The sequence below is a fragment of the Lissotriton helveticus genome, chromosome 11 (genome assembly GCF_964261635.1).
Source record: "Lissotriton helveticus chromosome 11, aLisHel1.1, whole genome shotgun sequence".
Classification (NCBI taxonomy): Eukaryota; Metazoa; Chordata; class Amphibia; order Caudata; family Salamandridae; genus Lissotriton; species Lissotriton helveticus.
In genome coordinates, this window is record NC_136072.1 from 771,366,235 (window position 1) to 771,438,323 (window position 72,089).

The 72,089-nt window shown below is 43.5% G+C and overlaps 2 protein-coding genes across 2 annotated transcripts; both read left to right on the forward strand.

The window, feature by feature from the left end:
* Nucleotides 1–10,613: 10,613 nt before the first annotated feature.
* Nucleotides 10,614–38,191, forward strand: LOC144791878 (gastrokine-1-like). Its single transcript, XM_078666663.1, has 6 exons — nt 10,614–10,714; nt 11,281–11,334; nt 29,089–29,226; nt 29,546–29,668; nt 34,084–34,219; nt 37,909–38,191. Exons 1-6 carry the CDS (start codon nt 10,658–10,660, stop codon nt 37,986–37,988), a joined length of 588 nt encoding a protein of 195 aa, XP_078522789.1. The 5' UTR covers nt 10,614–10,657; the 3' UTR covers nt 37,989–38,191.
* Nucleotides 38,192–41,867: 3,676 nt separating this feature from the next.
* Nucleotides 41,868–50,904, forward strand: LOC144791881 (gastrokine-1-like). The gene is made up of 6 exons (XM_078666664.1): nt 41,868–41,967; nt 44,319–44,372; nt 47,400–47,537; nt 48,206–48,316; nt 49,868–50,012; nt 50,694–50,904. The coding sequence occupies exons 1-6, from the start codon at nt 41,956–41,958 to the stop codon at nt 50,783–50,785; spliced, it is 552 nt and encodes a 183-aa protein (XP_078522790.1). The 5' UTR covers nt 41,868–41,955; the 3' UTR covers nt 50,786–50,904.
* The last annotated feature ends 21,185 nt before the right edge of the window (nt 50,905–72,089 follow it).

Below are 72,089 nucleotides of genomic sequence, written 5' to 3' on the forward strand. Positions count from 1 at the left end.
TGATTTTAGGGTTTGAAGCTGATAATCTAGAAGTGCAGATATCAAGGGTTTCAAATTCTGGCCAGTCCCGCCGGTTATCACAGGCCACCAGAAAGCAAATGTGCTAATCCCTGTCAGTATATGCAGATGTATTTCACCACCCTCTTTGGAGAGCAGTAGGAGTGGGCATTTATGGGCAAACCAATGTTCTCAAATTTGATTCCTTATACAGCTTGGAAGAACTGAGCTTTGAGAACTGAATACATCTGAAATAAAATGGGAAGAAAGAGCTATGAGATAATAACATTAATGTAGAGATGGAAGCTCATATGTTAATTCTAGGTAGAAAGCCACCCCAGAAAAACACACATTTGTATTGGGTATGGGTGTGTTGTATGCATGACTAACAAATAGAAGTAAATGCTGAGAATTATGCAAACTGTTTTGACTCACTTTGTTTGTCTGGCCACTCCCTTGCTTGGATATCAAACAAAAAAAATCGAAAAACAAAATGCACAAGCAGTGGCTAATTAAGCAACAGCCAGTAAGCTTATTAGTGATAAAATTAAAGAATAAGCCAAGACACAATAAAGCTGTGACCTCATTTTTAAAAAGAAAGACATCTTAACATGAGATTCTGAGGGTAAAAATGCTGCACAAGGGAAGAGGAGAAGCTAAAGTCGTTGCCTTGCAGTTTTCAGTTTTCTCTAAAAATTGTTCAGTGTCTGTCAGCTAAGCAACATATAGATCTACTCTGAATATATCCGCGGAAACAAATACTTGGAAAAACACATGAAATAACAATCGTATATTGAATCGATCAGCAGAAAATTAGCTTTACAATACTGAGTGACAACACCAAAAGTGACAATACGGTGGTTGATTGTACAATACCACTCTGGTGTGGAAGGAGGAGGAACAAAAACAGGTATTAAAATTTCATGAACTCTGGTGGTTGAAGGTCATAGAACTACCCCATCATGCTGACCCTGAGAAAGGGTGATCTGCACCGTAAACCCCAAGGCTCTCCAATGAGCTGGAATGAGTAAAAACAATCCTCATGACAGAACACTGTAATTCTATAGAACCTAAGAGTTCAAAATGAGACCCCAGAAGGGTACAAGGGACCAAAGAAAGAATCTGTGGGGGAATAAAAGGGCACAACACCAGACACGAGAAGGAAGAGGCAGGAAGCTAGCAGCTTATCTTCCCCAAGGATTGCTACCTATTTAGTTCTATGGGTGGAAACAGATCAATTCCTCTCAAAACATTTCTAAAGAAGCCAAAGAACAGAAGAAAATTAATATTTAAATGCATAAATACAATGCAAAGAAGACAAATGAAAAAAGTCCTACAGTGCAGAGAATTGATGTCTTGAACTTTAAATAGCCTCAGTTAGGAGCCTTGAGATTCCATTGCTCTGCAACCCAAAGTTCTCAACCACCATAATTATTTTTTGGTGTTGAAATTTTGTATTGAATTTTACAATGAGAATACATCATGGGAATAAAGACAAAAAAGCAAGAAAAGTGATAATATATAAATGTAAAAATCTAAAAAATAAAGAGGCAACAATAGTTATGTGACATTTGTTATATAAATAATGCATAAATAACATATATGAATGAGTATATTATGAATAAATATTTAAATAATTGAATAGACAAATAGATAGAGAGTAAGCAAGTAAATAGAAGAAGGAAAGGACATAGGGGAGGGAAGAAAGTTGTATTAAGAGTAAGAATTAACAAATATGTAGATAACGTAGATAGATGCTATCACAGGGTAGTACTGACCTTGCAAAAATGAAACAAATGGCTAGATGTAGGTAAATCATATTTACCGACTCTTAAATACCGAATGTTACCGATTCGGTATTTAAGAGTCTGTAAATATGAAGGGGGGAGATGTAGGAAAATCCAGATGTTCAATTACCGAATCGGTAATATTCGGTATTTACCGATTCGGTAAATACCGATTCGGTATTTCCTTTTGATTCCTATTGGGCTTCACAGCCCATAGGAATCAATGGTAAATACCGATTCGGTAATTACCGAATCGGTAAATACCGAATTCTGCAAGGGTGCAGGGGGTGTCACTTTGACACCCTCTGGCACCCCGAAAATTGACATGTGCGCCATGTGGCACACAGACATGCCCTAAGGGCATGTCTGTCTATCACATGGCATAGGTGTGCATGCACACATGTGCATGCACACCTGAATTCGGTATTTTAACACCCGATTGGATTGGGTGGTAAAATACCGAATTTGTAGGGCCTTTGGGACTCAGAAGTGTCCCACCTACATCTCAGATTTACCGAATCGGTAAATTTACCGATTCTGTAAAAATATGCCCCTACATACCGAAAAGCCATTTACCGGTCGGTAACGGCCGAAATCGGCCGTTACCGACCGGTAAAAGCCTACCTACATCTGGCCCAAAGTATAACGGGGATAAAAAGAATATCATGATGTAAAACATAAGAAGAGAAAAAGGGCCAGATGTAGGTGGCCAATTACCAGTCGGTAACGGCCGAATTCGGCCGTTACCGACCGGTAATTGGATTTTGAGATGTAGGGCCCTTAATTTTACAAAATTGGTAAATTTACAGATTCGGTAAATTTACCGATTCTGTAAAATACCGAATCAGTATTTTCACCGATTCGGTAAATCTCAGATGTAGGTGGGACTCTTCTGAGTCCCAAAGGCCCTACAAATTCGGTATTTTACCACACAATCCTATTGTGTGGTAAAATACCGAATTCAGGTGTGCATGCACATGTGTGCATGCACACCTAGCCATGTGACAGACAGATATGCCCTTAGGGCATGTCTGTGTGCCACATGGCGCACATGCCTATTTGTGGGGTGCCAGAGGGTGTCAAAGTGACACCCCCTGCACCCATGCAGAATTCTGTATTTACCGATTCGGTAATTACCAAATTGGTATTTCCTATTGATTCCTATGGGCTTCACAGCCCAACGGAATCAATAGGGAATACCGATTCGGTATTTACCGAATCGGTAAATACCGAATTTTACCGAATCGGTAATTCCACATCTGGAATTACCTACATCGCCCCCCCCCTCTATTTTACCACTTCTTAAATACCGAATCGGTAAAATTCGGTATTTAAGAAGTGGTAAAATATAATTACCTACATCTAGCCCAAAGAGTATAAAACAGGAGGAATAATGAAAGAAAATGTAGGAGAATAAAATGTAGAGGAATGAGCCAGGTTACGAAGAAGAGAGGAAGAGAAGCACTCAACCGACATTATGAGATTGAGAGAGGAGAGAGAGAGAGCAAGAATGTGAGAGTGAGAGAAAGAGAGAGAGAGAGAGAGAGAGAGAGAGCAGCCCGAATAGACAACATCCTTAGGATAGGAGAGAGAAAAGGAGGAATTTTCAAAACTGAAGAAGAGCCATGGGCAACCAGACGAGAAAACAGGATATGTGTAGCCAATATGGAACTACTAGATTCACGTCTTCTGTTTCATCTTAAATCTTCATAAATAGCTGAGAAAATAAAGGAAACAGAGGTAAGGTGAAGGAACAGTGATAGCATACACTAACCACTCCTGGGAGTGAGACATTGGGACAACAATCTGGGAACCTGTGAATTCTGGGGGAGGCAAAAATATCTAATGAGGGTCTCTCAGATCTGTAGCACATAGTCTAAAGGCCTGAAGGCAAAGAGACAGGTCCTAAGATGGTGGGGGAGGAGGGTAACATGCTCCTCAATCTGTGTGTCTGAAAATTGAAGGGGCCATTGATGTGAGAACTCCTAAGAGATAACACCTATTTCTGGTCAGGAGACCAACTATAGAGACAATAGACAGAGGGAGGATGAATAAGGCCAACCTTGATCACTGATATGTGCTACTGTCACAGTATTGTCTCTATGCACTAGCAAATAATTCTTCAGAGGAAATAGGCAAAGAGCGCGAAGGACCAAAAATAGTTGGCAAGTACTTTTCAACAATGTCCTCATGTCCTGAGTTGAGAGATTTCTCAGAGTAGCTCCCCATCCCAGAGAGTTGGCATTCGTAGTCAACACCATCAGAAAGCCCATGACCAGGCACTGGGTGTTTAACCATCACTGAAGATGAATACAGAGGGATGCAGATACTGGAATCATCCAGTCTAGTTTCCAAGGACCCAGTAATGAAGCAGATGAGATAAAAACTGGCATGGGTTGCAGATATTCTCAGGTAATTGTAAACACGCATGAGGTCATGTGATCCTGAACATTCAACCACAGTCTGAGAGAAGCTTGACTGGGAGACAGCAATAATGAAAGAGTTATCCCAAACCTTTAAGCTTTGCTTGGTGGGACAAACATCATATGCAAATCTATCTAAAAGTGAGCAGTTAAGAATATCTTGTTCTGGGATGCAAAAAGGTTGGCATTTGGGGAAGTTGAGTAGAAACCTCATGGAGTCAGGAATGGTTGCAGATTCTTCAGTTCCATCAATGCCTCTTCTGGATGACCAGCTGTCTAGATAAGCAAAACAATACACGTCAGTAAAATTTAATATGACTCAACGAGTTTGCAGAGTTTTTTTGCACTCCACACTCCATGGAGCTCACAGAGTCTGAAAAACGCGGAATGGAGTTTTTTCCTTGCTCACACTCACAAATGGTAAGCTGCCAAGCGCAAGCAAGGAAAATCCAACACAAGACAATTTCCAAGTGAGATTTCTCAATGCTTGCTGTCGCGGGTGGCCACTACCGCTCACGTTGAGAAACCTTCCGTTCGCATTGAGGAAGCTGCCTCTCGAGTAGAACTTTTAGACAAGCAGCAGAAAGAAGCAGCGCCCTCTTGCGCTGTGCATGATGCCGTTCACACTGATGTTACAGTGCAGGACAAACACTCAGCACTAATGAAGAAGATTCCCAAAAGCAGCCATTCTTGACATACCACAGGAATCCATCGTGTTGATCCCTCCAAGGATACTGACACCATTCCAAGCGTGAACAAGAGAACAATTTAAAAATCAATGACACTATTGCTCCTATCACACCTAAATAGCTTTGATCCCAGCTGATCCATCCATGGTTTATTGATTCACTTTATAAACTAAGGAGAAATCTATGTAATGCTGAGAAAAGGCTACAAAGAGGCAATATTTTCAGCAAAACGTAACTGCATACAAGAATAAATCTCTAAACTTCCAACCCAGTAGGTATCCTTTACAAATACATGTAAGAAAAACCCATACACATATTTCTGTGTCCTCATCACTATTATTAGTTGTCTATTGTAAATAAATTCTTTTTGTTTTTCTTGAGCAAAATCAAAGGTTTTGGTACCAAAATATGTCTAATATTCTCCCTAATTTACAATATACACCATAAAACATAGGCATCCAAGATAACTTCTGTGTCTATAAAAAGGGAAGAATTCACAAAAATTATGACAAAGGTTAGTTTCATTAAATATTTTTTAGATTTTATCCCGACCTATACCGTCAAAGCAAACGTCCATATATTTAGAAAATCCTGGCAGTCTGTTAATCAGTACAGCTCTCTCTCTCTCTCTCTCTCTCTCACTGCACTTTCCCAAACTCTCTCAAAACGGGTAATATCATCAAACTATGAAAAAGACAAATCTTGATCATAAACTGATACAAAAATCCCACACCACCTACTTTGCCAATAAAATGAAGTCCAGCAATAACCCCTCAAAAAAGATGTTCTCTTTGCTAAAGGATATGGTGAAATCCCCTTCTGACACCTGAAAACACCATAACATCCAATGCCCAATGTGAGGTATTGGCCACCTATTGTCTCAACAAGGTAGAGGACATCTATGACAGCTTCTGCTCCAAGAGGCACGCTCTGGATGCCCTGGAAGGCGATCTTACTGGCACTAAGATCCACTCCCTCACTGCCCTCTCTTTAATCACCATCAAAGGCATCCAGGCCTCGTTCACTAGGATAACATCTGGGTCTCCAGATCACCTCCTTAAACTGCAGCTCTTCCTTAAATTCCAAGACTGCCTCTTACCAAGCTGTCTGGAACTCATTAATCTCTCTCTATTATCAGCAGTCTCCCCAATCCTGGAAACATGCAAAATTCATTCCACTGCTGAAAATGCAGTCGTTAGAGGTTTCAAGACTGGAGAATTACCATCTGATCTCCTTCCTTCCTTTTGTTGCTAAATTAACAGAATCTCATGTGAACACCACTCTGACTCAGTATCTGGAATCTTGCTCCATACCAGATTCCTCTCAAAATGGCTTTTAGGCAATGCCATAGCACGTAGTCAGCACTAATGGCAGTTACTGAGCAACTCAGAGCATCCTTGGATGAGGGCAGAACGTCAGCACTGATTTTGCTTAATCTCAGTGCCGCTTTCGACATGGTCTCTCATGACATCCTGCTTTTCAGGTTGCGGGAGATTGGCATCACGGGCAAAGCCCTCGCCTGGTTTACATCATTTTTTACCAACAGTCACCGCATCCCCCTTCCCTTCCCAGACACTTAGTGCAGGATCCCTGCACTAAGGCATCCCCCAGGGATTGGCGCTTAGCCCGACCCTGTTCAATGTGTAAGTTCGGCCGCTTGCATTGCTTGCCAAAGCCCGCAACATCTCTCTGGTGTCATATGCAGATGACACGCAGCTAATACTTTCCTTCACCAAGGACCCTAGCCAGGATGTCGCTAAATTTCAGGAGGACTTTCTTTCAAGGACCAGAACAAGTCTGTGACAGGGACCTGTTTTGGTCTGCTGCATGGCCTTAAACCCATACTGGGTTTCTCTGACCCTCACACCCGCCAACTGATTTTTTAAAGCTACTGTTCTGGCCAGACTGGACTATTGCAACGGTCAGCTGCTTGGCTCTAATCAGTCTGTGTTTAAAAGGCTACAGCACACTATCAAAGCTGCAGCCCACATGCTGTTTGCCCTACCTGGGCACTGCTCGGTCTCTGACCTTCTGCGTCACCTTCGCTGGTTGCCGATAGAGTAAAGAATCCATTTTAAAGCACTTTGCTTTATGCACAAAATTCTTGCAGGCTCAGGCCCTGCAATTCTGAGCAATCTTTGCCATCCCTATATCCCGACGCATGCCCTATGTGCGGCCGATCTTCATCTGGCTCATGTTTCTACGTTCCACAGAACCAGAGCAGGAGGGAGTTCATTTAAGGTGCTTGCGCCGACCCTCTGGAATTCTCATCCTCTTTTCATAAGAAGCACACCCAACCTTTTATCCTTTGGAAGGGCGGTGAAGACCTGGCTTTTCCGCTGATCAGTAGCTCCCTCTCCCACTCTCCTCCCTGGCAAGCAGCGCTGGGACGTCCCTTTGCGCTATACAAATTCATTAAATAACATAAAATAGTTAATCTTCTTCAGAGAGTGCATGCTAAAATTCGAAGAATTAGCTAACTTGAACATGTGAAGGGTAAGTGATTATTTGTTTTCAGCAGTTAAGCCCAAGGATTACAGAGAGGAGAAAGTGAAAAGTGGAAGTCATTAAGTTTGAGTTCATTTAATAGTGTTGAGTCAAATTAGTCTTTGGTGCCTAGGTGTGCTGATGATGAGTTCTGTTTTTTTTGGGGAATTTAACAAGAGAAAGTTATCCGACCTGCTCTGGCGACTTTCCTGAGACATGCCCTGAGGAAGATGAATGACACCTTTAGATATCATTTGTGGTGATCATGCTGAATGTTTGTAAGTCCTCTCCCAGCACCGGTTCCATCCCTTCTATATGGAAACATGCTATTGTAACCCCACTATTAAAGAAACTAGATGCAGGTCCAATCCTTCTCACCCAGGCAGGAGGCAGAAGGTCAGCACAGCAGGGCAGCAGTCCTTCAGAGCAGCAATCCAGCAGAGCAGCAATCCTTTCAGCCGTGCACCAGTCCTTCCAGGTGGAGTATCCACAGGTCCAGAAGTGTACTGATGAAAAGGAAAAGGGCCACAGCACAAGCTGCCATGAAAAGGAGTGCCTCCTGCATGTCCATGGACCGTGTGGTGCATGGCACATGGTGCATAGAGGTGTGTGGGGTCAACATATGTGCCCCCCGGCCACTTTACAGTGGCCCACAATAGACGGGTGTTCTATTTGGGGCCCCCAAATTCCTTTTCCGACAGCCTTTTCATGGCTGGTGTTCCTGCAATGAAAATGCTGTCGGAAATGGATATTGTAATCCCGATGGCAGTGCCTTCCTCTGTACCGCCACTATTCAGGACTATGAATCCAACAGCCATCCCATCGTTAGTTGGATGCACTGTGTAGTTTGTTATAAACCAAAGATAAAAAAAAATGTATTTTAATTGTATTTAAATTGTGTAACAGAACAAGCCACAGCTATACACAACGAAAATAGCTTTTGGGGGCTAGTCACTGTAGGAGCATGCCAACCCTCATTTCCTACATGTTCCACATTTAAAAACTGGTCACACTCTGTGGGCTTGAAGGCTGGTATATGGATATATTACTTAGGGGCATATTTACAATAAGTGGCGCATCCCTGCATATCAGCAGGGATGCGCCACTTATTGTGCGCAATGCCTCTTCCACCTTGGATGCGTCGCATTTACAATGCGGCGCACCATGGGGCAAAAACGGCACATATGCGTGACGCATCTGTGCCGTAAAAGTGACGCATTGCTGGAGTTTCGTCGCAAGCGCGACGCAGCTCCAGCAATGCTCTGGGGGGCCCTATCTTGTTAATGCTGCGTCAATCCTTACGCCTGCTTCAAGCAGGCGCAGGGTTTTGACGCAGCATGGGCCCCAAAGTGACTGAGTGAAATCTTGTAGATTTCACTCAGCCACTTTTAGAAGGCGTTCCTGCACCGGAACGCCCCTCCCTGCGCAGGAACGCCTCCTTCTGGCGCAGGGCTTTACAACGTGACGCATCTCCCAGATGCGTCACGTTGTAAATACCCCGCACCATATCGCATCTTTTGCACTGCCGCTGCTCACAAAAGTGACGCAACGGCGGCGTAAAAGACGCGCAAGGGGCTTGTAAATCTGCCCCTGAATGTTTAAAACCATGGTTTCCTCTAGTCAAAAAGGGTTCTTTGACAGGTCTACCTGCAGGTTTAAAAGATATGTTAACTAGGCTGCGTATGTAGGCCTAATTGATTGCGCAACGTGTGCTTCAGTCAACTAGTGGTGTTAAGAGTCCATGACTATGGTGTTTGTACACCTTAACTAGGACCTTATAAGAAAGTTAAAATGTGGCAAATAGGGATTATCCAATGTTATCACATTTTACAGTTCAGAGGACAAGCACTGAGGAATGCACAGAAGTGCTATAGTGTGCAGAGTTTTAAAAAAACAGTAGTATCAGTCCGCAAATAATGCAGATGACCACTCCAAAAGAAGCGTTTCTATACACCACATATCATAGCATTTACACCATTTGGTTTAGCTCCGTTTTCACATTATTTTTGAAAATGTTGCCTCCAAAACTAAACAAATCTTCCAAAGACACAATATTACAGACAAAGAGTTTCTCACAAAATGTATCTGCAAACTCCTTTTTCCTGGTATGCATTTCACTGCACATCCCAGCACTGTTCCTTTCTCTTCCTGTGTGCTTCTCAGCTTATTTGCCAATCTGAAGACAGTAGAGAGTAAACAGGCTCAAAATCCGACTCTTCTCAGTGCTTAATTTGCAAAATAAAAAGTGCTGGTGTACAATGCACTACTCATATTTCCACAACCAGTGCAACTAAATGTTGGTGCTCCACCTCGTGCCTCTTTCATCCACCACCTGACACTCCCTGGCCTTTTATCCCATTCTTGCAGGTTGCTGCTTTCTCAAATTGGGATGGTTTTTCCGACTCTCTCGGCCTCCATTTTATCCACGTTGTGTCTCCAAACATGAGTCCCGTTGGCTCCCACTGACAACCAAAACCACAAATTAAGCTTCCTATCCTGCACTGCTCTTCCGGATTTAAGTGGCTTGTATTTGACGGCCCTGCATGTAACCTGTCGCCTGGTTTTTTTGGGATTCCCTGTGATGCATCAATATCTTAATGGTAAATCTTTACATCTTCTAAATATTGACCTCTCCCCTTAGCCTTTACCTCATCTGCAAAGCCTGTTAGGAATATTTATGCAGCTGAGAATGTGAGTGTGGTGTTTGCATCATGGGGTGCTGATAATTCAAGGAAAGTACCTTTAAAAATGACAACATATTCAACATCTCAAGGATGCATGTTTTTGGAAAATAATTTATTGTTGATTAATGCCAGGCCATCAACATGTGCATTCCGCAAGGGTAAGTCTAAGCAAACTACTGATGTAAAATGTATTGTAGCTTCAAACGCCCTACTTGACTGTGAACATGATTGAGTGAGAGTACATTACAAATATTCTGATATAAAGAGCAGCCATGTTGACTACACTCAAATGTGAAAGAATGCCAAGGAATCTCTGCCAATGTAAACCAGTCTTGAAATTTATTACAACATTTATCACATCCATTCAACATGGGGGTGCAGGGCATGGCGGCAAAACCAACAATGCTGGAAAGGATCCAATAGCAGGTGCTGCCAAGGTGTATACCAGCAATCTATCCTGGCATTCAGCAAGGTGATGAAGACTTTCCAAAAAGATACAACATGTGCCTAGGAGATATCAGTTTGTCCCCAACTTTGCAATTGTTCTAAAACAGATATAAACCCTTTGGTGTTGGGTGGTAACTCACTCCATGCTAGATTCTTCTCAGCCGCGTGCCGCCCCACTGGAGAGGAACATGAAGGCTGCTGTAAGTAGACCTCTTTACTCTGCGTTCTAGTAGCTGAAACTTCAGTGTAAAGGTGTGGTTTAGAAGAATGTGTTTCCTGTAAAAGGGGACTGCTCACTATTGAGTAGAAGGTAGTAAGCAGGATGCCAAAGAATGAGCAACATGTTTTAGATCAAATGTAGAAGAGCACCCGAGATCTATGTGGGACACACCAGGCGGATAGCAACTGGGTCAGAAATGTTCATTACATTTCATGAGTGTTATGTATACCACTATCTCCAGGAATTATCCCCTTCTGCTGCCTGAGTGAATTCAAGGTGTGTATTTAGTGTGCCTGACAAATACCTACTAAAAGCACTGTAAATCGAAGTTCAGCACAGCAAGATGAACGTATTCGCATCAACTTCATCATTTGCAATCAAAAATCTGTACCCAGCTGTAGTCCAGCACCTGGATAGCCTCATGGGTGAATAGCTGTGTTAAACAAATCCAGTATGATTGATTGATTGAGTCCATCAAATGTTTGCAAAAAAATTATTAATTGCACGATGCATAACAAAACCAATACATTTTTGTTTGCATTTCAGATTTTCTTTGCTGCTCTTTTGGGAGTCTTCCTGACAAAATCTCTGGCTAATGATGTAAGTGAATATCATACGTTGGGATAGCAATAGAATCAGTGTTGGCTCAGCAATGGAAAGCAATTAACTACTTCACTTAGCAATAGAGAAGCAATCCTAGGTTTATCATTCTTGATGTCACGGGCAGTATTAAATCTATATTTGTGCTAGTTGAGCATTTCTGATTGTGTTTGATCATCATTGAAATCAGTTTTATCGTGTAATCTTACTCTGTTATACACTGTTGACAAGAGCTCACTGTTATTTGTCTCAGTCTTTGACTGATGGTGTTGTTTCTCATAGATCCATAGTCATTAACATTGCTTAGAATTTTTATACAGTGCCCTTAAAGCAAAATGTGGGCAGGTTTTAGGATGATTGCACATGGTTTATCTGGGGTAACTAATATTCATTTGTGTCAAACCAAATTGCGGATTTCGCCTGTCCTTTGCCCATTTGTATCTGTCTGCCTAACGTTATGGGGATGATTATAGGAAAACACGTTGCTGGTTTAGCATGGTTGGCTATGAAAGTGATGTGTTCACCATCACATTTTGTACCATGGATCAGTATTGTTGGCCATCATATCAAAATAGTAAAACCATAGATTTTACTTGTTGGTCATGGATCCACTCGGTTGATAAGGGATCAGCATGTATGACAATACACTGGTGTTGTTGATCATTATTCAACATTTATCATCAGCAGTGATCTACAATGTTGACAATAGTTTCATATTATGGCCAATGATTACTATTGTTGACTACGGTAAAATTGTAGAGCATACATTCTATTTGCTGATAATGGATTGGCAGGCTTGGCCAAATGTCCGTGTTGTTGGCCTTAAGTTAAAGTTGAGGACCACTGATAATCATTATTGAAAGCTTATCTGCATTGTTGAACATTTATCATCATCGACCACAGATCAGCATTTTTGATCATTGATAAAGCTTTACCATTACAGGCAACTGGCTACATTTGGTGAGCATGAAGTAAAATTGCTGACCATAAATTAGATCTGTTATGCATGCATTGGCATTGTGGACCAGAAATCAGCATTGGTAACCCTGGATTGTCATCATTGGTCTTTTGTTGTTAATCCTTGATCGGAAAGCATTGTTCACATAAATCAGCTTTGGAGACCATGGATTAGCATTGACAGCTATATGACACGGATGTCCCCCTACTGATACTGTTAAACATGGATCCGCATTAGTGCTCCACAAGCCAGATTTTTGCCAATGGATTTACATTTTTAATGATGGATCAGTGTTGCTGAAAACATAGGTCAGCAGTGTTGACCCTGGACCCTTTAGTAGGGATTAATATTGTGATGTTTGGATTAGAGTTTTTGATCTGGGTCAGCATTCTTGACCATATCAAAGTTCAATCAGCCTATTTGTCTGTGGATTTTCATTGCTGAAACTGGTAAAATTTGTTTACAATTATGAGCATGACTAAGCAGAATTTGTATACCTTTGGATTGTTTATAGTGATGGGCACTATCAACCAGTTTAGGATGCGTCATTGAAGTTTTACAAAACTTCCCTGTGTTATATATACCAAATGTAGCATCAATATGTCTCTACTACTAAATATTGTTACAAAGGTAAACAGTTCTTGAATGGTTACCAGGCAATTACCATATTCCTTCCAACTTAAAAAAACCTAAATTGGGCATAGCTGTTTGAAAGACATTGCTTAATTGGAAAGGACATTTTTGACTGATTGCATCTTGATATCTTGAACAATTATTGTTGTTAGCTCATAGCAGCATGCTTGCTTCCTAGTATTAGTTTGTCTGTCATGTTAACATCAAGAAACCAAAATTGTGCATATAAGCCAACTCCGACTCCAAAGTGAGCAGTCTTGATGAAACCTCTAGGCCACATCCTCTTTGTACCAGGAAGAAAGCAACACAACCTAGTGACCTGCCTCAATGTCTGAGTGTCTTTAGTGCAGCCTGGCTTTAGCCTCTAGGCCTAGGAACCAGAGGCCCAAGGCCAGATAAAGCAATCAGCTGTGGCCCGTCAATATGTGTGAAGGGGCCACCCTCCCTCAACTTCGTCAGAGAAGAAGTGTGTCTGTTAGGCTGAGCAAAAGATCAGCATGACAGACACTCTTCTTGTTTAGGTTAGGAAGCCAAGAGCTAGACATGCACTAAATGCACAACCACCTGGCTGCCTTAGCTCAACTATGCCAGGCTGAGGATTTTATAGCCCTGTGGACCTGGCCTCCTCAGCCTGGCAACATTTCCTTGAGGCCCTCCCCCTCGTGGTGAGGGGAAGAGTCACCGATTGCCTCAGACCTGGGTGCTTCAGTTTTAAACCCTGAAGTGTGCAAGGCCGAGTGTCAATCAGCGACACCTTGTCACAGAGTGAGGGGTCAGCACTCATCACTCGCCCCATCCTAATCTGTGACCAGTGAGGGACTGCTACCTCACCTCACTGGCTGACCTAAGGTCAGCCAATGAGGGAAGGCAGCAGTGCAAACCCTCCTGGGACCTCCAAGGCATGCAGCTCAAAGGGGCCTGCAGGACAGGTAAGTTTTATATTTTTAAACGTTTCTGGTGTGGGCGTGTGGAAGGGCGAGATTTTGATCGATACCTCATCACTATTGATCCAAACCTCGATCTGGTCGACTGAACCTTTGTTGCCTGTCTTGGAGGAAGAAAGTGCCCCTCTCTGCAAGCTAGTTCACCCAATAAAGGACTCTGCTCCCAAAGATCACAAACAACTTCTAGCTTTCAAAAGTTTATTGTAAGGATATGATAAGCTGCAAATACAGGCATCTCAGAATGAGATTCACGAGATACACAGGTCCAATTACATACATGTGCTCTCGGAAAGCCCTCAGACGAGCAACGGAAATCACTAACACAAGTTCTAAGAATAATAAAGCTATCAGCATTGACGCATATCTCTCCTTCATTTAAGTTGGAGGAAAACGCACAGGTTAGGCTGTCCCTACCCTGCTCTAGATGGTATCCCTACTTAACCAAGTCCCAACCTAACAAAGGTGTCAGCAGTGAATGACCCCCAAGGGAAGTCACTCACTCTAAGTCTCTTGGTGAAAACCTATAGTTCTCCAGTCATGACCACTCTCTGCCTACCCATCCGCTCTCTAAAGGGTCCTCAGGTATCTGCTCTAACTCCACCCAGGGGTGCTGTCCCTAATACAAAACAGTCAACAACATTTGAGACGCCCCTTGCGAGACGCCCCTCACGTGGTGTAGCTTCTGGCTTTTTCCATGATGCTTTGTATTGGGCCTCATACGTTAGAGTTGACCTTGCTTCTCAGACTCTTCTCCGGCCCGCTGATACCCCTTAAACATTCCGGAACCCTCCTCCATGTCTGGGCCGTCTACTGAACAGACCTCTATTCATTCATTTATAATTGGATCCCCCCTTTTCCTTTGCAGACAGATATCTGCAGCCAAGAACCCAACTCTCATAGACTTCCAAAAAAGGCTTGCAACATTTCTCAGCCCAGACATGTACGTGCAAATCGATGTTAAAACATTTCAGGCCTACAATATTTCTCATCATGATTATAGCATTCAACTTCTTCATTAATTAAAGCATGTTAATATTCTTATTCTATTATTCAGTAAACATCTCTATAAATCATGGCCCATTTAATGCAATGACCAAAACATTAATACAATCTGTGTCGTGAAAAGAAACACCTTCCCTTTTAGCTCTGGCCCTGAGGCCTACCACATTCTGCGTTTAACCACATACCATCTTACATTTTAACAGCTACACGACATGGATTCAGAAATAATCACATCTACTAAAATCATATAATGTCACACATTTCTGTATTAGTTCCACTTCTACTTAAATCTCTACATTAGCTATACATTCAGAATATAATTACAGATACTATTAGCACTCATGGCATTTCTCCTCATGATTTGTGCTTACTACAGGTAAGTGTGATGTACTCATACATTTAAGTCAGTTTGCGCTCTCTCAGTTCCCCCCTTTGATGACCTCTCGGGGTCATCACTAACATTTAGACTGCAGTTATTGCTGGCATGATTTGTCTCTGCGCTTCCAGAGCCCTCAGGCTCCTGTACTGATTATCTTGTATGGCAGCCAATCTCTGCAGCTGTTCTCTTTGGGCCCTTTCTGACCTTCTTGCTCTGTACCATTTGAATACCCTCACCAATCCCCACAATATAATCCCACAGATCAATATTATGATGATAGGTTTTAGTATATACCACACAAAGCTTTTGCCTAAGGTGGAAATCCACCCTCCAACTTCACTCATTCCGTGGCCCACCTTTTCCCAGACATTTTCTCTACTCAAGTCTTCGATCTCCTTGTGAATATTAGTTATGTTCCTAATAACTTTCTCAAGGGGCTTCGAATTGTCTGGAATGTAAGTACAACATTCCTGGACCTTCAAAGCCTTACAGACTCCGCCCTCTTTTGCTAGTAGGACATCTAACGCAAGACGGTTCTGAAGAACCATAGCCCTTATCGATTGCATCTCTCCTTCTACCAGCATTAAGGACTGAGCAGTGCTGGCAGACAACCTGTCGACAACTGTTGCCAGTCGTCTAATTTTAACATCATTAAGGATTACTCCCAAAAGAGGGAACATAGCTCCAAAGACATCTCCAACCATTTCTGCATCTCCTATATCTCTCCTTCCCCTCGATGATGTCTTGCCCTCAATGATCACTAAGTCTTGTGCATGATATATTTTGGGGAAGACAATTGCTAAGTAACATGATCCATACCAGTTGTCAGGTAGTCTCACGTAGGCATTTCTTCCACATACAAAATACACATTTGGAATCACTTGCATTCCCTTCAGGAAATCTTTAGTATAGTACTCTATATTGAAAGCATGTTCACAGTCGACTTCTCCCACGTATACATTTTCATAATACGTTTTGGCTCGGTGAAGACATAGCTTTCCTCTCTGCGTCTTATCTAAAGCTATTGGACCACTACTACCCTTTCTCTTGTGTGCCTTCTCTTCCTCGGTCCAATCTGTTTTCCATTGTCCTGATTTTTTCAAAATCTTTTGTCTCCTGTAACGATCATCCACCTGCCCTATGAACTTCTTCTCGACTTCTGACACCTTGCATGTCAGGTTATTTCTACGGGCATGTGAAGTATCTAAGGTAATCCAAGGAATGAAGAACTTGGCCAATCTGTCTTCACTCTTCCAGTAGTCCCATTTGTTCATCTGCTTATAATTTGGGACTTCTGGCAACACTGAATCATAATTGGAGAAATAGTATTCGAAACTATCTCTCTCATAAAATATACTAAGCAATAAGCTACATGTAATGCCATATGTCAGCGGGAGGTGATGGTATCTAATGCCTTCATCTACAGACGCCGGCAACTGCATGCAGACGTAACAATCCTTAACCTCCATGGCATCCACGTATTCATATAAGAGTTTAGCATAAGCATTTGACCTAAAGTCTCCTTGGGACTCATCTACGTGTAACCTGCGGGCTTCTGCAGCTAATAACGCTTTCTCTTGAGTGTTTTCCCTTTTCTCACCAGCAACAGTAAGTGTAAGCGTTTCTACAGAATTCACATCAGTTACCTTTGCCTCTTCCTCATGTCCCTTTACATAAGAAATTGTTACCACTAAAGCTATTAATATTATCACTCCTACTATTAGTGTACCTATTATACATTTAGCTCTGCGGTTCTGGGTGCCGGCCTCCATTTCGTCAGACAATATGGCTCTCTCTTATCTTAGCAAAAAGTTCTTTTCCTCTCGTTCCTTTACAGTCTCTTTTAATCCTTTTGTCTTTAGAATCCACACAACTGGAAGCTGACAACCTTCTTCGCAAAAGTCCTTTAACAGTTCAATAAAGACAACCCTAGCCCTTCTCCATCAACTCAAGGGAAGTTCCCTAAAATTCTCTGCTTCCTGGGCGCTAGGTAATCTTCTTTTTCTGCTTGTTTTATTTACAAAGTCCTTTAACAGTCTACTATCAGGTTTGTGCCTGTAGCTTCAATAGCATAGTTCAGTATTTCCAAACGAAGATTGTGCTCTTCATGTGCTGTTATCGTTGTACCAAAGTCGGGGAATTGCAATTCTGAAAGGAACATGTGTTTTAACTTGCTGAGGCGGGGAGGTCTGGGGAGCATGAATGTTAGTGACCCTTCTTGTTCGACTCCGGGTACCAACAGTCGTATTTCCACGGTGACAATGGGCTCAGAACTGGACACCACCACCGCTCGGATCCTCCCCGTCTCCGGTTTCACAGACATTTGTCGCCAGATATGTCCACTCAGGTGTGGAGTATCTTCTGTTAGGCACACGCACTCTTCTTGACCTTCTTCGGTCGGGTGCTTCAGCGCCCTGAGCACCTTCTTCTGGGTCTGAGTCTTCTGATATCGGAGGAAGGGTTACCTCTGGAGTTGACCTCAGGCTAGAGCTCCTTCTTTGCGGCCAATTAGCTTCTCCACGTGCCCTTCTACTCCTTCTCCTTCTTGTCTGTTCTCGCTCTCTGTCAGACCTGTCAGTGTCTGACTCGTACTCCCAGCTACTTTCTCCTTCTGTAGCGTCTTCCGTTTCGCTGTTGTACTGACCGTCCTCAGCTTGGTCAGACTCGTTCCCTGCTTCCGCTGGCACCTCTACAGCTTGGCTAGCCCCCTCTATGGCTTCTCGGTCCTCTTCTGGACGTCTATCCGAGAGAGGAGCTGTTTCTTCCCGAGGTGCTGGAACCCTTCGCGTATGTGACGCGTGGATCCAATTGGGCAGGCCTCCCACCTTCACAGCTGTGTTCGTGATCAGGATGATCTGGAAGGGCCCACGCCAACGAATATCCAAGCAGCTTCTTCTCACATGTTTTTTCACCAGGACCCAGTCCCCAGGGTACAGGTCATGGCACGGGCCCTGGCACGATGGAACCTCGGCAGCCTGCACCTGAAGGGACACAGAACGAATGGCGTCAGACAGCCCCTTACAATAGTCCAGGATCATATCATCTGTGATATTTAACAGTGCAGTAGTTGGGACAGATGGCAGCCTCATTGCTCTCCCCATTAACACCTCATGTGGTGATAACCCCGTTCTTCTGTCTGGGGTACTACGAAGGCTCATGAGAACCAATGGCAGGGCGTCAGGCCAACTCAGGGTCGTTGAGGAACAAACTTTGGCTATTCTGGCCTTGATCGTGCCATTGATCTGCTCCACAATTCCTGAGGCTTCTGGTCGGTAACTGCAATGCAACTTCTGATCGATATTCAGAGCTGCACAAATCATTTTCACAAGCTCGCTGTTAAAATGTGTTCCCCTATCTGATTCCAAAAAGGCCGGCACCCCGAAGCGCGGAATGAGTTCCCTAAGCAGTAACTTGGCCACTGTGAGGGTGTCGCACCTACGTGTAGGGTATGCCTCAACCCATCTGGAGAACACACAAACAACCACCAGGACATAGCGGAGGCGGTTGCACCTTGGCATTTCAATGAAATCTATCTGCATTCTATTGAACGGACCTCCAGACCTTCCTATGTGGCTCAGTGCAACTGGTGTTCTTTTTCCTACGTTCAGCTGCTGGCAGGTTACACAACGCTGGCACACTGCTTCTGCTGCTATTCTAAACTTAGGATTGTACCAAGTCTGTCTAAACACTCTCAGCATAGCATCTCTCCCTAAGTGTACGGGACCATGTATGAGTCTAGCCATTGGACTCACCATTTCATTGGGCAACACTGCTCTGCCGTCTGCTGAGACCCAAAAATGGGACTCACCCATTACACATCCTGCCTTTTCCCATGTTTCTTTTTCAATATCAGGAGCATTTTCTTGCATGTTTGACAGTTCATCCCAAGTATCAACAGTTTCCAGTATCATGGCTAATTCAGACCTTACATTTATTCCACCCACTTCCACCTCTGTGAAAGAGTACCCTTGTTCCGCGCAATACCGCGCAACTTCATCAGCATATCTATTGCCTTTTGAAACGAAGTCCTCATTTCTGGTATGTGCGGTGCACTTTACAACTGCGATACCTGCTGGGCATTGCAACGCCTCTAACAACAGGCGCACAAACTCTCCATTGCGAATGGGAGAGCCTGAAGAGGTCATGAAGCCTCTTTGAGACCATAACTGCCCGTAATCATGAACTACCCCATAACCATATTGGCTGTCGGTGTATATGGTGACTCGAATTTGATTGCTGGCCAAGCACGCACGTGTCAAGGCAACAATCTCGGCTACCTGAGCGGAGTGTACTCCTTCCAGGCACCCAGCTTCCACAACTCCAGCAATTGTACAAACAGCATAAGCTGCTCTCAACTGCCCAACTTCGTCTCTTACACATGAGCCATCGACAAAGAAAATTTCGTCTGGGTCGGTCAGTGGCTCATCTACGATGTCGGGTCTGGGTTTGGTGCATAGTTCAGTCACATCGAGGCAGTCATGGTCTGTACATTCATCATCATCCTCGATATCATTTGGGAGTGGCATCAAGGTAGCAGGGTTCAAAACAGAGCATCTCTTGAGGGTCACATTCTCTGCAGCAAGAATAACTTGCTCATATCGCGTGAGCCTGCTGTTGGTCAGATGCTGTGTTTTGGTCCTGGTCATCAACAGTTCAACAGAATGGGGCACGCACACCTCTAACGGGTGCCCCATGACGATATTTTCACATCTCTCAATGCTGACACCCGTTGCAGCAACGGATTTGAGACATCCGGGCAACGCTGCGGCTACTGGGTCTAAAGTAGCCGAGAAATAAGCAACTGGTCTACGGGCATTCCCATGGATTTGGACTAACACAGACAACGCGCAACCTTCTCTCTCACAACAGTAAAGAAAAAATGGTTTATTGTAATCAGGCATTCCCAATGCCGGAGCACGACACAGGTCCTCTCGCAGCTGTAGGAATGCCATCAAACAGTCTTTGTCCCATGGTACCGGATCGCTCACCTCCTTGTGCGTCAGTTTTTGCAAGGGCTTTGCTTTCAGTGAAAAGTTCACGATCCACTGTCGGCAATAACCCACCATCCCTAGGAACATCCTGACCTCTCTCTGTGTCTTAGGCGCATTCATTTTCATGATCGCCTCTATCCTGTCTGGTGACACCTTTCGTTTGCCTTTCTCTATTCTGTGTCCCAAGTACTGCACTTCTGTCAGGCAGTACTGCAATTTTCCCGGGGACACCTTGTGCCCATTGGCAGCTAGGTGATTTAACAAAGCAATGGAGTCCTCCCTGCAAGCTTCTTCTGTTTCTGACGCCACGAGGAGGTCGTCTATGTACTGGACCAGAACTGACTTCTGGGGCAGCACTAGACTTTCAAGATTTTTCTTCAAAAGCTGGTTAAAGATCGATGGGCTCTCTGTATACCCCTGAGGGATACGACACCATGTTAGGACGCGATTTTCCAGCTTAAATGCGAAAAGAAAATGGCTTTCTTCGTCCAGAGGGATCGAAAAGAAAGCCTGACAAAGATCGATCACAGTGAACCACTCAGCTTGGAATGGAATCTGAAACAGTATCACTGATGGATTCGGTACCACTGGACAACACGAAACGACTATGTTATTAATCTTTCGAAGGTCCTGTACTATCCGAAATTTCCCATTTGGTTTCTGCAGACCCATAATCGGGGAGTTGCATGGACTACCCACGATTTCTTTCAGTATTCCCTGTTTAATCATGGACTCGATCACGGGTTTTATGCCTGCAATCGTTTCTGGAGTCAATTTATATTGGGGTGTTCTTGGGAACTCAGCATGCGGTTTCACTACAATTTTCACTGGGTCCACCCCTTTTACCAATCCTATCTCTTCCCCAGTGAAATCCCATACTTCTGGTGCCACTGTCTCTCTCAAGTCCCAGGGGAGCTCATCTACTGTTAAAGTAGGATACAGCTCCACGCATATTCTTGAGTTTGCAACTTTGAAGTCTGCATCATCATCATTGGTCAATACCTCCACTCCCTGAGGTGTACAATATATAGTACAATTCAATTTACACAACAGGTCTCTTCCTAGCAGACACACAGGACTTGAATCGCAAACCACAAACTGGTGCTCATCGCTGTACTTCCCTATTTTCACCTGTACCGGTTTTGTCAATTGGCTGGTTATTCTCCTGTTTGCGACCCCCACCACCTGTATGGTCTCTCCAGACATGGGCAGGTCTGGAACTGCAGCTGATCTGATCGTGGATCTAGTGGCTCCTGTGTCCACCAGAAATGTCGTAGGGCACCCTGCTACTTCTGCTTCTACATAGGGTCCCCTCTGGTCCACCTCCAAGGCTGCCCCGAGGGTGCAGTCTTCTCTTTCCACTCTCTGTCCGGTTAATGGGTCCACATAATAGCACTCTTCCCCTTCTACAAACAGGGGCATTTGTCTATAGGTCTTACCCATAGTCCCTACTCGAGGAGGTTGCGGGAACTGGGCTCGGGGAGGAGCCCCCCCCCCTTTGAGCACCTTTCCTTGGTATGGCGTCACCCCTCTTGTAGGCGCGCTCTGGACCTCTTCCTCCTCTATCTCTTGCTCTCCTATCTCTACATTGTAGGGGCACTCGCGTTTCCAATGCCCCACCTCGTTACACTGGTGGCACCTAGTCGTTTTCTTCAAGGCAGCTATATCTATTCTGGGTCTAAAGGTGGAACTCTCCTCATTGCCCTTGTTCTGACTGTACTGCTTCTTTCCTCCTGTACCTGTCCCTTGCTGCTGTTGCTGCTGTCCCCCCTTTCCTGCTGCCTGCATCTGTACCACCATCAACTTTTCTTTTAGTTTCTTAGCCTTGGAGTCTATCTCATCACAGCAGTACCTGGCATATCTCAGTATTTCGTCTAGGGGTTTACTTTGCCAACAAATCGAGTGTTGCTGAATCATTAAACTAATATCCGGTCTCAGTCCCAGGACGAACTTGGACACAAATTGCCCTATGTCTTTTGGATCCATTACATCCAAGCCGCTATACTGTTTAAACGCCTTCAGCAATCTCTCGTAATATTCGTGGACTGTCTCTTTGGGTTCCTGTCTTGTTCGGTCTATTCTGACCCAATCTATGTCTTGCATTGGCACTTTCTCTTTCAGCCAAGTCATCACTCTCTCGAATTTTGCCATCACAATCTCGGACGGCCCATTAGTCTTAGCATCTCTCTCTGGCTCCGTTGTGGGCCACTCAGCGCTAACCTTGCATGCTGTCCACAGATCTCCTGGTACTACAATGTCAAACAGCGTGTTCAGATCTATCCATAGGACCTTTGAGATTTTTACAAATCTCTCCACTTGCTTGTACCACTCCACTGGGTTTTCCCGTAATTTGGGGAAGGAGGTGGTAAAAGCAGCTAAATCTCCCCTACTCCAAGGGACATGTACATAGTTCCCATTTGCGACTTCACGCAAAGGGTAAGCTTCTATTCCCTGCTGTCCTCCTGGTGTCATACCAAGCGTGCTTCTCCTGCCGGTCCCTTTCTTGGACCACCTCTCTTCCCACTTATCTAGTGCCCTCCATGTCCTTATTCCAGCGATCAGTTCCCTTATGTGCGTTTTCAGCCCAATCGTTCTCCTCTCATCTAGGTCTCGATCTGTATAATGTAGCCTGTGGTTACCCTGTAATGCTTTGGTTCTTGACAAGTCCACCATATATTTGCCTGCTAGTTCGACTAACTTCTCATGGACTGCTCTCGCTTTTCGAGTAATGTCCTTTGCCATATACAGTATTTCATCCTGTTCATACATTTCCATTCTTTCTAAAGGCAGGGTACCATCTACCATATCATCCAGGTCTGACCTTAAACTGGCGACATCGAGTCTCTTGGCTTTTATCTCAGCTCGCAATATGTCTTTCGAAGGGGGCTCACTGGTCTCCCTACCATCCCAACTTCGAGCTCTACGTTTGGGCTCGGGAGAGTTAATGGGTGCCCTCCCTTGCTCCCATCTCTCCAGGTCCCATGCTCGGCCATCCGATCTTGGAAGGTGATGGAACACGGGCCTGTTACCCCTACTCTTGCTCTGCCCACTCTCTTCTTCTTCTCTCCTCTCACCGCACACCTCTATGTTATTTTCCCTCTGGTCTCTACTCTCTCTTTGCCTAGTATCACTCAGTATCTGATACGATCCTTCCTGGTTCCCCATATTCCCTGGGCTGCGCTCATTTCCGTCATCACAGGGACTATGGTGCGACCTCTCACAACTCCCATTCAGTTCTCTGGTGCCGGGCACACAGTGTGGACACTTAAAGCTGTTTCTGTACTCTTGCGCTCTCCTCTCCCCTTCACTGAGTATTGGGCGCGCCACCCCTCCACTCCCGGGGCCCCCGTTTTCCAGGTCTGTTCTATCTCCTCTCCGGGCCCAATGGGTGACTCCCCTACTATCTCTCTCTCTACAGTCCCACTCCGGGCTGCTCTCCCCAGCCCCGCAGTGAGTCCGAGCTCGGCTGTCCTGACTTTCCCTTTCAGCTTCCGCAGCTATGATGCTCTTTTGAGCCTTCACTGCCTCATCCCACTGCTTCATGTACTCATTTAGCTCTTGAAAGGATTTTCGTCCAGATCCCCTCAGATCCACTGGCCATCTAGGGCCCCCAGGATCTCCTCCTGGGTCCCCTGCTGTGTGCATCGGGGTGCTCCACTCTCTCGGTATCGGCATCTGACTTGGGGAATTGATCGTATCGTTCCTTCTTGCCTTCTCTGCTCTTTCTCTGTCCTTCCGTACCCGTTCTTCCCCTCTTGCTCTCTCTTGGTCATATATCGATATTATAGGACCTATGGTAACAGGTACCTGTAGTGCATCTGGTAATGCGTAGGATGTGGCGCTTTCCGTTTCCGGCGCTCTTTGTACCACAAACCTCCCGACTACCTGTTGCACCTGACTAGGCTGGGACAGCTCTTTCTTTGCCTCAGGATCCCACTCTGAACTGGGAAGCGGTCTATGCTCTCCTGCATTGCCCCCCTTTTCTCCTTCTGTATGCTCGACCTCTCCCCCTGCTCTATTATACGGGGGTGGCCTGTCTGTCAGTAATCTGTTTATCAGGCTGTCCTCTGTTTCGCTCTCATCTTCTTCTAGGGGGCTTTTATTTACGGGCACCTCTAACACTGGGTACAGTTTATTTACTTCCATGTTATGCACTCTCCATCTTTTAGCATCCGCATCCCACCTGGCATCCTGCACTGCCCTTACCGATCGTTTCACCCTTTCTTGTCGTCTGTTCATATTCTTTTCATGCGCTGCCCTAATCCATGCATCAAGAGCTTCAAACTGGGTCGGTCTAGGCAAGGGTCTCATTGAGGTCATGACTGATTTTAATCGATGTAACACCTCTAATCTGAACGTCCCGTACTTCGGGAACGTCAGTTCCTCATTTCCTTCAGTAATCTTACTCCACTCTGATATCCAAAGGATCGTATGCAGCCCAACATTCACTGCCATATAACGAGCCGGCGTACCCTCCGGCGGGGCTTCTTCCCCTTCATACGATCCCCGCTTCTCTTTTTTAAACACCGCTCTCAGCCATTTAAAACACTTCATAATTATGCGCACAATATCCAGCCTCGCTACTCTGTTTACTTCCTGATGACAATCCACCAATCCTGTCGCGGCTTTGCTAGCTTGGCCTATCGCAGCGCGGTCTTTCTCCGGTCGGCCAATCACGTCGCGACCCTTTCTGACGTCTTTTCTAGCTGGCCTATCACGGCGCGGTCTTTCTTCGGTCGGCCAATCACGTCGCGACACTTTCTGACGTCACTTTTCTCCGCTTCGCAGCAGCACCCCTCCTTTCTCAACTCGTCTCCCGGTTATGCATGCGTCCCATTCATACACCGAAAAATGACTACTTCCGACCAAGCGGTCACTTCTCTCGACTGTACGTCCACAGTCTATATGTAATTGTCAACACAACTGACGAAATGTCTATCGTCTCTCTGATAGGTTGCTTACACACACAGTAACTTCCGACCAGCGTCCGTTACTCACGCACTCACTCTTACGGTCCCCCTATCTCGGTCTTTCGGGTGATCAATGGTACCTCATGACCCCCTTCACACTAGTTGACGATTACTCTGGGTGTCCGATACACCCGAACCACTTAAGCTCTCCTTGAACTTAAGATTTCCACCGGTTGCGCGCGCTCACAACCTGTTCCACAGTCACTCTACAGACATTCAACTCCGCCAGACATTACAACATAGATACAATACAAAACACCGCAATCTAACACGCATAACCCTTTATACTCACTCTCGACCGATACTGCTGCCTTTTCTGTCTCACGTCATCCGGATCTTCTTCAGCGGGCTGTTCTTCCGATCATCGATCTCTAGGGGCCTTGGGGTAAGCTAACCTGGCCTAGGTCACCGTCCTCAAGAAGGCAACCATCCTCTGCTACCAACTGGAAGGGCGAGATTTTGATCGATACCTCATCACTATTGATCCAAACCTCGATCTGGTCGACTGAACCTTTGTTGCCTGTCTTGGAGGAAGAAAGTGCCCCTCTCTGCAAGCTAGTTCACCCAATAAAGGACTCTGCTCCCAAAGATCACAAACAACTTCTAGCTTTCAAAAGTTTATTGTAAGGATATGATAAGCTGCAAATACAGGCATCTCAGAATGAGATTCACGAGATACACAGGTCCAATTACATACATGTGCTCTCGGAAAGCCCTCAGACGAGCAACGGAAATCACTAACACAAGTTCTAAGAATAATAAAGCTATCAGCATTGACGCATATCTCTCCTTCATTTAAGTTGGAGGAAAACGCACAGGTTAGGCTGTCCCTACCCTGCTCTAGATGGTATCCCTACTTAACCAAGTCCCAACCTAACAAAGGTGTCAGCAGTGAATGACCCCCAAGGGAAGTCACTCACTCTAAGTCTCTTGGTGAAAACCTATAGTTCTCCAGTCATGACCACTCTCTGCCTACCCATCCGCTCTCTAAAGGGTCCTCAGGTATCTGCTCTAACTCCACCCAGGGGTGCTGTCCCTAATACAAAACAGTCAACAACATTTGAGACGCCCCTTGCGAGACGCCCCTCACGTGGTGTAGCTTCTGGCTTTTTCCATGATGCTTTGTATTGGGCCTCATACGTTAGAGTTGACCTTGCTTCTCAGACTCTTCTCCGGCCCGCTGATACCCCTTAAACATTCCGGAACCCTCCTCCATGTCTGGGCCGTCTACTGAACAGACCTCTATTCATTCATTTATAATTGGATCCCCCCTTTTCCTTTGCAGACAGATATCTGCAGCCAAGAACCCAACTCTCATAGACTTCCAAAAAAGGCTTGCAACATTTCTCAGCCCAGACATGTACGTGCAAATCGATGTTAAAACATTTCAGGCCTACAATATTTCTCATCATGATTATAGCATTCAACTTCTTCATTAATTAAAGCATGTTAATATTCTTATTCTATTATTCAGTAAACATCTCTATAAATCATGGCCCATTTAATGCAATGACCAAAACATTAATACAATCTGTGTCGTGAAAAGAAACACCTTCCCTTTTAGCTCTGGCCCTGAGGCCTACCACATTCTGCGTTTAACCACATACCATCTTACATTTTAACAGCTACACGACATGGATTCAGAAATAATCACATCTACTAAAATCATATAATGTCACACATTTCTGTATTAGTTCCACTTCTACTTAAATCTCTACATTAGCTATACATTCAGAATATAATTACAGATACTATTAGCACTCATGGCATTTCTCCTCATGATTTGTGCTTACTACAGGTAAGTGTGATGTACTCATACATTTAAGTCAGTTTGCGCTCTCTCACGTGCGTGTATGTATAAATGTATGACTTTTTGTGAGTGTTGTGAATGGGTGTGTGTGCATTTGTGAATACATGGGTGTGAGTGAGTGTGTGTATATGGGTGCCTGTGTGGCCCGCCCACGCCCTCCCTATCAAAATTACTGTCAGTCAGTGATAGCTTTGTGTCCTTTCTCCTCTTAATGCGATTTTAAATATGTTTAATGTCAAAATGTTCTATGTGATTTGAGTGCAGATTGCTTTTCCCTATAGCGAAAAAAAACAGAATGATAAAGAAAAAAAAAATCTAAAGCATCCATGACATATGTCTGTGTTGTACATTTCATGTGACACTTCCTTTTGCAATAGTCTTTTCCTGGGATGCAATAGCCATTAAGAAATGATTAGCCCACCCTCAGGACCTCCCACCTACAACTGATGAAAACATAATGAATCTTTTCCAGGAGTATATAATCCTTTTTATTTAAAATAATCAGTCACTTCTAGGCGTTCTGTTTTAGGAATGATACAAAAGAATTTTGGGAAATTGGCAACCGTACTTGCTTATCTGGAAGCAAATATTAGTCTGGCCAAGCTCGAGTTTGGCTTATTTTCTGTTTTTTTCTCATCAATGCAATTCATTGTAACTCAGTAGGACAATGCAATGCCTCTGCTGCATATGATTTCCATTAATATATAGGGGGTCTTGGGAAGCAGACTCAATATTTACTCTTTCAAGGGTCAGTAAAGTATAATTGTTGAGTTGGACGTGAGAAACTAGAGTTATTCGTTATGCAACAAAAATGAAAGCCTATTATCACAAGCGCCATAATAAAACAAGCAATGGCAAAGCCAGTAGGTTTTAACTTGTATGACAAAAGCAATGAACAAAATACTTAGAACAGAGCAAAACAATTATGAAATGACTGTTTTGTGCTAAAGTGCATAAATGAGGTAAATAACTAAGGGCCATATGTATTAAGCAAATTTGCATTCGCAAACGCCGAAATTCGCAGAATTTCAGCGTTTGCGAATGCAAATTTGCAAAATGGTATGCATAAAGGAAAATCTGGTGCAAAATAAAGAATCGCAAAATTTGCGATTCCTTATTTTGCAATTGCATTTAAGGAATCACAAAATTTGCGATTCCTTAAATGCAATGTATGAAGCAAAAAAAATTGCTAATTGTCCCTAAGGAATCGCAAATTACCACCAACTTCAAGTTGGTGGTAATTTGTGAATTCCTTGAAAAATGCCCATTTTCGCATTTTTCAAAGTGCCATGTGATGCACATTCATGCCCTTAGGGCATGTATGTGCACCACATGTGCACCCACGCTTATTTCAGGGGTGCAACAGGGTGTCCTTTGGACACCCCTGCACCCTTGAAATTATTCTCAATTTGCGATTTTCAAATTGCGAATTGCAAAATTGAGGATACCTTTCCATTCATTTCTATGGGCCTCCTGGCCCATAGAAATGAATGGGAAAGTATTCCTTAATTGTGATTCGCAATTTGCTAATCGCTATTAAGGAATACTAAGAATTTGAAATAAAATTGCGAATTTGTACATACATACCAATTTGCGATTCTGAAATAGCGATTTCTTAAAAATCGCTATTTCAGAATCGCAAATGGGTACCTTGCTACATATGGCCCTTAATGTGTGACAGCAGTGTACTTTTCTGATGTAAACTAGGCCCACTTGTATTTCAGTGGAGGCAGAAGGATACATCCAGACAGCCAACAGAAAGAATGTGAGACTAAATAATTCTTGTGAACTAATCCAAGATGTGATTGACAATGTATAAAGCCGATCCCTGCAGGTTCCTGTAGCCAATGGCTGAAAGAGGCTGAACCAAAGCTCCTTAAAGTATAGATGAATGGCTTTTACGCAATTGCACGTCAAAGCTCAAAATTACTTATTACACAATACTTCATCGAGCTGTGCAGTGCATAGCTGCAGATATGCTTTCTGGATACCTGAAAGGATATCTTTAATGGGAGGTGGACAGTATTCTATGTTGCAGTTGACTAATGTGTATGTTTCTCAATGCAGTCGGTCAGGCTCACCAATAAAGGCAACATTGGTGGTGACGTGCACCAGACGGTGAATATCAACAACCAGGACCACATTGCCAACATCGACACCAACGCCGGCTGGAACTCCTGGAACTCCATCTGGGACTACGGCAATGTGAGTTCTGGTCAAGAGGCAAAAGAAAATCCTCCTCTTGCTTGTCTGCTGGCAGTATGCTGTTTTAGGCTAAGCTCCAGTTGGCTTTCTTGTACTTAAATTAGGTGGCCTGCTGTACCTTCTACAGCGGTGGCACCGACATTTGTTATTTTAACAAAAGACGTTTCATTTTTTTCCCGGGAGCCTATATATCTTAGCACTGTCATTCACAAATTTTCAGATGTCTTGTCACAAATATTTGCTGCTCCTAGTCTATCTCTCCAATAGCCTCTGCCCAAACTTATAAATTAGACTTCTAATTAGAATGCTTGTTTTGCAGGGGTTTGTTGCTACTCGAGTGTTTGCCAAGAAAGCCTGCTACGTCAACAGGATGAACCGGAACCAAGTACCCAGCATCCAAGAACTTGCTCAATTTACCAAAGAAAAGCAGGCAATTGAAAAGGTGAGACTAAATGATGAGGTGTGATCTAAAACCTAAGTTGTCAACTGAGGAACTTGAGATCTGTTGAGCATAACCAGGGTCGGAAAGGGACAGGAAATAGGCCTGGGCACTAAAATAAAGATGGCTCTCGTTTGCAAACCAGATAGCTTAAAAAGAGCACAATCTTAGGAATTTTTATTACTTAGATATGATTCCATCCCTCTTTCCATATGCATGATCAGTTCTAGACACAGTGAGCCACAGTTTTAAGCCAAATTTGTGTACATATTTCAGTTGCATTTTCAATTCAGTTTCATTCAGAGCAAATCTATCTGTAAACGTGGGCTTAGCTTTTCATCTTGTTCTAGTCCGAATAGTTAACAAAAATGGTTAATGTTTCACCGGTTTATATTGTTTTCTTTAAAGGCTCATTTTAGAATTTTTAACAATCAATGACATTGTAGTCGCAATTACCTCAGAACCCTATCTAAAATTCTAAACAAGAAGTTACATATCATACATTGTCGACCAGTACGAACTACCTTGACCTAGGATCTCCTTCTAGATTTCTGATTAAGCTGTGACATAGTAGGTACAGTGTCCTAAGTGTCTTTTATTAAGTGAATCCTTTTTGGTCTGACTCTCTGTCAGCACTCCCTGGTTACAACCTGAACTTCATCCCCCCCACACAGAGTGCAACGTTTGGTCACAAAAAGGGTGGCCTTGCCATATACAGCTGCATAAGGAGCATCTATGCAGTAACGCTCCTGGCACACAACCTAGCCCCACCAAATACAATGCATGTCCCACGAATATCTACTCGGGAGTGGGATAAAAAGGAGGACATAATCTTGATAAACTTCTACTTACATCCGCGAGAAAAAAACAGAGGAGCCCACAGCTGAAGGAAGAGCTCATAAAATTACTAAGGGCTGAGAAAACAGACAGCATGATTATCAGCGGCGATTTCTATCTAAATATGCTCAGTAATCAAACTACAGATACCAATTACTAGGAGGACCCATTTGTATGGGAATCAAGTTCTCAAGATAAAACCTCTGGATGTAGAAGCTCGAAAACAGCACAGAGACTACTATCAACATTAGAAGAGTTGGGCTTCCGAGCACTTAATGGCAGATTTTCAGGGGACCTCCATCAAGCAGCAACGTTCCACAGCGCAATGGCCAGCTCTACAATTGACTTCACATTCTTCTCGCGCAGTTTGTATCGAATGGCAAGGCATTTCCACATTGGCTCACTAGACCACAGCAACCACTTGACCCAGGAAGTAACGATCAAGGCTTTCTCAATACTATGTCCACCAACTGCTAATGCGCACAACTCAGAATGTACCACTAATGAGAGGCGGATAAATGCAGAACAGATGATCCACAAAGTCTCCTTTCTCATGCTAAGCAGGCAGTAGGTGAAGCACAAACAGCAACACCAGACCCAATTGAGAGCTCGGAGGTGTTTATTAAAACACTACAAAATAACACTGGAACAAAAAGGGAAACCTCCATTCTGAAGGAGTTGTCCAAGCCCTGAAGCACAGGAAACCCCCAAATTTCAGAAATAACGTTCAACTAAAAAAGCTAAAAACCCCGATTAATCAAACTCTTCGAAGACTAAGGAAAGACCCCGCCCCTTAACAGGAGCTGAGACAGCTAAAGGACGACAGCAGAAAGCTGTTTTTGGCGACTTAAACAAGAAGCAGATGAGTCTCTTTTGGCAAACTCCTATACAGCGCTAAAACCAACAACAGCGCACAATTTTGGCAAAAGATTAACAATCTAACCAGCGAGCGGAGTCAGGGCATCGAATCTTATGCCACAGAAGAGGCCTGGACAACTTTCCTTGGTTCACACTTTAATGAAGCTCATGAAATCAGACAAGGGACATACAATCCCACGTTTTACCCTGAAGCCAGACAACTGCAGTTTAACGAAATTGAAGCAGCAGAACAAGAAATCTCAATCACTAATGCACAGATCTGTGAAAAAATTTCAGAGGGAAGAAATTAGGGAGAACCAGAACCAAATGGGATCCCCTCCATACTGTTTAAACAAGAGCCGGATTTCTGGGCCGCCGTACTTAAACCAATGTTTGAAAACACCTTGCAAACATCAACAATTCCTTCATCCTGGAGGGGAGCAATCATTTCCCCAATATATAAAAAAGGAAACCGGAATGACCCAAGAAGTTACCGGCTTGTAGCCCTACTTGACAACAAGGCCAAATATTTTGTGGGCCTACTACTCCAGGAATTAACATCAGGGGCAGCAGAAGTCACAGCAATTCCATACAACAAAACCGGTTTCTTAAAAAATATGGGGACGACCACCAATGTATTAGCTCTATCTCTAATGATTGAGGCTACACTCACAGCAAAACAACCTCTATATCTGTGTTAAATTTATTATAGCTCTGCATTCGACCACGTTAACAAAAACCTTTTGTGGCAAAAATTTTTAAAGCTGAACATTCCTCTGCTGCTCCTAAACCAATTAATCCTCTTGCACAGCAACACCTGGGTGCAAGTTAAACTAGGTGCAGGAAAAAATCTATCAAAGAAGATCCCAACAAGCACAGGGGTAGGACAAGCCTGTGTGCTTGCACCAACACTTTTTAACCTCTTTTATGGCAAAGCTATCAATCTTGCTGAACGAAAGCAATTCACACGCACCCAAGTTAGGGGGCATCCAGCTATCCAACCTATTCTACGCGGACGATCTGGTGCTCGTTAGCCGGACCTCGGTAGGCCTACAGTGGTTGCTGGACATCACGTCACGATATTCTGAAATTAATATGCTAAGTAACAACCAAGAAAAATCCAAAGTTATGTGTATTAACATCAACAATGCTAAAACACCAAATAACTGGTATTTGGCAATGAGGAAGCTAGGAGGCCGTACGTGAATACAGATTCTTGGGGGTCATCATAGACTACAAGGACAATTTCAGGCCACAAGGCAAAGCCATAAAAAATAGAGGACTAATAACAGTGGTAGCTCTAAGGAATCTAAAAAAACACGATCTCCTCCCTCTAACAAGGGTGATCCAGGCAAAATGAATTCCATCTATCGTCTATGGCAGTGAAGCAATGAGAGGGAGAGACGTTGACACTGTAGACGGCACTGTAGCAAAAGCACTGCAAATGATCTTCAGCTTGCCGGGGTACACATCTCCCGCACAGATGAGGCTTGAATTTGGACTCCCGAGAGCAGAGCTGGCACGCAAAGGAACATACATAAAAAACGGGCCCAAAATAAGCATGGAAGAACCGAAAACGCTAAATGCCCTTCTGTGGAAGGAACTACAAGCCAAAGAGAATTGCCCTGCAAGGCTATACCTGGAGGCCACTATCAACCAGCTGGGGCTACGATAGCTATGGGAACTCCCAGGAACCTTGGCAGGCTTAAAAAAAGTAGTAAACAATATACCCAGGAAAGAATCACTCTTGCAGTAAACGCCTCCCTGGCAGAGTGTGCACATGGCTGGCTCACTGTACAATCTTACATTAAACTCTCGCCCCAAGCTTATCTCCAGCCGGCTTCTCCAAAAAGACAAAGGAGAATTTCTTGAAATTTCACCTAGGGCTGCTGCCCTCTGCAAATCACCTGCCTCCCTGGCTAAGCCCTACGATACCAGCAATGTGCCTACTATGTGGCGACTGCGAAGAAAACATAGTGCACCTTATTACTGCTTGTAAGGAACTACTACAGGAATTCCGGACCCTCCTGAGACTGCTTTTTAACGAAAGACAGATACTGTCTTGCAGGCAAGCGGTGCTGGCATGCTTTTTCGGCGACAACTTCCAACTCAGCTGCCGCATGGTAAAATTCCTTGTAGTCACCAAAGTTCACCTTAACAAACTGAAAGAAAGTACTAAAGATAACAGCAGTCTGGATGTAGAGCGGAACGTAGCACCATGATCCTCACTGAGAAGGCTCCTGCTCGCATCAGCGCAGACGCAGGAAGTACAGCGACGGCTTCCGGCGCGCTTCCTGTATTCTAAGAGGTCAAAGTAATCAGGTGGGATCGAGAGTCTAGCTTGAAAATTGGCTCTCATTGATAATCATTGATCCAAACTCTTAAACCCAAATAATCAAAGGCACTGATCTCAAAAACTAAGCCAGCATGGCTCAGATGCTTCTCCGAAACGCCCCTAAGTTTACCTAACATGGATGTGATCGAGAATGGCCTTTGGTTGTGGGTTTTTGGGCAGTGACAATTAAGGCAGACTTTTCAGTAAATTCCCATCGATTTGACGTAGTAGTTTTTGAATCATTAACAATCCTCTTTCAGACTCTATCCTGGATACAGCTGAGGAAGACTGTTTTAGACATGGAAAATGATTTTCTGAGGTTCCAAATGACTGTACCTGCTTTAATGACTGAACATTCATTCTCTGTCCCCTTCCTTTCCATCCTTAGGCCCCACAGGGAGCACCCCCACGCTCGCTGCAGTACGCTGCCACAAAGATGCCAGCTCAAGATCTGACCCAATATGGAAGACCCATCGAAGCCCTCTGCAGAGGAATCCCTACCTACCTGGCTGAGGAGGTGCAAGGTGAGTAACCACTAAACCAGAGTGTACAATGTAAGTCCTGATCCAGCCCAGATTTCTCTCATACATCATCCAGACAAGAAATGACATGCAATTAATGTAACTGGAACTCCGTAAATGTACATACAATTTCAGTGGCAGCCATTTACTTTGGGGCTGGTTAGCTGGGTATTGGGGGGGCTTATTTATGAGCCCTTGCGTCACTTTTACGCCGCTGGTGCGTCACTTTTTGTGACGCACCAGCAGAGTAAAAAATGTGCCTTGTAGCACCATATTTACAAAGTGACGCATCTAGGTAGATGTGTTACTTTGTAAACCACTGCGCCACATTATACCTGCGGCAGGTATAATGTATGCAAGGGGGCGTTTTGACGCAAGAAAGAGTCATAGAAGTGACGACTGCGCCATTTCTTGGGCGCTAATGCGTCAAAATCTTACGCCTGCCTCATGGCAGGCGTAAGACTGACGCAGGCACTAACAACATGGGACTTGCCCATGTGAAAGTACACATTGCTGGAGTTGCGTCACTTTTGTGCACACTCCAGCAATGCGTCACTTTTGAGCCTACAGATACGTCAGAAATACTGACGTATCTGTGACTCCTTGCGACATGATGCGTCATACTGTAAATATGACGCATCGTTAGTGTCGCAGGGAGAGCGTAGTAAAAAGTGACGCATCGCTGTTTTCACGCAGCGATGCATCACTTTTCATAAAGGAGGCCCTGGGTATGGCTCGAGAGCTGCTCTAGGTCAGCTCCCTGAGAAGCAAAAGCAATGGTCCCACTGACAAGAAAGGCAACTTTTCTATCCCTTTTTTTCATGTTCCCCTTTTTATTAGGGTTAATGTACCCTTGCCAACATAAATTTATCAGATGGGATGAGCATGCTATCCTGTGCCTGCCATATAGCCTGTCACCTACTTACAATGTTATAGATTGGCTGGGATACGTGTGCAGTCTGCTTGTAGTTCAGCTGTTGGTGTTGACTGCGGTATCTGGAGCAAAGGTTCAGCAGTTTCCTCTGGGAGGTTCCCAGACCTGAGTTTCTCTCTATATCTGACGATGCCCTGACACTGGTGATGAACAAGCCCTTTCTTGCTTGGGATATGAATGTTATTTAAAAAAGAACTTCTCCTCCTCCAAAGAGGCGTGAGAAGAGTAAGATCCCCTCAATAATAGTTTCTCTACCTGGTGGACTTTTCCAGGCATGATTTTCAGGAGGTTGACTTAGCCATGCTTTCAGTTTTTTCAAATGATACTTTGTGACACGTCAGTGCATAGAAACTTGTCTAGCTTGGTTTGGATTCATAGGAAGGCATTAGTTCTAGGCCTGTCTACTGGCCAGTTTAAAAAATCCACTTCAACTGAGATCACTGAAACCGCAAACCCACCCTGTAATCCTCAACCTCTAAAAAAAGCAAAAATGGGCATTGCAGATACATGTACCTAAGAGACAGAACTCCCTGTCCATGAGCTAAAGGTGAAAGTCATTTAGGGTTCAGTGGGCAGTGGGGTTAGCCGCTGCGATCCCCTGTTTTTTCATTTGGCACTAATGGTACTCCCTATTCTTCTTCTCCTGGTCTCAGAGGTCAATGGAAACAGTGGAGGGACAGGAAGTGCGCAGGGCTGTAAGATTACTTTTACATTCAATAGAGAAAATGGCCTTCCCTGTCACCTCAGAGTCGAACAGGAGGCTGTTGAGAGGATGAGTCAGCAAGAGTCCATATTTGTGATGTCATTGGTGTTCAAAGTGTGCATAGTACCAGTACCACAATCCCTGGCGGTTTGGTGCATTGAAATCTATGCAGTGGCAAAAACATGGAACTTTCTGCCTCAATCCCTTAGCTTAAGCAAAAATACTGGAACTCTCCATAGGCTAAAGGCACAAAAGTACAGAATTTACTGAGTCAGCATTATAATTGCGAATGTTGGTACTTTATGCCGGAAACGTAAAAAAGACAGAACTCCCTGCCCCAAAAGTAAAACTCACAAATGATGAAACTTCATGGGCCAGTAGTGAAAGCACAAAGACCAACAGGAAATTCAGAAAGAATGACAGATAGACTTTTTATGATAGCCATTAAACCCCTGGTGTACCACTGTTTTCTGACATTGTAACATGGGTATTTGCCACCTAGATAACTGCAGTTTTTAGATCTAGGATTTGACAGTGCATCTGTCAAAAATACCTATAACATGCTTAGCGTGGATATTGGATACTGCCCTTTCAATAATAGATTTTTTTTGGCCCTTCTCTTTCGACCATTGGCTTGAGACGTTCTTAATCACATCATGACTCAGCCAATAGAAGCCTCCTGGTTAACCGGAAGCAATTGTCTGTTAGAATATATCTTACCACCTCAAATGGAGTACTTGCTTTGAATGCATAAGGGATTATTTTACAACAATAAGCCTCTCTGTCTTCTCCTCGTTACCAACCCGTCCACTTCCCTTCTTGTGCCAGCTCCAGCTTGCCCCATTCTGTCCCCTTTCCCATATGTTTTTTATTTTTTGTTTGAAAAGTTTTATATAGCGCTGGCTACACCCAGAGGTATCAGAGCACTTCACATGAGTAGGTAGAATTGCTTCAAAACATAGTTACATAATAACAACAGTTTCAGGTACGTAGTTACTAGGGATACATGAGTAACAACGGTTTGGATCAGGTGTGGGGAAGAAAAAGCAGGCAGGGGAGAGAGATTTGGGGGAGGGAGGGAAGGAATAGAAGAGGAAGAATAAAGAGTGATGGAGGGGGAAGGGAACACAACAAGGCGACGAGAAAAGAAACAGTGTCTGACTATCAGGAGGGTAGGTGTCGGCCAAGGGGGGAACCAGAGCCAAACTCCTCAATAGTTGCGTAGGGCAACTCCACCGGTCATCTGCCAAAGGTTGCTCGCTCCTCGTTCCTTTCTCCTACACCTCCGTCTTGTTTCTGTCTTTGACCCCTCCCTCTTTCCTAGGTGTCTGACTCTTTATTTCTGCCACCCCCACATCCTCTCATTCCACCCTCCCATTCCTGCCTTTTTCACCTCCGTGTTGATCCTCGTGTCCCTCACACACCCTTCTAACCTGGTGACTTCTCATTAGTCTCTCCCGGTCCAGGGATGCTTTTTCTTTCTTTATTCAAGCTGATGACAACTTTATTAAATATGACTCCCTTTCTAACCCTCCATCCTTACCTCCAATACAGCCTTCTATTCATTTTAAGTTGAAATGTAGCACAGGAGGTAAGGACCCCTGCCTGTCATAGAGACAATAAAATCACTAGAATGAAGGTTCCCTTGCCATCTGGCCTTCGTTTTTTCTAGGGCAAAAGTCAGGGGAGCCCTGAATATAGACTAGCTTTCGTTTCTTACATGTGTCTGCCTCTAATGGGCTTACACTATGTTTCCATGCGTTCAAAAATTAAACCACGACCTGTTGGCTTTGCCAACGCTTGTTTTATTTTTGCAGCTCATCTTTCCAAATGCTCCTGTCTCTGAAAGCTTTGTACGTAATTGGCGAGTATCCAAAGCCTACCATGTCTTGCAAAAATAGTAAATGTAAATATTCAAAAATATCAGGCAGGTATTCTTGGCCCACAGAAAGACATGTTTCGTACAGCTGTTTCAGTACTTTCGAGTGCGAGGCATGTGTGGATTTCTTTTTAATATGACTAGAGCTCCTCTTCCTTCTTTTCGTTTACTTCTAGGTGCCAGCTTTTATGTTGGAGTTTGTTTGAATGCTGGAATCCTGTGGGTGGTGGATGTCAACCTCTGCATCGGCATATAAGAACAGCACCTAGCTGGAACTGGTCTCCATTGCCCCTGAATGTTCTTGTGTTGGCAGTCAGTGTGTTCTTTCTGCAGCTGTGATCCTTACGTTCCTCTTTAGTTGCCTTCAGTCCCCTTTGGGTGTGTGCCATGTAGAAGAAAGCCTCCTTCTGCTTGTCTAATAAAAAAAAATATTGAAACCAACTCCATTTTGTTGTTTCTTTCTTTTCTTTCTTTGTTTGATTTCTATTGAATTAAAATGTTGCTAAGGTCACTTCGAAGTGCATGTAAGCCTAGGGTGAAGCCCCTTTGTCGATCATCATGCTTTAAGCTGGACAAGAAGCATTGCTAGGAAAGCTTGCTAATAGATGGTGGGTGGTGGGGCTTTCTACAGATTGCTTTTGCAGGCCGGTTGTCAGCATGCACCACTGTTCCGCATCAAGGGTCCACCCTGACCACACCCAAAGATGTTTCTTAGTTCCCAGGCAATCACAAATATAATAATTTACCAGCTCGAGGCTTCAATGAGGAAAATAGACAGCTCGTTGTCCCACAAAACCCCGCTGAACTTACCCAGAGAGAGTTCATGTTTGGAAAGAAACAGAAACAGAATCCCACCTGTCAGAGACACCTTATTTTATGTGGGCTCTATGTTTTCTTTTCCCCAGAAAAGCACACACAAGATACATAACAGATTATTTTTCAGGGTTTATATGAGGCCTGACCAAGTCATATATGTACAATTATTACAAAGTTTATATCAGTCATAACTGATCAGAAATTAAACATTATGAACACAGACAACACGGTACATTAAACAAATTCCTCTTTTCCATCACTATAAATAATTAGCGCTGAAAGGCTTGTTATGGTGAAGAGAGCAGTGGGTTATTCACTACTACAGCTGATGGTGATGGCGGACAGATTGGGGCTGTCTGCAAGTACAGTTTGTTTATCTGAGAAGGCAGGGTATTGTCAAACTGCAGCCTTGACAGAAAACCAAGGGGCATATTATCAACAACGAGCGATATTTATCGCTAAAGAAGCTTAGCGACATTTTTTTATCGCCAAGCATCGCCGGATTTTATCGCAGTGATAACGTGCTATTAGCAAACTTTATCTCCAATGCGATAAAATATCCGGCGATAGCTGCGAATTGCGTGAATATTGCTGAAAACCAGCGATATTCACGCATCATTGCCAATAGGGTCTTAACCTGAATATCCACCTCCCATTGGATATCCAGGTTAAGAACTGGTCTGAGCAGGCGTTAGTTTTCAGCGATATTCGCACTTAGCGCAATTTTTTTTAGCGCTACGCCTGCCTTGCTAATAGGCGATAGCAAGGTTAGCGACTGCTTTCAGTGGCTAACTGGTTGGGTACGCCCACTTTGCATGTCATTAGAGATAAATATCGCTGACATGCAAAGCGGGCCCCAAACCACTCGCTTTCACCTAAAAGCTGTCGCTAACTGATGTTAGCGACAGCTTGCTAATAGGGCGATGAAATTATCGCCGCTTTAAGGCCAAAGACGGCCGCAAAAACGGCGATAATTCCATTTTGCCTGCCTTGATAATATGCCCCAAGTTCTCTTGTAGTCAAAATGTCTTTGCAACTGAAAGGATTAAGAAAGCTGCTTTAAACTGTTTTCCATAAACATTGTGAAAATATGATTGTAACACGAAAATCAATGGAGAGTAGATAAAAAGACATTTTTGCTGGGGTTTTTTGGCTCATGAATTGTAGCGATTTCTCTGAACTATTGATTGTACTGTAATGTGATTGTAATGCTGTGACAAAGAATGTGTGCATGTATATTTTATTGCATTGTTTTTTTATTGTGTGCTTTTATCTTTTTTTAAGATCGAATAAAGAAGAATTAATGGATTGATTGCAACACGTGATGTCACGTTAGAGAAAATGCATGAGAATTAACCTATGAAAATTATTTTCTTTCAATGCCAATATAAAACACTATTCAAAATATTAGTATATAAATATGCAACTATCAAATTTCACAAATAATACATGGCACGTTGTGATATAATAATACTTACGATGTAACAAAATAAGCAACAGTTATCAACCTATACAGACATTAGGACCTAAGACAATGATGGAGAGATGCACAATAGGATGGCCCCCAGCATACATAGCACAGAACACATGACATCACCCTCACACTTCACCAGAACCCTCACGACATCAAACCTTTGTTGTCAGCTGCTGTTTGTGGGGCAGACCTTGTGCTCCAAACCTTGACCTCCATTTCCCTTCCGAGTTATGAACTACAGTTCTAGAAACATCGTGCAATGCTCTTCATCGGCAGGTCTGAGGAGCACGTACTAACTCTTGAGGAAAAATGCAGGCACTCAAGATACACTCCCCATCTTGAGCTTAGGTCTAAAGTTGTGCAAATTTTCTGTTCACAAGTGACTGCAGGCTTTTTACCGGTGGGAGGTTTCAGATGCATCCTTTCTACTGTGCCCACTGCCACCTAAGTGATAGGCAGCAGGTGGGTGGGCATACCATCAGGACACCTTGAGCTATTTATTGAGTGGACGGTGTCCTACTGGGACCAAGAGACCTCAATCCCTTCAGAGAAAATGCTCTTAAAGGAGCCATTTGCATGAGTTCTTGTGTTGATGTCTTGTCTACTGTTACCCCTTTGCAAAGACATCTGTGGCCTGGGCTTTGTCCTGTGTCATTGCACTATTCACTTGCACTACCCTTAGGCAGGTCCTGGAGAAACGTTGTCTTTGGGGATGCATTGATTGTGCATTTCTTACTTAAACCTTCGGCTCAGTTTTACTTCCATGATGAGCTGAGAGACAGCTTAAGACATGGTAAGAGGTGAGCTTGGAGCTCAATTTAAAAGTTTTCTTCGTCTCCCATTCGCCGCAACTTTGCAAGCCTGTCATACATAGAGGAAGGATTTCTTATTAGTTTAGCCATTGACTAACGTAAGAGGGTACTTGGTAAGTCATGCAATGTCCACAGTATGCCTGCAGATACTGGGAACCGGCTCAGGCATAGCAGCAGGTGCAGTGTCTCATGGGTCAGACGCTATACGTCGTTTTATAGATTAATTATCTAAACCTCAGGAATTGAAAGTTGTCTTTTGCTATGTTATGTAATGTTGCTATTTTTCGTAGTGAACTGACTGATTACAAATGTTACCAAATGAGCAATATAGTTACCATAGATGTGAGGTATTTTGCTTTTATTTAAAATTGTATCTTTTTCAAACAAAAATGTATCCCTAAGGAAGTCAAGCACCAACAGGAAGAAGACCCCACCCTTTACCGCTTCATTCAAATTGGCCGCTGACAGCAGCACTATTTTATAAGAAAAATGCAAGATACTCAACGTCTGAGGTCTCATGCAGAAGTGCACCCCTGATATGTATGGAAAATTAAGAGGTTGTTTGCCTTAAACAAATGTATTCCTTTTACTCAGAAGCTTTTCAACTCAACAACTTAGTCACATGAATTTTCATCGGATAGGTGGGGTAGTGGGTATGATTAAACTCCTTAAACTGTCAGCCCTTGTTTGATTTCAGGGATTGCCAGGCTAAGAGCTGATATGGCAGAATTGCAGATAACAAGCGAGCAGTGCACGATCGCTCCTGCGCCTTACCAGGGACAGGCCTGTCCTAGGAGGTTAATGTGCTAATCTCAGGGAACCACCTCTGTGTTGGTCATGTGTATGCCAGTATGAAGGGTGGAGCAGGTTACTGCGGGGCCTATGTTAATACTCACTCTCCTCTTATAGCAGAGTAAATAACCATGCTATCTAATCGGGCATGGGTCTATTCAAATACAAAGCTTGTACTAAAAAATGTCAGCCAGGTGAATGGGAGGGTGGAGCTCAAGCATGGGGCAAGCCCAGCTCAGCACACCCACTCCACTGCCTGAAATCACCTATAAAAGGGGCCGTGAAGCCCTCAAAGGCAGATCCCGGCAGGCTCTCCACCAACCAACAGAATGAAGCTGACTGTGAGTATCCAACCTTGTCTAGATAAGGCTTTACTAATGATAAGCTTCTGTGGTGTAGGGTGAGGACAGAAACAATGAGATAGAGAAGTTATTTGCCTCTCACACTGTTGAGGTGTCTGAAGTCCTCAGTGGCTATCATATGGTGATCCAAGATACACAGCATTAGGTGATAACGAAGAAGATATCCATGAAATGTAGTAACAACAAATCAAACATGAGGAAATACCACACTGAAGATTTGCAATAATGAGGAAAAATGAAAAAAGACCAGGGCAGTGCAGTTTTTCAAACTTGTAAAAATGTTAAGTAATATTAATTAAAAAGTGGTAAGATGAAGAACTGGAGTTGGCCTACGGGTTAAAAATAGGGCTAATGTTATGGTTAGTGGAGGGGAGTTGGGTATGAAAAGGGTAAGAGGTGCCTCCATGAACAAGGATAATGAGTGAGTAAGGTTAAGGCTGACATTAGGGTGATTGATAAGCATTGGGTATGTGAATGGAGGAAAGAGTATGGGTAAGTAAAGGATGCCGTGTTCGGGTAAGGCAAAGGGTTTAGGTTAAGTACAAGCATAAGTATGAGAGTAGCTTTGAGTGAAATGGGTAAGGTTATGGTAAGATAAAGAGTGATGGTTAGGGTTATGATTTGGTTATGCACTTAGAGAGGGTTAAGGTAAATGTCATACTTTTGGATATTCTTAATTATGGGGTTTTATTACATTTAACATCATGCAAATTGATCAATTTGAAACTGTGGGTTCCAGGTAATAGGCAGAGCTACTGTAATTATATGATTCTGCGGCTGTGCTTTTTTCTGCATAATTATGATGCAACGCTTCCCACATATTCCATCATTTGCTGCATAATTTGCAGATTGTAACCCAAACAAATTTCTAGGTCAAACGGATCAAAAGTTACTAACCCAGGGGGGTATGTGTTGCGCTATGAAGTGGAATGCCCTTCTCAGGGGAGTGTAGGTCACCTTTGCGTGACTTATTGCTGTACTTGGGTGTTAATCTGGTGCAAATGAGGAGAGCTCTTTGCCCAGACAGTGTTTATGTGTAAAAATTACAAAATATTAAAGGAATACTTTCAAAAAATGAGCAGCATTTCGACGCATAATTTGCCTTTTCTTGCTGCATTATTTAGTCAATCCTGACATAATTTGGTCCTCCGCTGTCACATAATTCTAGTGGCACTGGTTATAGGGAAGTGATTGTGATCTTCTTTTTCATGTTATTTTCGCTTTCGCTTTCCCGTACATTCAAGATGTCAACCACATGCAGGTAGTAACCTATAGTGCAGCAATCAGGAGAATGCGAATATTTATTATTCCAGCGACATTGAGGGAATCGCCGATTTTTTTAATTAGTAAGGTTGAAAAAGTTAAGGGGCCCGATTCACAAAAGTAATCTGAGACAAAATCCTAACTTTATGACTATCGGTATTCACAAAAGGCATTTAGTAGTAGTAAAGTTAGGAATCCTAACTTTACTACTACTAAAATGCCTTTTGTGAATACCGAAAATCGTAAAGTTAGGATTTTGTCTCAGATTCCTAACTTTGCTACTACTAAACTGAGAAAAGTCCTAACTTTATGACTTTCGGTATTCACAAAAGGCATTTAGTAGGAGTAACGTTAGGAATCCTAACTTTACTACTGCTAAATGCCTTTTGTGAATATCGTAAAGTTGAGTTTTTGTCTCAGATTACTTTTGTGAATCGGGCCCTCCCTTTTTGGGTGCCCCTTTGCCCGAGTTAAGTGTTTCTTCGCATTTCAAGGTAGTGCTCTCCATACTGTGAGCTCATTTTCACGCTAATTAGACACAGTCAAAACGTATTCCCACTTTTTTCTGAAAGTTCAAGCTCTGCCGTTTTTTTCTGCGAAATGAAAAATAAATGCAGATTTATTTGTATCTTGTACAAATTAAATTGTCACCAAAGTACTGATTTCCACCCAAATGAGGCTAAAGGGTAAAACTTTGAAACGTCTTGAAGCTGTAAGGTTTTCCATGGAACCCTTTGAAGGATATGAAGAAGAGAATGCAATTTTGCGCACACTTGAAAGCAGTGCCGCCTGGTTGGCCAGTTGAGCTTCATGTGAGAGGAAAACATAAGGAAATGTGAAGGACACCTGCTTCATTGTGTGAGCTGCCCTTTCTGGGATGCAACGTGTCTTGCATTAGCCAACAAAAAGCTGAGCCTCGAAAACAGATTCAGATTGATCCCCTAAATGATGTGCTTTGGTGGAAATGATAAATTGTCCCATTTTCAGTAGCCTCAGCTGCAGAATGTGTTATTTCTGTGCTAGCTTTTAGCTTGCCTGACATTTTATATATTCATTTTCCTCCTCAGATTCTCCTTGCTGCCTTTCTGGCTGTCTTCCTGACTCCATCTCTGGCTGATGACGTAAGTAGAAAAGGCAGCTATATAACTGGGATTATATGGTCAGATGTATAAGGCTTCATTGTTGATTGACACATATTTTACCCATCACCTGCTGGTGCAGCTATTACAATGTTACATGCAATCACCTGTTTTATGCATCCTATTCCTCACCACCAATTCCCTCGGCTACCACCATAGTAATGGATAGCAGTACTTTACAAAAACTCTAAGTCAAATAATAATTAAACATGCATTAAATTGGCGTTACACATTTGTGTAAACACGTGAATCAATCAGGTTAGAGCACTACTATATTTAGAAAAAAATTGTATTTTCATAAAGTCAGGAAAATAAATCAACAGCTTTGTTCAAGAGATGTATCTATCGTCACGCAATGTGTGAGGGAAGATAGGTATAGAACATCTAGGCATACTTACCCGTCGATATTTTGTTCTATGATATTTTAGCCACATTATAGTGGCCACTCAATATGCTATACTAGATATTCCGAGCCAACATCATTACGGAAAGATACAAAACAAATGCATGCAAATGTGGCCCACAGGAAATAGCAAGGCCCAAATGTTACAATATATATCTATATATTAGATAATTTCTGACATGCATATTTGAAAACGTAGGGATTAGTAATGTAAACCCCACATTCAAGATTTCAATCGTGTATTACTGACATTAGTGCATGAGTTTCAGCCAATTGCTCATTTGAGGCACAAATAATGCGCATGTTTACGAGTGAGATCCACTGCACAGTATTTAAAGGAAAATGCATGTAATATGGTAAGAAGGTGCAAATACTTTTTTGTCTGAATCACCGAGTGTACACATTTTCAAGGTATATTCTAACATGTGAGCTTTTGGAAATATATTTCTCGCTCACTTTGTGAAGAAAAGGGAACACTTACATATATTCCACATAAAAACGGTATTTCATGCTGTGCATATTCTGGCTTTCAAAAATAAGCCAAAATAAGGGAAGTGCAACAACCATTGGTTTAAGTAACATGCGGAAAAACCCAAGTGACCTACAAAAGTGTGAGACAAGCAATTGGCAAACCAACAGAAATTACTTCATTTCCAGTTAAAAGCCAGCCCTTTTGGTTGTTCTTTCTCTTTAATGAGCAATATTAGTGCACAGGAATATGTGTAGGAAGAGGTGTACTCTGTTTCTGTGAACAATGCCTCTCCTTTGTGGTGCTGCTGGGAAATTCTAGATGAGACTTACAAACAGGACCTACTGGCCCAATGGGCCTGAACCCTTAACTCAGCCTTGTGACCTCACTCGTGACGAGGCACCATGTCCGCTATTTAGAAATGTACAGAGATCCCTCAATGGATGAATCTATTTTCCCAAAATATAGGCGGCTAAACATAAGGGGTGGATACAATCCCATCACATGCACACACCCTAATCCAATTAACCTGCAGCGCCATGCTTAAAGACTACAGCGAGAGACCACGCGCTAGATTATACTTGATCCTGGTGACAAGGTATCCAAATGAACACCTCTAACTACCTGACACTTTGTAAACGGTCGAACCCTACTTAACTTTTCCGGAGAAATCCCATTCAAACCTCAATTAATTTCAAATGTTAGATTAAGGTAGATACTCTGCTGCTACACTCTACACATCCTGACCCACTGCTCCATACTTCCATTTCAATCTGTTCCAGCCGTGTTGCTGCACATACCTTTTGTCACCATCTTGCATGATTGAGAGTTGGATGTTGATGGAAACTCCTCCATTTTCTGGTGAAAGTTTTAAACATGGAATATGGTAAGAGAAACCCTACCTGTCGATTTTCCTCCAGATTTAGCACTTCTTCCAAAAAATGGATATCCGGTTACCATCAAACCTTAAATTAGATTCTCCTTACTTAAGGTTGGTACTTATCCATTGAAGCTTCTAAGTGGAATATCCTTCTACGCCTCTAATGATTTCCTGCTTTCTCTGAGGCTTGGTCCAACAATACTGCTTTTTAGACATACTGTCCGCACTGCTACAGGACTTCATCTTAAAATAGGATTCAGCCCTTTACTATAATCCACCTTTATGTCTCATGCACATCTTGATTAGTCAATGCTTTGGATAAAGTGGGGTTCTCTAATTCTGATTGTAAACATCCAATTGCACATCTAATGATTTGAGAATTTAAATGTACCTTGAACTGTGGTGACATCATAGCTGCACCACTAATGCCTAATGTATTTGACCAATAACGTAGTTCTGCTCCATAATCAAACATCTGCAGATGTAGTATTGTGATTTTTTATCCCAGGCTCAAACCATGAGTGCTTCACTGTCACCAGGCCATCCCCACTATAATGATTGTACCATTTGGATTAGGACCAACCCTGTAGTCATTCGCTGTAGAGCTCCCATTTTTGCTTTAGGGCTGTGATCCTTCAGACTGCATCTCAAAGCACATCTCTGTACAAGACACATGTACACTCATGGTGGCTTTCTGCATTGGAAACATCTTGTATACACCTGTGACGCTGACACACTCCACTGGGGTCATGCTGTACGTCGCCTGATGTTATCATTCCGCACAGGAGTCAACTGGTACCCACCTCTAATGAATTGATCCTTTAGATTGGAGACATCCTACAGTAGTGCTCTATACCTCTATAGAGCTCCCCCTCTTAATTAATTTACTTTTGAGTAGACTTCAGCACAAGGTGCTCCTAAACATACCACTCACATGTCTAATGATTCATTACATGGATTGATGTGACGCGTCAAGGGAGTCAAATAAAATGATTAGAACTAAGTTGTAAACCTATGCACATCCCTTGCATTTTGGGCAACTTTATAAAAACTGATTTTTATTATTAATGATCATGTAGTGAAATGTGTTTGTAATTTTGTCTCTGTAGATGTTACGTCCACTTGCTGCACTTGGCCTGATGCTGCAGTGCACACTTTAAGTTTCCTGCTGACTTTACATGTTACACTGATTTGATCCCACTGGGATTCTCTGGAGATCACATGTGTATCACTAATGGTTTGCTGTTTTCTCTGCAGTCTGTCACTCTGACAAACCAGGGGAATGATGGCGGCAGTGTCCACCAGACGGTGAACATCAACAATGGCAAGAACATCGCCAACATTGACACTAATGCCGGGTGGAACTCAATAAACTCTATCTGGGATTACAACACTGTGAGTAAGACAGCTTCTGGTATTGCTTTAAATCTGGTAATCGACAAGTACTGGTGTGTTACCCAAAATTATAATGGATTGCGAAGGGATCAAAGTCATGCTTCGATAATTGCAGGCATATTTCTGCACAGGAGCATAAACCCACTGAGCTTCAGTTCTTCGCCAGTGCTCATTTTGGAATGCAGCAGGAGGTAGAGCCAACTGATGTTTTCCATTGGGAGCTCCTCACCTCACAAATTGAGGACTATATTAATAAGTTAGTTCCTTTCTGGCAGAGTGCAGCACTTTGGAATCCCATACAAGGACGGGTTTACAACACTGCAAGTGTGCAAGCTGGCAATACATAAAACCACAAATTATTATTTTCAAAGTCTCAAAGAACTAAACACAAATGTTACTTCTGATAATAATTAATGACCCAAAAATTGTATGATAGAATATGAACATCTGAACTGTAGATGACAAATATTTCTCTTCAGCAGTTGCATGAACCCACCAAGCTTAATCATGAATGGGTTTTCTGACTTTTCTCATCATTTCTCCCATTAGCTGGTTAAGTGTTATGCCTACCGAATTCTCCACTAACCCTATTCATATTACGGTCATGTGATCAACAGACATTATGTTGATAAGGATACAAGTTGATTATTGAATGTTATGTGTTCCAGGGATTCATTGCTCTCCGTCCCTTTGCCAAGAAGTCTTGCTACATCCACAGGATGAACAGGAACGTAGTGCCCAGCATCCAGGAGCTCGCCCGCCTCACCAAGGAGAAGAAGGTGACAGTGGAGGGGGAGGAGGGTACTGAATGTGTGAATGAGTGCCTTTAATAAACTAGTTCATTTATGTGTCATAGCAACCAGTAAACAGCCATAGAGCAGGTAGGCCTCGATACTATTGAAAACACGTACACACATTTAATATTTGGTCACTCAGACAAAAAGTGTGACTCGGATGAAATTTGTGATTGAAAAAACAAGCATAACCTGCAGTAAAAAAGAGATTTGAACACTGAGTACATCAGTGATTAGCCTACATTTGGAGCTCAGTGTCCCTTGCTGAAGGCCACACGTGGAACATTTTAACCAGCTCTCAAAGACAAATCTACAGCTTGCTGTTGAATTCAATTGAGCACATCTGAGGCCCTATTACAGAGAGGGCGCACTTTTGCTGTTTGCAAATTAAAGCACGGCGCACTTTAAAGAAGGTGCGCCGGGTGAAAACAGGGAGAATGTGCCTTCTTAGGAAGAATCCTCTGCACTCGGGCCTCCTACCAACTTGCGCTGCCCTGGGGGCAGCACAGTCATGACAAATACGGAGCAGCTGCTTAACCCCTTCGACGCGCATGACAAAGCCAGCTCGTCATGGGCGTTACCTATGCTACGCGCATGACGAGCTGACTTTGTCACGTAACGCGCGATTTTCAAAATCGCAGCGCGCAGCGGGAAAATCGCAGCGCGCAGCGGGAAAACCGCTAGCGCGCATGCGGTTAAAAGCTGCTCCGTGTTTCTCTGTGCAGGTGGCAACCGTTCTGCACTTTCCAAAGTGATCAGAGATCCCCCTACAGGCAGGTGCAGTGAGCGACTCCACCTGCTCGTGGTGGTATATCCAGGGGGGCCACGGGACACCCTTTCATCCCTTGAGAGGACTGCCCTGACAGTGCACCACCTTTTTGTGGCGCAAATGTTTGCCTCTGCGCCTGTGTCAACAATATGGAGCCAGTGCAGAGGCACATTCATTTCCTCATTTGCATGGGGCCATGCCCCCATGCAAATTAGGGAACACCCGCTGACACTAAATGTACACCAACGCTATCTGTATTACAGAAGGGGCCACACAAGTGTATCCAGTTCTGTAGGCCATAACTGATATGACATGTTGTGTCCTAAAGACCATATCTGGATTATTGCGTGTCTTTCTGTAGGCTTCTTCTGGAGCCTTGTTTCAAGTTCTGCAGCCTGTATCTAGTATAATGTGTCAACCTCTCGTAGCCCTATCTGGAGAATCGCCTGTCGTTCAGGTGTATTGTGCCCAGTTCTATAGGCCTTACCTGGTATAATGTGTCAAGTTTTAGTGGTCTCATCTGGAGTAACGTGTCAAGTTCTAGAATCCAAATGTCAGAAACAATAAACATGATAAGGGACAGTCCTGATGTTAGTGACAAGATAATCTAGATCTGCACCAGAAATGCAATAGAGATGCAGAGGAAGGAGAGGTAAATGAATTGTGTGGGAGTGGTAAAGCAGCCATGGAGACTTAAGAAAAGAGATCATGAAAAGCGTAGGGCAACAAGTCCAGTAATTATAATGTGTGTTTCTTCCCTTATTTAGGATAACAAAGGGCCTGCAGGACCACCCCCTCGTTCTATTCAATATACCGTCACCAGCGCTAAAGCCGAGAACTTTGCAGAGTATGGAAAACCTATTGAGGCCATGTGCCGGGGAGTGCCATCCTACGTTGCTCAGGAGGTTCAGGGTGAGTATCCTACATCTCCACTCCTCAACACAAAAGTGACCAGAATAGGACATCCCTATCCCTGCAGATCAGTCCGATGATTGTTTTGAAACAAACTTGATGGGTGCTGACCTAGAAAGAGTCATTGGCCATTTGGAGGCATTTACTAGTGATCAGAAAATACCTTATTTTCAACGTAGGCCTGTCTGGTACAGATGGACATGTCTACAACCAGCAGTCAATTCAATTTCATTTTTAATTGGGTACAGACTATCCATGAAAGTGGGTTAAAAAAGCAATAGTCAATAAGACCAGCTAACGTTAGCTATCCTGTCTGTTACTGAATCGGTATAGGCTTTGAGGGGCATATTATCAAGGACCGGTATTAAAATTAACAAGTGCGCATTATCACGCCCATTATCGCCGTTTTACCGGCAGTTTCCTGCCGATAAAACGGCGATAATTTTAACACCGGTCCTTGATAATATGCTCCTATGTTTGTGCGTGTCATAACTCTACACTGGTCTTGAGCGAGTTGACGATATTCCCAGAGTGAAAGGTCCTATTCTTGGTGCAATATTCACTTAGAAGGCACCTCTGCCATTGCTCAGTAGTGCATTTGGGTTATGTAGAAGCTTTTGAGCGTAATACTGGGTGCTTGTACATTTAAAGGGCTTATGTTTCTCCTTTTTCCATCCCTAGGAAACGACTTGTTTTTCAGCCTTGGAGGATGCATGAATGTTGGACTCTTATTCATCCTGGACGTCCACGTCTGTGCAGGATTCCAAATTTAATTTTGTCGACCTTGAAGATGGTGAAATACCACCTTAACTTTCCCTTCTCCTTGTATATTTCTTCCCCATTTGGGCTTCTTCGAATTCTGCCAATAAATACACTGTAGAATTGCTTCAAACATTGTCGTGTCACTGTTTATTAAATTTGAAAATGTATGATTGTTTGGGTTGTGCATTGCAATCCTGTTATCGTATGACCACTTCAAAACATTGAGCAGAATCACAGTATTAACATGGATGATGATACACATATGGAGTAATAGGCCACATTGCCTATAGGGATGCCAATGAAACATAGGGGACTAGAACCTGATGTATCATTGGCAGAGGTTAATTTGAGCCGTGGTTTCTGGTGTTCGGCACCGGCACTTTTAACTGTCAACACTTACACTTATGACAGTCTGCCAAGTGGTGGTGCTATTTGTCCAACTTAGAGATTAGCACAGCAATTTTTTTTAATTATTTTACTATACATTAAAATTGATTTATACTCACCGTTTAAGTCATTCTCATAGCTTTGGGGCCTGGATAGTCCGAATTATCACACTTGCAGGAGTGTGATGGTTAGGAGTTGTGTTAGTAGTGTAATTGGCAAAATTGATAGGGGAAATGGGTCCTGACGAGGGCACTGGTATTCCTTTTATTTTTTTTTTACAAATTAAGCACTGAAGTTGGGCAGGTCACAAATCGTCGGTGCAAACTGCACACTGACCTTCCCAGCTGTTTTAATGTGTGACTGTCTTGCTAATCTGTTGCATTGTGACATAAATATTCACTGGAAATTGCAAAACGTATTTCCTCGTCATACTAATGAGGTAGGGTGCAATTTACAACCCCCAGAAATGGCCGGAAGACCTCTTTTTTTCTGAACTAGATACCACCAAGTAAGGTGTCTGTATATGATCAATGGCTTGCGACCCCAGTCACAAAGCATAGAAACCTCCCACTGTAGCTCCTAAATAGGACTGGGATGGCTCCATCACTCCTCTCCTTTTTGAAAATGTTGATTGGGGCTCGGAGCCCCGTTTCTGACTGTTAAACAGGGGGTTTGTCTACAGCAAAATACCCTTTTTGTCAACATTTTAACAATTCACAAACTTTAGAAATGAGGCTATACATGTGTCAATTGACTTTGCATTCACACAACCTGAGCTGCGTTCATTCAAGGCATTGTGAATGCACAGCCACCATTCACAGTCACAAAATGGGCACTGCATTTCACCCGCTATGTGAGCTCATGTGTATCCTAAGTGGGAGGGGCAGCACAAGGGCAAGCACCTCCTCTGTAAATATGAATGGAAGGAGCAAGTACAACTGGGCAGCATCCACGATTAATACCTGCCTTGAGCAGGCAGTAACCTTCAGCAGAGTAGGCTGTCCAGGGCAGACCATACTGCCATGTCTACAGCAGCAGACAGCTTCAGGGAAGCAAGAGTTGTCACAATATGGTACCAGCCGATGGAGGCCTAATTATCCTCTGACTGAACTATAGGGTGCCAAAGACGAGAACATAGAGTTAATGCAAGAGAAGCTATAGAAAATCTAGACCCAAAAACTGGATATTTATAAAACAATATTTAGGCCTCAATATTTATGTCAGAAAATATTTTTGCTGTCGGTATTTTGATGTACAACTGTGGTCTCCGCCTTCTCACCTGATACCCAGAGCACAATGTGCCAACCATTGTGGTATGGTGCCACACATTAATTAGACAGATATTAGCAATGAGATGTATTTTGGCTTTTACATATTGAAATAATGTTTGCAGGCCTGGGTAAGGCAGTGAAGAGGTCGAATGTGGCGAGCAGAAGTAGATGCTTGTTATTTCCCACACAAAGGGACTCTTGCACCCCTAATGCATATGCACCCATGGTGTCTGTGCTAGAGGAAATATATGCAGCTGTCACCTGCCTAATAAAGGTTCCTTGTCTTCGTGACGTTTGCACCGGTGCTGCCTATGCTGCACGCGTGCTGCATGTTAGATACGCTTAGATAACACATTTCCACTATAGAAAAGCCACAATGGTTGAGAATGGAAGGGTGAGTAAAGAGTGAGGAGCTACAGAGTCTGCAAGGAGGAAATACGGTTTATAAGGGTGGGGGGCATAACAAGAGGGAGTGCAAGGTGCAAGAGGTGAGCACGTGGTGCAGAATGGAGGACAGTGTGTAAGGGAAGTATGGAATTCCTGAAGGAAGTCAAGGTGCTAGCTTCTCTCACACACAGTAAATGTACAGCACATGCAGTAAAGTTCATGCTTTCTCCCCTCACGTACCCAACACAAATACAGAGCAGGTAGTACATGGATATCACCAGTTGAAACCTGTGAGATATACATACAAATGTTGCACAAGCAGCATCAGTGCACGCTTCACACACCCTCTCTCTCTCCTATTGACAGCCCACATTCACTCATGTAGCTGGTGAATTTTCAGTGGCGGTGAGTATTATTTACCATGATTTTCAGCAAGAAAGTCAAGAGAGGAGGCCCTAATTTCTTCCAGGAGGATTTGGGGGTCTGCCCCTGAGTAATTTGTGGGCAAATAGTGCATTTTAGAGCACACGTTTCACATAAATGTACCCAAACGCCATAGGCTCTGTTAGGAAGCTTATTAAATGTTCAGGTACTTTCATGGTGTGTCAAGTTTATGAAACCTGACACTGTTCAGGGCAAGGCCACATTTTTTACAAAATGTGCTATGGGTGCCCCAGGTATGCCAATAATTACCTTCATTGCGCCTATGCCCTAGGCAAGAATGACCTCTAGTGTGACAGCACTAGCATTTTTGCCTGGGGTGCCACTTATGCCAAGAATTACCTCCAATTCGCCAGCACAATCATTTTTCATGGGAGCGCCATATTGGAAAAACTATACCCAATTCCCTGCACTGGCATTTTACTATATGACTTTCAAAAACCAATAATTACTTCACGGATTCCAGGTCTAGTGGTAGACTCACAAGCTTAATTGTCAGGTACGCTGGCAAGGACTGATGGCATGGTAGACAAAGCAAGCAGAATATTCAGAACAGAGCTGCCTAAGATCACACAGAAAGTCAGAGGAGAAAGGGTTCTAAAGGAGAACCTCTTTATAAGAGAACAAGTGAGTCAAAGCTCAGAATCAACAGGCATGGGAGAGACAATTTGGCATTCAGACTAATACCCATGGCAGACGTGCAAGACAAATATATAACAATATTAATGGGGGGGGGTAAAGCACTCTGGAAATGCTCACTGTAAGACTAGCTCAGTAAGTGCCTGACCCACAATTGCTGTTACAGATTCTGACTGCAAATATTACAATATAGGATGTGCATGCAAAGATAGGGTCTGTTAAATTGATGCCTAAGATGATTTTATAAAAGTAACTCAAAGACTTTACTCACAGTGGACAAGAAATACCACCTAGGTTGTCAGTGTGACCTCGAATCCTAACAATCAAAAAGGAACTCCGAAGACAGTAACAGCAAAGGTGTAGCACTAAATGCACAACCACAAAAGATAACGAGCTAACAAGGAATTGCATAACAGTGACGAAAGCAAGTAAACCACGCAAGGAAACTGAAAGGTAAGACAGTGGGAACAGGACTATAGCGAATTAGAAACAAGAACTAAAGTAAATGGGAAGAAGGTAGGCACTGAGAAAAAGGTAAATACAGAAGAAGAAAACGTTCAAGGATGGACTAAATAGTGATGGCTCAGAAATCAAAGAAACAAGGTAGCACTACGGGCAGTGCTAGTTTAAGTAACAAGGGATAATGCACAGCTCCAGATTCAGGAATCTTCAGGAAACATGGGCTACATAAATTCCTGAAACATGGGGTCAGTCAAACAGGCACACCTCTACAATGATCAATGCTGGACTAGTGGAAACCGGGGGTTAAAAAACGTCACAGTGATGACATGTGACATGCCTCAGGTGTGAGCATGCTAGCACCTGCCAGCCACAGGTGTGCTGAATTGCTTCACTCATCCTTGTCCTGCAGGGGTGGAAATGAAGTGAGCAGGAATATGTAGGTATTGGAGTTTTTAGCAAGGGCAGACTGGCAAGGACTGTAGGTGGAAGGTCCAGAAGCTTATTGGAACACTGTAAAGCCCCACAGTTAGGTGCCCCGGAGGGGAGCACAAAAGTGCAGGGAGCGAATTGTGACACTAATACACACACACATGCATTCTTAGTCATGCCTACTTACATGCTCACACTTCCTCACACTCATTCTAACACTTTCTCACTCCCACTCCTTCTCATGCTCTCACACTCCATCACACTCATTATCGCTCCCTCTAGCACTGTCACTTGTGCTTACTCACATACAACTTCTCACCCTCACTCAGTGTTCCTTATTCTTACTCTCACTCGTTCTTATTCACAGGTACACTCACTATCAGTCACTTCTTACTCATTCTCACTCACTCCCTGTCACTCACTCACTTTTGGTCATACACACTCACTTGCATTAACACACACACGCACAGATGCGGACATATAAAATGATATGCCATACAAACACACTCACATAGTAATAGAGTGTGTATTTCCAATTCTAAAACCTTGCACACTGGGGTAGGTTATAAACCAGACCACAGCAAATTTAACTGTGCAATTCGATTTTTGATCATCTCAATTGAGGATACTCAAACACACTAGAGGGACCGAGCCTCACAGTGAGCCAGACCTCACATAAATTGTGTTTGTCTTGTTCTGGCAGAGTTTTCCAACACTATGTGGACCAGTCCTGTCCTCACACAGACCCACATACACACAGTCTCTCTCTCACCTACTTACATGCACAGGACGTTAGACACATTTTTGTTCCTACCTTCAACTTCCTGCATTAGTTCTCTTCAGCTCTTCAGCAGCTTATTCTGGTAGAACCATGGAACATAGCTCCTTCCTGACTCAATCATTGAAACAGGAAACTGAAAGTTCAAGTCTCTACTGTCTATGCACCCTACTAAAAAACAGTACAGACTTGAGCATTCCGGGCCTCATTTATGAAAAGTAACGCATCACTGCGTGAAAACAGCGATGCGTCACTTTTCATTGCGCCCTCCTTGCGACATGCTGGATGCATCATATTTACAGTATGACGCATCATGTCGCAAGGAGTTACAGATACGTCAGTATTTCTGACATATCAGTAGGCGCAAAAATGACGCGTTGCTGAAGTGTGTCACAAAAGTGATGCAACCCCAGTAATGTGTCCTTTCACATGGAGCAAGCCCCATGTGAAAGGGCATGCGTCAGTCTTACGCCTTCTGTGAGGCAGGCGTAAGATATTGACGCTATGGCGTCCTGGAAGTGACACAATAAAATCTCATAGCTTTCATTACGTCTCTTCTACGAGGCTTACTTGCGTGGGAACTTGCATCACAAAAAGTGACGCAACAGCAGCACAAAACTGACGCAAGGCCACATAAATCAGGCCCTCTGTCTTTTGCTTCTACTATCCCAACTCATCACAGGGTGGGGTAGGGTCAATGAGGATCCTCAAAATACATACAAACAACCGGGGAGGGGAGGGCGCAAGGGGATGTTTAGAGACCTAACACTACTACAGCCCCTGAATCCTCAAAATACCCCACTGTGTGACAAGATAGGAGACAGCAAGGTAATATGCTGATTAACGAGAAGGCCCAAGCACTGCAGGGACAAAGCCTAAAGTGTCCTGGCCACCAGTGATACTGAGGTGTGTCACAAACACATCAGATGTCTGAGGTTAAGGCTGGGACTTCACCAACCTCAAAAAGCTCTCTGATGGCTTGTGCAGGTACCTCAGTATGCCGGCTCCAGCCATCAGACAGATTCATTCACTGACATGCCTGCTGCTTGACCCTTGCTCTTAGTGAGTGTCAGAATATTGTTATTGTACCAATTGTGAACGACAGGCTATTATTTACTAGTGGCATAATAAATAAGGTCGGAAAGCAAGGAGTGTAGAGCCCTGACGCCCACAAGGATGAGCCATCACTGATATCCCTGTGCTCCATGACTCTCCTAGAACTGAGTAACATGAAGGACCTTTCTTACTGCAACCCAGCAATTCAGTTTGTATACAACCACCTTCTCCTACTTACTGCCGGTTAGATTTAACATGATAAATCACCTCCATTCGCTCTCTTAAGTTCTCCATACACTACCTGGTGGTGCAATGATTGGTAGTTAACTTACAAGTTCAACCCAGCTAACATCACACACTCTGGAATTGAGATTTCTTCTATAAAGTACTTCAACACCACAAACACAGTTATGAGCTAAGGAATTAGACTCCTATATACCAGCTTCTACTCCACTGTTTCATTTCAGTGACATCAAGGAGAAAACTTCATCTACATAGTGTTGATATTGGCATAATAAACGCTTTTGGCAACCATATTAGCAGTTTGGGGTGGTACAATTAAGAATAACGGCCTTCAATGTCTCTATAAGGAAAATCCTCCATTTGAAAACATTTCCCATGGTGTCAATAACTTTTCTTGTAGTTATACCAAAGTCAGGCAAAACCCAGGGAATAATGATCTGCCAGACAGGTGATGTACTTCAAAACTCCAATATCTATATTCAAAAGATTCAGACTAGCTACCCCTACCCTCTCCATGAGAATAGTAGGACATTTTAGAACGTGCTTTGTCTAGAGTAGAACTATTTTTTATCCAGTTTCTGCAACAACAGACCATCTCCTTCTCCCTCTCTTGGTTACCAATATGCTTCTCTACTATTTTGTGCTTAGTGTGTGTAATCCTCAGATGGTCTTCCTGAGCAACACTCACCAGTCCACCTCTAACATTTCTAATTGCAACAATCTTGCCAAATTGCGTCAGATTCCATCAGTACTCACAGTACTTCATTGACAGCAAAATAAGAACCAAGGCCAAATGATTTTCTAAGAAGGCCACTAGTCATTTCCACCAGAGGCGTAGACTGCATATACTTGGGGATGCAAAAGGGGGTGGTGATGGACGGAGCATCTGAACCAATCAAACACTCACACAAAGTCAAAAGATCTGGGTTTGATCCATCACCTTTCTTTAGCCCACTCTGCCACCCCAGTTCAGACATAGCTGTATGCAAATCAGTCTGACCCTGTGCCTCATGGGAACAGTCCAGCCCGAACTGCCAAGCCATGCCTTCCCAGGACCGGAAACAAGCTTCCGAGGACCGGTTTCTGGCATTGCAGCCGTCTTCAGCCCGGCTTGCTTGAATCCAGTGGCAAAGTGAGCAAGGGACTCACGTCTGAGCATACCCTGCCGCACTTATAGCGGCCAAAGCAGTACAAAAGGGGGTGGTGATGGACGGAGCATCTGAACCAATCAAACACTCACACCCAGTCAAAAGATCTGGGTTTGATCCATCACCGTTCTTTAGCCCACTCTGCCACCCCAGTTCAGACATGGCTATATGCAAATCAGTCTGACCCTGTGCCTCATGGGAACAGTCCAGCCCGAACTGCCAAGCCATGCCTTCCCTGGACCGGAAACAAGCTTCCGAGGACCGGTTTCTGGCATACGTACCTTTAGCATGTTTTGTTGGAAAATAACTGCAGTAAGTGAGGTACGCTTCAATGCTGGGGCGAGATTGGAGCTTGTCCTATCCTGGTGCCTTTAAGACCCGCTCCACCTCCAACATCGGGGGACTCGGTCAGATCACTCCCGCCCGCCTACACATCCCACCAGCCTCTGATGCTGGGACAAGATTGGAGCTTCATGGCCCTCTGCTGTTCCTGCCCAAGCACCTTTTAGGCTCTGTGCCACCTCTCGCAACAGGGGAAGAGCGCAGGCGGTGCAGGCCTGTTCATGCCCGTTAGAGCCCGAAAGTGACTGGAATGGGCCACCCTTCTTTCACCTGACCCCCAGATTAAGGTACTGTGCCTGTACCCTTGTGCCCACGCTGCCTGCAGTCCTTGTCCCTGTGCTGCCTGAAGTCACTGTCCCTACGCTGCCTGCAGTCCCTGTCCATGCACTGCCTGCACTCCCTATCTCTGTCTCCGTGCTGCCTGCAGTTCCTGCACTTGCACTACCTGCCGTCCCTGCACTGCCTGCTGTTCCTGCCCTTGTATTGTCTGCAGAACCTGTGCTACTTGCAGTCCATATCCCTGTCTTCTGCCCCAGCCCCTGTGCTGCCAGCAGTTCCCTGTCCCTGTGCTGCTTGCTGTCCCTGTCTTTGCACTGCCAGCTCCAGTTCCTGCCCCGGCACCCAGGTCAATTTGGATCACCTATCACGACCACTAATGGAGCCCATCGCATGGCTAAGCAGGGGGATGCGTGCAACGGGTGCACCGCCAATGCAATACTGGTAGGACTATGCTGGGCGCCAGGACCCCTGACCCTCCCCCCGCCCAAAGGTACACAGCCAAGTAACTCCTGGTCCCCAGATGCCAAAATACCGGCTGTGTCTCCTCCTCCCCACGATCCTTCAAAGGACCCTTTACCTGCTGACACTACCACTTCTCCTGCAACACAACCTATGAAAGATCGTGCACCATTCCTGCCCACAAGACAAAGAACAACCCCACAACCACTCCATTGTATCCTGCTCAACACCCACTCACTCTGCAAGCACACCACAGAAATCTAGGATACCATCACCACCCTCTCCACGGACGTTGCCTTCATCGCTGAAACGTGGCTCAACCCCTCCTCGAACCCCGACATCACCACCCGCATGCCTGCAGGCTACAAGATGATAAACTGAGACCGCACCAACAAACAAGGCAGAGGCATCACCATCATCTTCAAGGAAACCATCAGAATCACCATCACCAATGATGAACCCATGCCTCTCATGGAACACCTCAACTTCCTACTGCAAACTAACGTGAAAACCACAATAAGAGGCACCTTCGCCTGCAGACCCTCATGGACCCCGAGAAACATTCTGTGATGCTATCCCCAACCTCATCCCCTAGCATGGCATTCGACTCCCACTTCTACGTCCTACTCAGGTACCTCAACTTCCACATCAATGACCCCAATGACACCAACATCGGCCTCACCCAACTGGTCACCAAACCCACGCACAAAATTGGATACACTATCAACTCCATTTTCACCTCAGCAACAGAATCAAATTTAGCCCCACCATAGAATTCACCTGGAATGACCACCCCATTGTACACTTAGTTATCACTGAAGCCCAGCACATCGCCAGCAAGTGTCAAATACCCTTCCACCACAGTTCATGCAAGGTCACTAAAAGAATGCAATCAGTTATACCCTCGTAAAGAAAGCCTCCACTGACCCCAATGATCTCAAAATTACGTCCAATCTTCCTACTCCCGCACCCTGCCAAAGTACTTGAGAGAGCCAGCAACTCACCGTATTCCTGGAACAAAACCACCTACTGGACGCCTCACATCAGGATTTCGTGCAACCTAAGTACTGAGACCACGCTGATCGCCGCCACAGATGACAGCAGAACATACCTCAACTGTGGAGAAACTACAGCCTGCATCTCCTCGACCACTCTGCGCCGTTGGACACTGTTAGAACCGGAGTGTCTAGTTGGCCGGGGTATGCACCCTAATCCAGGTAGGGACCACCGCTTCCGACAGGGTTGCTTGGTGCAGAGCAGGAAGGCATAGCTTCAGAGGCAAGGTGTAAAGTATTTGTGCAACACAAGCCAACAGTGACACAGTAAAAACACTCACAAAAGGACATCACACCAATTTATATAAAAATAAAAGTATCTTTACCTCAGGTTTGTCAGGCTCGCAAATCTCAAGAATCCAAATTGTACAGGCGAAGAATGTCTCTGTGGATCGGTGGTAACTACGCTGGTAGTAACTGTCTCTTAAAAGGGAAACATTAGGGCCAGCAGTCCCTCAAGTGAAGGCAGTGATATGCTAGGAATGTCTGTCCCTGGATAATGGCACAAAAGCTTTGCATTCACCAGGAAGCAGTGTTCTAATAGTCTGGGCTCCCACTAGGAGTTGTTACAGGGATTCTGCTCAGACACAGAACTGTGCACAGAGACTTAGGACCTCAGTGAATTAGGGTGTGCCAAAAACTCACCTTAGTACCCAAAATTCCCTACCAGACTAGCAATCAGTGCCACATTACCTCTTCGTCCTATAGCAAAGAAACCAATGATTAGACAACTTAGAAAATGCGACTTAGGACCATCCCAGGAATGGTGGGAAGTGATAACACTCTTTTGTTATACGTTCATACCAGTCCACAACAGGAGCAAAATAAAGACAGGGTAAGGTTAACGACGTGATCTCAAACGCAGTATTTTAGTCAACATAAGCATACATATGATTAAAAATAATACGGTCAGCATGGTTACAATTCCATAAAATACAAAAGTAGGAATCATATTACAATGATAGTGCAAACAGGTGATAAAAGCGCGTAGTTTAAACACCCTCCCTATCTAGGAACTATGTATTATAAAACTATAGAAGGTGTCTTGAGCTTTCTTAGGGGGACCCCATTTACCTGTCTGCTCAGTAAGTGTAAATTACATCAGGATCAGTTAGTCTCTCTCAGTCCGGACCTGGAATCTTCCATGTGTGTTTAATTCTGGCAAGTGTGCTATGATAAAGGCGCCAGAATCCTGCTCGGCTTGCAGCTGACAAATTGTTGTGTCTAGAATGTGTTACACGGACACGCCGATAAACAGGCTTGCACGTTATGATAGCCTTAGCGGCTCAGCTCTTACTGTACAGACTGGGGGCACGATGTATGTCTAGAGATGTCGAAAAACAAACCTTTTCTCATGTATAGACCTTCGTGAAAGCTAACTCTGCAAAAACAGCTCAGCAGTGTTGTGTGCAAAAAAGCAGCAAAAGGTAAAATGGCATTTAAACTCCTAATAAGCCATGCTAACTTAACGTGCACGCAGAAAGAGGCCCATAAACCACACTACAGAGTAATACGGTAATGCTCGCCTCCGATGTGGGTTGAACAGACACGGGCCGCGATTATCATTCAAAGTGGGGGCCGCAACTGCCTTAGTGTTCCACTAGCCTCCAGCCCGTAGTCTTTTAATTACAATTCCCGGCTGTCCGCTCTCACAGGTGCCCCAACCTAAAGGACAAAAAGCGTCAGGGGACCAGCCCGCAATTGATCAGCTAAAGTTCATGAGCCCCGGTGCATGCGTGTTCCGTGGGAGGGGCTCACAACTGCTTACATGTCCCGCCAGTCCGGAACAAATTGGACAAGGGCCCCAGGTCACAATCCGTCCGCTTTCTAAGAAAACAGTTCACCAAGCAAAGCAATTCGCGGGAGCTGGCCCGGTTTCCAAATTACTGCTGACACCGCCCCCGGCCTGCGGACCGCACCCCGCCTGAGGTGGCAACTTAGCACGCGCTAGGAGCGTTACCTGAGGTGAATGATGCAGGCGCTGGGGCGAGGCCCCTCGGAATCCTGGGATGCTCAGTCTTCTGCTGGCTCTGCCCGGCTTCTTACGCTGCCCCCTTCTCCAGCAGCGGCACTTCCAGGGAATCCCGGTTGCTAGGTAACACCCCGCACTGGAGCAAATCCCAAAGCGGTTCCTTTTCTGACCTCAGCGGTGCAGGCTCAGGGTTCCCGGCCCGTGGCGTTGATTTTGGGGGACGTTTCTAAAGTGGTCCTAGTGCGCTTTTCGCCCGGCCTGCGGTGGTGATTGTGGGAGCAGTGTAGATGACCTTGCTCAACTAGTGCCCCGGCGGTGATGAGCACAGTGTCCCAGAGGCTCCTGGGACGGCGGCAGTGATCTCGGGGTCAGCATTTAAATTCGCTCTCCAGTAAAGTGTAGACATCGTTCTCAGCACCACGGGGTGATTCAGATATTTCACTCAGTCAGGGCCAGCAGCGATGAATTCAGGGATGGGAAATACTAATAGCGTACTACCGCTAGTGTTGTAGAGGCAGCCCTTGAAAGGGGGGATAACGTTGTTGCCTTTACGAATCCCCCACAAGGCAGTTTTTACCACGCACAGCAGTGCAGGGGCCGGTCTCTACAAGTGTTGTGGTTCCACGAGGCAGTCCTTAAGAATATTGTGGAGACACTTTGGGGTGTTATTTCCAGTTCTCCCTAGCTGGGCAGGATCAGCAAGTAGGGGCAGCAGTTCCTGGGAGCAGTCAGCCTCCTCACAAGTGGCAATCCTCCTGGCGCGGCAGTCCTCACTCCAGCAGAGATTCCTCCAGGTCCCGTAGTGTAACAAAGATGTGTGGCCAGGACCCTCCCTTTTATACCCTGCAATCCAGTTACTAGAAGGGGTCAGAAGTCTCTGGAAGGGTCTGGGGGCAGGGGTTTCTAGAAGAGTACAGGGAGTTCTGGGATGTTCCCTGCCTTCCCTGACCTGACTGTCATATTGACAAAAGGCAGGGCTGTTAAGGCTACAGTGGGCAGCCAGTCACAGCCCCTTCAAGGGAAGAAGGTGTGAATCACCACTCCCACCTCACAGGCCAGGCAGGCTATCAGTATGCGGATGGGAGAAGGGAATCTGAAGTGCCCAGACTAAGTGTAGGCAGAGAAATATCTACTTTTTAAAAGGGATAATTCTAGGGTAGTAGTACCCAAACCCCATATATTATTGGAAAAGGTTCCCCGCCCCGATTCTAGCAAGACCAAACATGACAGACTTATTAGGTCCCAGTCGGAAATTATCCCAGAAGGGGGGCTCCCCAATATTAGCCTATGGAGGGGTAAGCCTCACTGCAGTAGCAGGGGCTTGTGGCAGATATGCCAGTGTCACAATGTTTTAGGGGAGAGCAACTGCACCTCAGCACTGTTTAGCAGTGGTCGGGCGCCCAGAGGCCTAAGTCCTACAAAAAGGTACAGTAAAAATGGGAGACCAAAACGGCAAAAAATGTAGGGGGAGACCACCCTAAGGCTGACAGGTCCAACAGACACTATCTCCCAAAAAATCCTAATCAACAAACTCTAAAACATAGGCATACAGCAGGATGCCTTCAAGTGAATTGCCCTGTTCAAAATCTACATGATCCCCCTCGAACACATCATCAAATCCCACAGACTGAACATAATCTCCTACAAAGATGATACTCAACTAATCCTCTCACTCACCAAGGACCCCTCCAAAGCCAAATCCAACTTCTGTGAGGCCATAAAAACATAGCAAAATGAATGAGAGACTACTGCCGCCAACACAATTCTGACAAAACCAAAGTACTGTTCTTCTGGAAGAGCTCATTCGTATGAGACCGAAGCTGGTGGCCGGCAGATCTCTGACCTACACACACACCAACCTACCATGTATACAACCTCTCCATAATCCTTGACAACTAATTAACAATGAAATGAAAAGTCAATGCATTAGCCTCCTCCTGCTTCAACACACTTGCATACTCTGCAGAATCTTCAGATGGATCCCAACCAACACCATAAAGACCATCACTCAGGCCCTCATCACCTGCTGCCTCAACTATGGCAAAACCCTCTACACCTGCTTCTCTACCCAGCTCCTCAGAAGACTCCAAGCCATACTTAACACTGCAGCCAGACTCATCCTGGACCTACTCAAATGAACCTACATCACCCCCTCCCCTGAGAGACCTCCACTGGCTCCCCATCCAGAAGAGATGCCATTTGAAGATTCTCACACATTCCTACAAAGCCCTCCATGACCTAGGACCTGCCTACATCAGCCATTAACTGAACTTTCACCAACTCTCTAGACACCTGCGCTCCTCTTCACTGGCCCTGGCACACACACCTGCATCTGTCGCAGATACAGCGGTGGATGCTCCTTCTCCTACATCATTGCCAAGACCTAGAATGACCTTCCCCTCCAGCTCCATACAGTCCCCTCGCTGACAGACTTCAGAAAGAGACTGAAGGCCTGGTTCTTAGATGGAGAAACAGTGCTCAGATACCCCCAGAGGTGACAGTGATGCACTTTACAAATGCTGTGTTATTGATTGATTGATTTGATTGAGATTTTCCTAGCCATGGTGTAAGAAAGGTTACATTTTATTAAAGCCACGGAGGTGAGTATTATACTTGTCTTTCTTGCATTTTTTTAAGCAGAAGCCAAGAAGTAAGGAAAGGACTACATTTCCCAGAAAAAATGGGAAAAGAACTACCAACATGCCATCACAATAACTCCACCAATAGGATGTTGAGTACACTAATAATTAAACTGACTGAAAGCAACAAACCCTCTTTTCTTGCAACAACTCAATCAAGGTAAGGCATAGAAAGAAATATCAGAACTAGATATAACGTTATGAGGATAGTCAGCAGGTCCTTAACAAAGTCCACAAATTTAGGAACATCATTCTGAATGGCTGGATAAGTCCTGAGAAGCTGCTCAGTGAGTTCCAAAGACAAAGTGGAGCCAATTGTGTTAGGTTAATGCGCGATTTTTTCTTGATAGTGCTGGAACTGTGAAGAAAAACCAAGAGGGGGTGGGTAGTAAAACAGCGGCGGAATAACCCTTGTCTCTGTGTTTTTAATAAAATCTAGCCTTACTTACACCAAGGCTTGGAAAATCTTCATTTTATTACAAGACCAGATGCTCCTATTATGTGTGATAAAAGCATTGAAATCACAGGGTCATTAAAATAAGAAATAAGTTTGCAATAAAAAGTCCTGACAGTAATAACATTAAATCAATCTGCAGCTTTTAGAATGTTGTGCAAACCCGCTCTACTCAAAAAGCCTTAGAGGCCTATGCCTCCCTAGCAAAGTGGGCACCAGAGAAATCAAGTGCTCTGACATCTGACTCACGCTTCAAGGAAATCAAACACAAAAGAATTGTTAGTTATACAGACAAGTGTTTGAGGGAAAGATCCATCTTAGCCTGCCAAAAGACAAACATGTTCAACACAAGGTTAATATCCCACATGGTATTATTTTTGGGACAGGAGGCTTAGAAAATCTTACAATCAATACACGACAGACTAAAGGGTGTTCTCTGATAGGTCTTCCAACCACTCTGAGATGTTTGGCAGAAATAGGTGAACTGCAGATGTTGATCCTATGATAAGCTTTTCCCAGCGCAGCCAAAGAAACTAGAAAATTGACCAACAAGGTTTCATTCGCTCAAAGGGAATCCAAACCCCTGTCCAATCACCAGCTACACCAGGCCACCCAGGCTGTAAACTTGTGTTGTGCCAGGGGCCCAGGACTGTTAGATAAACGGAACAGCCTTTTCTGAAAATCCTGGGTGTTTCCAGAAAGACCTGATATCTTTCAAGTGCTGAGAGCTAAAGAACTGTCTAAAATTTGGCTGTTACATGTAGTCTGAGTGTTGAGGGGCAGGTCGAGAAGATGAGGAATACATACTTGACAATCTGAAAATAGCTCTAGGAGAGTTGGATACCAAGGTTGAGTCTTTCAAAAGTGGTTAACAAAAACCAAGGACAATTATTGTCTGCAAGCCTGTGTCAACACTCGGGAAATCATCACAAAATGTGGGAAGGCCTAGATACATAGATAGAACAGATCAAAGAGTAATGTCCTAATCCAGGCGTCAGGAGATTTTATTGCAACATAATGAATATAGTATATAGGCAAGCCAACTGGGTGAGTCGGCTGCCCTAAAATTAATGACTATACCTTCCGCAGCCCACAGCTTGATATATTGGACTGCCCATAAGAATCTTCTTACCATAATGATGTGATTACAAATATGGTCGCTCCCACCCTCCTGGAAGTCAATGCAATGGCCCACTTTTTTAGTTGCACATGATGTTCATATTCACATTGCAATCATGCATCACAAAAACACAGCAGCGCAAACAAAAACAAAATGCATCATCACCATGACAAAATGTCACAAATATTCACAAATGTTCTTGTCATGCATTACTACCACCAGAATCCTGTTTCATGATATAATGAAGGTGTTGACACCAAACACTGCCTTAATTTACCACTAAAGACATGAAGTAGTGCCGGACAAAAATGTTTTGTGATTAGGTCCCGGATTTCATAACAAGATCCCTTTAATGTTTTATGCTGCCGGGGCTGGTAACAGCAGTTACCGACCCCCTCCAAATAATGAGTTCTCCTGGATCACCCTAGATGTTTACTTCCACTCAGAGATTTCTGAAATATTTGGTCAAACATCTGGGGGAAATGAGGTATTTGCATGGAAATCAGACATAAGGTTATTGATTTCCTGGAAATTGCAAATGTTTAAGAAAATGCTAGGGTTCAACTAGGAACTGAATTTAATGCCACACCCGCAGATTTAAAGAGACCCCCAGTATCATTCATTCTGTGGGAGTAGAATTAACACTCTTGCATCTATGATGTCTATAATGAGTTTGCAAGTAGTTAATCACTCATCTCCACTGTGCTTGTGCTATAAAATACATTTCTAGTTAACGTGTTATGCAAATCATCCCAGTATTAGTGTTATTCTTATGTTTGCTTTAACATCATACTGTAATAACTATAACAATTCTATATTAAACCCGCTGTTTATTTCGGTGTGAAAGTTTGTTTTTTCTCCAAAGACTCAATAGACTGTTGCTGTAAACACCGGTAGATGGAGGAATTGCACATTTTGTCATTCTACATCATCTGTGACCGCTTTGAAATGGGTTCCTTTATCTGGGACTGGTCCAGTAATTAAAGAATAAGTAGAAATGAAACAAGTTTGACGACCTGCAATCTCCTTATTTTTTTTAGTTTTAAATGAAGTTTATTTAATTGAAACAAAGTACATTATGATAATACAAATAAACTAATGAAGGGGATATAGTTAAAAAGAAGGTGTAGGAAGGAAAACAGAGAATTGGGGTAATATAGGCCACCATTCCTGTCTTATTGACCATTCCCAATGGATCATAAATTACAACCTGCCTCATAGATATTGTTGAGGCAGGTCTATTACGACCCCTTTGGGAATCACTAATGTGTCTGAGACACATCAGTAAATTTCACTTTGCAAATATCTGATTTCGAGTTGCAAAAAATCGTAATTAGAGACTTGCAAAATGAAATGGTCGTACATGCGCCCCCTGGTGGACAACGCCCTATGCCCTTTGCCATTCCATCCAGCCTTCTGCAGGCGGAGCAAATGGTGGTCTTTTAAATTGGGTGCCCATTTCTTCAGATTTTATGGCAACTCCTCTGAATACCGACTCATTTTTATTTCAAACTGCTTGTTCTCTTAACCCTTAAATACATAATGAATATACTTGAGTTTAAAACTTTTATGAGGACAATTCTAGTTAAAATAACTCTCACAATATTAAGATGTCGCTTCCTTTTATGGAGGATTATAAGAGCTCTATAAATCATTTCCTCTCCATCATTTTACTGGGTGATTTCAAGCTGCACATGTGTGCACAATACTGCCGGAATGCTGCTTAGGGAGGTCTCGAGGCAACTCTTTGTTTCATTGTGAACATGACCTGCAAGGAGAGGCGTTGTGCAGTATACTTTGTAATCTCTGTATGATAAAAAAACGTGAGGTTAGGAATACTGCTAATTTGAGCATTCCAACCTTTACATGAAGAGGGCGCAATAGTATTATTGACTATATTTTTTTACGACAGAGGACACGAGAAACGAGATTTTAAGATTGAAAGTTATCGCAACTATTTTAGTGATCACAATTCACTTAATGTATCACTTTTGTGGAAGAACAGTAATTTAACAGCTGCTATTACCTACCAAATACTGAAAGTATGCACAATTATGGCAACAGAATATACTGAGATTTCTTGAGACCTAATATTTTTCAGAAATATTTTTGATAAGCTGTATGAAGGAGATGTTTTGTTGTTTAAATGTTAATGTGTCTTGTTCAGATATGTTGTCCTCTTTCGATCTGATTTGTACCAGCAGAGATATTATTGGCTGCCGCTTGAAAGCATAAACATGCTATTAAAAACAGACAGTTTGATTGACCCTGCTCTGTTGCCTACCTCAATCATTTATTAGCGTTTAAATGATCTCCCCTGGACATATTAGTGGTCATGGCATGTAGATCTATATGTAAGGACACCCTGAAGGCTAGGAAGTCAGAACTTTAAGAGGGGTCAGTGTTAGAATTGGGGGCTTCTAGCCCAAGTAGGGACCCTTCCATTTTGTCAGGATGAGAAAAGTGCACACACAAGTTTGTCTGTGATCACCCTCTGGTAGCTTAGCACATAGCAGTTAGGCTAAACAACAGGGGCAATGTGTAAATCATTTGTATATAAGACATAGTAACACAGTGAAAACACTACAAATGGACACTACACCAGTTTAGAAAAATAAAGAATCTTTATCTAATCCAAACAAGACCAAAAGAACAAAAATCCAACATACATATATCAAAATATGACTTTTAAAAGGTAAAAACAGTTCTCTCCATAGAAACGGATCACTGACATAATATAGAATACCAAAATATAGACTTACCAAAATATCGTTGACAAAATCTAGAATGCAAAAATATCGAATTCCTATCTACAAACAGGTAAGTACAAAAATATTGAATCAAAAATATCGTTGTAAAAAATATAGTTAGTCGAAATATTGATTTTTTTTAAATGTCTTAAAAGTAATTTAAAATTAATGAAATAATAAATATAACTAAAACATACTTAAAATACTTAAATAACCTTAAAATTAATAAATAATTAATGTAAGTTAAAAAAAGAAGAAACATACAATTTTATTTTTTACTAGCAGCCCGTCCCGACCTTGTCCGGGAGCAATCAGACTTCCCCGACCCCCACCCACCCGACATTGTCCAGCAGCCCGGGACCCCGCCCGCCCCGACATTGTCCAGCAGCCCGGGCCCCCGCCCGCCCCGTCCCCCGCCTGCCTCGTCCCCGCCTGCCCCGTCCCCCGCCTGCCCCGACCCCGCCTGCCCCGACGTTGTCCGTGGTTCCCCCGGAGCCTTACCTCAGCCGCCACTCCTCCCCCGCGCTCCTCAGTTCACCGCTCCGCTGCTCCTCGCCGCTCGTCACCACTCCTCCCGCCTGTCCGCCGGTCTTCACCGCCTGTCCGCCGCTCATCACCGCTCCTCCCCCGCGCCATGTTCGCCGCTCCTGGACGCCGCTCCTCCCCGCGCCCCTGACATCAGCACGCAGGTCGCGGCCGGCGCTACTTCAAAGGGACTACTTTTTTTTTTAAGGTACATATTTTAAATAACGCATATTTTTATAGTTTATATAGCCTATGTCCATCTGCACACCCTGACGATTACAATGATGTATCGGGTGTGTGGATTGGCTCTGTGGTTCCCGAGTTTACCCGCCTCAAAGGTTCAAAGTTCTTGCTTTATAATAGTAGTATAGAATATATATATATATATATATTAACGTAATATTAATAAGAAAAATACAATATTTTTACCGTAGGATAGCAGGAGGGTAAAATGTACTATTACCACTCCAGTGAGTGCAACAGTAGGGAAAGCGCTGGATAGCGTAGTGGTGAAAATTACTATTCCTACTCCAGTGGGTGCAACAGTCAGGAAAGCGTTGAATAGCGGGAGGGTAAAAATTACTATTCCCACTCCAGTGAGTGCAACAGTAGGGAAAGCGTTGGATAGCGTAGGGGTAAAAATTACTATTCCTACTCCAGTGAGCGCAACAGTAGGGAAAGTGTTGGATAGCGGGAGGGTAAAAACTTACATTCCCACTCCAGAGGGTGCAACAGTAGGGAAAGCGTTGGTTAGCGGAAGGGTAAAAATGACTACTCCAACTCCAGTGAGTGCAACAGTAGGGAAAGCGTTGGATAGCGTAGGGGTAAAAATTACTATTCCCACTCCAGTGAGTGCAACAGTAGGGAATGCGTTGGATGGCCTAGCGGTAAAAATTACTATTCCCACTCTAGTGAGTTTAACAGGAGGGAAAGTAATGATTTAATATGTTAATAGAAATAAATTAAATATCAATACCAATAAAACAATTATTAAAATGAATTACCAATGTAATATTATGTAATAATTAATCCATTGGAAATACAAATAAATAATAGTTATTAAAATTAATGACCTATTCATAATTAATTAACAACTAATTAATTTTCGGTATCAAAAACTAATTAATAATACAAATTAATACCAATTCATATTTAATTAACAGTAAATTAATTATCAATACACAAAAAGTATTTTCAATATGTAATTAATTACAAGTAAATTACTTCCCACCCTATTCCCCTATAAACGCACAATCCGCTACGGAAAATAAATTAATACAATTATCATAAATATCAATTAATCAATTAATAAAAATGAATTACCAATTAATAAAAATGAATTAACAGTAAATTAAAAATCTATACCAATAAATACATAAAAATGATTTACTTAATTACAATTAAATTACTTCCCACCCTATTCCCCTATAAACCCACAACCCGCTACAGAATTAAATTACGCAAAAATTAAATAACATAAAATTCATTACTTAAAATAAATTACAAAAATAATATACACTTTTCACACATATACTAACATACAAAACATTTTAAAAAATTCGATATTATTAAAAATTCGATATATTTTATTGCCTATATTATATACTTTGATATTTTGATTTTCTATATTTTGACTATTTTGACAATCAATATTATATTACTTACCTTCAATTCGATATTTTTAACCACTGTATTGTGTCCATTCGATATTTTGTCCATTCTATATTTTTACTGCGATATTATGGCCATTTTATATATTTTTTTCGATATTATGTCTAGTTACCATAGAAACATATGGATGCGTCATTTTTAATACAAAGAACCTTGAATATGATGGAGCAAGGTGGAAACAAACATTTTTGTATACCCCTTGTAAAGTCAATTCTCCATAATAGTAACGTAATAATTGTGTGGTTTTAAAATTAACCAACATAGAATAGAATGCACCTACACAAATACACGTGGGATACTATATTGCATGTAATTGCCAAGCGTAATTTACTAATCTGTTATGCATTTTGTCATAAAAAGTACGCATTTGTCATAATCTAATTGAAAATTGCATGGATGTGCTTTCTGTCTGTTTATTTGTGGCATAAATCATGAAGATTGGTATGTAAAATCAACCATATATGTTGGTTAAAGCTAGGTAAATACTAACTGGGATACTATTAGAAAGAGGAAGGTAAACAGAAGGGCTTTATTTCTCAAATTTACGTTTATTTGCGTTTGTTTCTATAATACTTCCTGAATTGTGGCCAATGTGGCCTAAAGAAAATGGAGGCTGACTGCGACTCCGAGGTTGTGAACAAGTGAGCATGCGCGGGGAGAAGTGCGAGCTTCCTGTGCCTGTACAGAATAGGTCAAGGACAGTGTGGCCTGCCACTTGGAACAGATGCCAACTTTTTTGAATGTCAGCATCTTGAACGTGGGAATAGGGCATCGAATAACGAATTAAAGGACACAACGGAAGAAGCAT

Coding starts and splice junctions, on each gene's coding strand:
- LOC144791881 (XM_078666664.1), top strand. Junction 47,538..48,205: donor CTATCTGGGATTACAACACT/GTGAGTAAGACA, acceptor TATGTGTTCCAG/GGATTCATTGCTCTCCGTCC. Junction 48,317..49,867: donor GCCTCACCAAGGAGAAGAAG/GTGACAGTGGAG, acceptor TCCCTTATTTAG/GATAACAAAGGGCCTGCAGG.
- LOC144791878 (XM_078666663.1), top strand. CDS start 10,658: ATGCTAGATTCTTCTCAGCCGCGTGCCGCCCCACTGGAGAGGAACATG. Junction 10,715..11,280: donor AGAGGAACATGAAGGCTGCT/GTAAGTAGACCT, acceptor TTTGCATTTCAG/ATTTTCTTTGCTGCTCTTTT. Junction 29,227..29,545: donor CCATCTGGGACTACGGCAAT/GTGAGTTCTGGT, acceptor CTTGTTTTGCAG/GGGTTTGTTGCTACTCGAGT.